We start from the raw sequence: 62,130 nt of genomic DNA, 5'->3' as shown, positions 1-62,130 counted from the left end.
CAGATCAATATGCAGCTTTGGGAAGGAAATACCTGGGAGTGAATAGTGAGGCAAATCAGTGGGGTTTTAAGTTCACATAGAGGAGAGGTAGATTCTGGCTGTGCGTTGCACTGGTTCTGTGACTCTGACCATCACTTCACACATGCAAGTGGGTGTGAGAGAGAGAAAGCCTTATATTCCTTAACTTTTCCTGCATGGGTGGAGACTCAGTTGTAATCACTGCTTTCAAGTTACCCCAAAGTGAGTGATAGAAAAACCATCATTTTATGATGCTCCTGGGTTCTGTAGGCCAGGAATTCAACTGGAGCACAATACAGGTAACTTGTCTCTGCTTCAGCAAGACTGAGGACAGTGTTGGGAAGACCCCAAAGTCAGGAGAACACTAGGGCAGGTACCAGAATCATCTGGAGACTTCTTTACTCACAAGTTGGGTGCTGATGAGATGGCTGAAAGTCTGGGCTCCTACATGCAGCTTCACCAGGATGGGGCTCCAGGGTAGTGGGATCACTTCCATGGTGGCTCAGGGCTGTTTTACCTTCTGTGACAGAACCTCACAGAGATCACTTCCATGGTGTCCTGTTGGTCAAAATCACCATGAGCCAGACCATCTTCAAAGTAAGGAAACACAGTCCCCATCCATCAATGGGCGAATATCAAAGAATTTGGTGGCCAATTTCTTAAACCCTGAACAAGCGGCTTAAATACTGAACAACTCATGCAGTCCTTTGTGCATGGCTGCTGTCTACAGGGCTGGATCGGGGTCCAGGGGGCCCCTGAAGGGTCAGGTCTCAATCCCTACTGCTGGGTTTCGGGGCTATCTGTCAAGTCCCAGGCAAGGCCCTCGGGTGGTGATGATTCTTTTCTTCTATTTTTGGCTCAGGCCCTCCCCTGAACTTTCTTCCAGTGCTGAGTCACTGAGTCACTTTCGGCCAAAGCCCTTTAGAAAGGACGCAGGATCCCTCCACCCTGCAATCCATTGGAATGCTAGTTCTCTGGGTAGAGGAGTCCCTTGGGGCCCACCCCAAAACCAGCCTGACATGTCCAAACAGAAGCTTCAAGAAAGTCTGCAGTCAAGAAGACAGCCTAGGAAACACGGTGGTGTCCAACTCTGTGCCCAGCAAGGCAGTGTGTTTAGCAGAACCATGCAGTTCACCCATCACTCCCGATGGAGCAGAATGGAGGACTCCTAGTCCTCACAGGGAGGAAACAGGAGGTCTCTTCAGATTAGAGGTATGCTCTCTCTTCCTGGGGTCACAGTTAGAGCAGCCAGGGGTCATGTGGCCTCCCTGTGATGTGGCTCCTATGTAGCTGAGGGCATTCTCCGGAGAAGGGACCAGCTGACTCTCATGGCTCCTGGGACAAAGGGCAACGGCTGGCAAAGGGACGTGGCCAGGACACTGGTCGTTTCCTCTATATCTCCAAATCATTTTTGCTGGACAACAGCAAATACTTCTGATAAAATACTACTGAATACTAAAATACTTCTTTTTGAATACTTCTGATAAATCAGACACATTCCTAAGGTACTTTTGCAATTGCTCTTCTGTATAGTTTTATTTTGTTTTGTTTGTTTTAATGCATCTATGTTCTTCAAGACAATTGAGAGTCTGATCAGTTTGATTTCAGTAATGAAGGAAATGACAGGGTATGTGTACCCTGCTCAAGGCTCTGTAATGAAAAGTGTTGTTTTGTTTTCTAACTCTCTTATGAGGGGCTTCCTAGGTGGCTCAATGATAAAGAATCCACCTGCCAATGCAGCAGGTGCAGGAGACACAAGTTCGATCCCTGGGTCAGGAAGATTCCCTGGAGGAGGGCATGGCAACCCCCTCCAGTACTCTTGCCTGGAAAATCGCATGGAGAGGGGAGCCTGGCGGGTCACAAAGAGCCAGACATGACTTAGAGATTGAGCAGCACAGCACAATACTTTGTATACACATGAACTTTCTCATTATCCACAGATCCAGAGTTTCTCAGTCTCTGAAGCTGCATTCATTTTCTTCCACTGCAATGGTGGGGAAGAGCAGAAATCTAGTCAGCTGAGTTCAGTTTGTTCTACACATGATTTGAGACATCATTTTCACTGGGCACAAGATTCTGTGAGATATCAAATGAACTTTCATAAATTCTTCTTTCGCTTATACTATCCAGAGAGGATGATCTTGTTAGCAACTATGAAATCTCTCTATTACATAGATTCACTGCCCTTATAGCATCAGAGGATAATTATCTGATTTTGTGTCTCCTTCCAAAATGCGGTGAGCTCCTTTAGGGCAGAAACTTGGTTTTGTTCATTTGTGAACATGCAGTGATTGGCACATAGCGGACATTCTGTGAATATTTTTGAACAAATAACAACAAGCAAGAGTATGGATTTTGAGGGGAGAGAAGACCCAATGGCCATCAAGCCTGAGCTAGTCCTTCATCATCTCTGATCCTGAGAAGATTCTCTGGACCCTTTGGATTTCCCCGAGGAGGGACTCAGCCCACCCAGTGAAAACAGTCCTGAAAAGGATTTATTGTAGAAGGAACTTCTCACAACTCTCTTGGCACCTACTTGGTACCAGGCCCTGTTTCAGATTCTGACACTGCAGTGACAAACAAGCCCAGCAGAATCAGTCCTTGATTGAGCCCCTTTATAAGAGCTCACCACCTCCAACCACTATCCTGTGGAAATGCAGGCAATGGCCAGAACCAGGCACATGCCCACACATGTCCACCAGAACTGACTTCTTACTGTCAAAGGAACAGGGCCAGTATGCTTGGCCTGGCCTCTTTCATGTTTCTCCTTAAGCACCGGGTCACTCGGCTGAAGTTGAATACTTGGACAAAATCAGGATTTCTTGGTAAGACACAAAAGGAAGAATAGATTTGGAGGCAACATCCTACATTGTCCATTACCAAGCAGTCAACCTGTAACCAGTTTGGAGCTGGCCAGGTAAGCCTTCATAAAGAAGGAGATGCTTGAGCAGGGTCTCAAAGGATGACTCACTGCTTATCAGTTAGACAGGACAGGAAGAACATTCCAGGCATAGGGAGGAATGCAAACATCCAAGAAGTCTGGTCTCTATCAGACAACAGGGATGATATGTTCATGCCAGTGGAGCTGGGAAAGTCCAAAGATAAAAATGCCAAGGGTCAAGTCAGGGAAGGCTTGAGCTATCAGGCTGAGAGATTCAAACTATTTCCAGGGAAATGGGAGCCTTTCAGCGTCAGGAAAGGGGTATCAGGGATGAATCTTAGTAAGATTTCCATCAGTAGTATGGAAGATGAGCATGCCTGCATGATTCTGGAGTCTCAGAGCCAAGAGTGAATCTTTCGCAACTACTGACAGTGATGCCCTCCACCTTTCTAGTCTAGCGCTTTGTGGTCCTGGAGATAATTGTCGAGAAAGAAGCTGAGTTTGGATACTCTCTGTCCTGATCCTGGGAAGTGAAATCTTTCTATGCAGTTGTGGTGGCGTCCCAGGCCACTGTATCTCTGTCTCCATAGTGAGGAGCAGATGCTGATTTCACAGCTCTCATCATCAGCCTATAAATTCTGAAATAACTGTGTGAGCTCTGAGCCTGAGTATGAGATTCTGGGGACTTCCATGATCCCAAGTAGTTATCCAAGCTCCCATGTAGGATTGGGCCAAAGTGGGCCTGTCTGATGTCCTTGTGTCCTCTGTCTACCTTTGTTCCCCTGCCAGTCTATTCTTGGCTCTGGGCCTGGCCCTGAGGCTGAGCTCTGATGGAATTCTGGGGCTACCAGCTTGGGGATTAGGGCTTGTACCATCTCTGTGATGTGTCCTAGAGCTGGACTCCCATCAGCATCTCTCTGACCTGAACTCCAGAGGTGCCTGACACTCAGCTTAACTGGACATGCTCACCTCGCTCTGTCTGGGCCAGTCAGCTCTGACCAAGAGCCCTGCTTCGTAGCCAAGCCTTTCTCTCCATAACTCTCCTAATCCTGGAATGCCTTGCTGCCAGAGTGACCAGTGTAGCCATGCGTGAACCATGGCAGCCCTACCCCTGTGTCTGCCATCTATAGCTCCTCACAGATAAATTCCGTCTCCCTCACCTCCATCCCACTCTGCCATAAATTGATCCTAATTAGAACAGAAGTCATTCATCTCAGCTCTGCCCCTGGTCTGGTGGGACATGGGCCATCGTCCCCTAACCTAAGATGAACTGACCCACCACAGACACCAGACTGCCATATTCCCTGGGTCTCCCTGGAGCAGACTGACTGGGACCTGTTGCTCCCTGTTGCCCTTGGTTTCAGCCCCTTCTCCCACTCCTGGTTCCAGCCCCTTCTCCCACTCCTGGTTCCCCTGATGGGCCCATTTCCAGGTCTGTGTTCTGAGGGGCAGACCCTTTCACACCTCAGGTAAAGTCACTGCTGCATCCTCTTCCCTGCCCCCCCATGTGACCGCATGTGACTTGTAAGGCCTCCTCTGGCCCTCAAGAGCCAAAACCACCTTCACACAAGCAGGCAGGGCCCAGCACTTCATGCGTGGATCCAGCAGGGAGCTCCAAGCAGGCTTAGAAACCCATTCTCACAGTGCCCTCTTGTGGCTTACTCGGATTAGCAGAAAGTCTAAACGTCAGTAGGAGTGGACACGCTACTCTGAGGTGCCCAGGCAGGAGGGATGAGGGGCTGTGGAGGAGGATCCCTGGCCTTCATCAGCACTGGGTACCGGAAGTTTCAAATTTTCTTGGATATCAGCTTTCTGGAGTCTCCTCACTGCTAAGCAAGCTTCTCCAATTAGATTTCTAAAACACTTACCTGTACTGACCCTCAGTCGCTGCTGCGGTTACCGCCTTGCCCCACTTGGTTCCCTGGGGAGGGAAATGCCCAAGGCTACTTAGCTGGACACAGTCAGGATACACGGTGAGCTTCAAGGCCGCTGATGTTCTTACTGACTCCTATATGTTTTTCTTTTCTTTTCTTTTTTAATTTTTAAATTAGAGGATAATTGCTTTACAATGTTGTTGGTTTCTGCTGTTCAACAAGGTGAATCAGTCATAATTTTATATATAAATATATATATATCCCCTTCTTAAGCCTCCTTCCTTCCTTGTTTTTCTTTCATTGGATTTTTAAAAAATTTTTATTAGAGTATACCTGATTTACAATTGTGTTAGTTTCAGGCATACAGCAAAGTGAATTATATATATATATATATATATATACATATATATATATATATATATGTATATATATATCCACTGTTTATTTTTTTAATTTTCTTTTCTCCTATAAAGAGTACTGAGTAGAATTCCCTATGCTATATAGAAAGTCTTATTAGTTTTAATTAACTACTTGTTAAATATTAAATGTAATGTGCACTGGTTAAAAATAGAGTTAAATCATAGACATAGACTTAAAATCTTCTAGAATAGGCAGAATATCTCCTTACCTTACGATAAGAAAATATTTCTTAGACAAGACACACAATTGAGTAACTACAGTGGAAAACACTGATAAATTGGACCTAATCAAAATTTTAAGCTTTGTCAGTAAGGAAATTAAAAGACAAGTTAAACTGGGAGAAAATATTTGTAAAACATACCAAACAAGGAAGTTGATCCCATAATATCTAAGAATTACTAAAACTCTTAATCAAAATGTATAAACTTCAAGTTATAATATGAATAAACTCTGGAGACCTGATATACAGCATAGTGATCACAGTTTTAATGCTATACTATATACTTCATTTTCTTGGGCTCCAAAATCACTGCAGATGGTGACTGCAGCCAAGAAATTAAAAGACACTTGCTCTTTTAGAGCAGTGTATTAAAACACAGAGACATCACTTTGCCAACAAAGGTCAGTAGTCAAAGCTATGGTCTTTCCAGTAGTCATGTATAGATGTGAGAGTTGGACCATAAAGAAGGCTGAATGGTGAAGAACTGATGCTTTTGAACTATGGTGTTAGAGAAGATCCTTGAGAGTTCCTTGGACAGCAAGGAGCTCAAACCAGTCAATCCTAAAAGAAACCAATCCTGAATATTCATTAGAAGGACTGATGCTGAAGCTCCAATACTTTGGTCACCTGATGCCAAGAGCCGACTCATTAGAAAAGACCCTGATGCTGGGAAAGATCGAAGGCAGGAGGAGAAGGGGAAGACAGAGGACAAGATGTTTGGATGGCATCACTGACTCAAGGACATGAGTTTGAGCAAGCTCTGGGAGATGGTGAAGGACAGGGAGTCTTGGCGTGTTGTGGTCCATGGGGCCACAAAGAGTCAGACACCACTGAGCGACTGAACAATATACTTGAAAGGTGATAAGAGATCTTAAGTGTTCCCAAAATAAAACAAATAGTAATTATGAGATATGATACAGGTGTTAGCTAACACTGTGGTGGTAACCATTTTACAACACATAACTGCAGCAAATCAACACATTGTATACTTTCAGCCTACACAATGTTACATGTCAATTATACCCATAAAGTTGAAAGAAAAAAAAGAATTTCTACAACTCAATAGTAAAAAGCCAAATTTAGAAACATGCAAAGTCTTGAGAAAACACAAAGGAATATGTACAAGTAGCCAATATGAACATAAAAATTGCATGACTGTTAAAAATTTCAAATAGGCCCATCTGTTTTGCTAGTGAGAAAGTAAATGATACAAAGACTTCTGAAAATAGCTGGCCATTTCTTATAAATTTAAATATATACCCTATTATATCATCCAGCAATTCCATTTTTAGGTTTTTATCCAAAAGAAATGAAAACTCAGCTTCAATAAATAGACTTACAGACAATGTTTATAGAAGCCTTATTCATAAAAGATAAAAACAAGAAACAATTCAAACATCTACCCACTGGGGAATAAATAAACAAATTGCAGTGTACCCATCCTATGGAACACTAACAGGCCATAAAAAAGAAATGAACTACTGATGCACATTACAACACAAAAGGATCTCAGAAACATATTATGGACCAAAAGAAGCCAGACATAAAAGAACATACAATGCGTGATTCCATTTATACAAAACTTATCTACAGTGAAAGAAATCAGACTACTAAATACCCTGGAGTTGGGGATGGAGTGATGTAGCAGAGATTAACTAGAAGAAAAACAAAGGAACTTTCTGAGACATTACAAACATTTTAAATCTTATAAAGAGTGGGTCACAAGAGTGCATGCATTAACCCAAATGTAATGAATCTTTGCAAAATTTAAGATCAATGCATTTCATTGTATATGAATTATTCATCAGTAGAAATATTATATTATAAATAACGCTGTTATGAACATTTGAATGAAGTTTTTGTGTTGACCTAAATTTTCTCTAATAAATTTCCAGGAATGCAATTGATGGGTAATGTGATAAATGCAAGTGAAAGGACATTTAAGATGTTTGGGGTTGTTGTTGAAAATATGCTGCAATTAACATCCTTGTACAACTTCGTACAGTACAGGACACACTCCTAAAATATACTGCAAGGACCAAAGGGCATGTAAAATTGTATCTGAGATAAATTTTGCCAAATTGCTCCCAAACTGACATTCTTATCAATAAAGAAGCAAAGTACCAGTTTCCTAACCCTCTCACTAACACAGTTAATTTTAAAAATCTGATCGTTGCTAATCTGTTGCCTAAAGTAACAAATCAACATTTTAATTTGTCTTTCTACAAGTGGTTTTTGTGATGCTTTTTGTATATAAAGAGCTTTTTGTACTTGTTTTCCTATGAATTTTCAGCTCACGTCTTTTCTTCCTTTTAGTGAATTTAGTGAATCAGCCATGCTTCCCTAATTAATTCTGTCTCCCATTACCAGAATGTAATGCCACATTTATTTATCCATTCATCAGTTGATGAACAAATGTTGTTTCTACTTTCTGGCTATTATGAATAACACTGCTATGAATATACCAATAAAAGATTTTTGTGTGGTATTTTCACACACAAGATATTTTCAAATTCTTGGGTATGAAATTAGGAATGGAATTACATGGTCATACGGTAATTCTTCAGGCTTCCCTGGTGGCTCAATGGTAAATAACTCACCTGCAATGCAGGAGTTGCAAGTTTGATTCCTGGGTCAGGAAGATCCCCGGGAGAGAGGCAGGGCAACCCACTCCGGTAGTATTGCCTGGAGAATCCCATGGACAAAAAAGCCTGGTGGACTACAGTCCACAGGGTCGCAAAGAGTCAGACACCACTTAAGCGACTGAGCGCGCACACACACACACACACACACACACACACACACATTATTCTTCCTTCCACTTTTTGAGGAATTGATAAACTGTTTTCCAAAGTGATTGAACTATTCTATACTCCAACAGAAATATATAAGGTTTCCAGTTTCTCCATATCATCCCAAACATTTAGTATTATCTGTCTTTTTTATTATAACCATCCTAGTGAGTGTGTTAGTGGTATCTTATTGTGGTTTTGATTTGCATTTAACTACTGACTAATTATGTTGAATATTTTTGCATGTGTTTTTGGCCATGTGCATATCTTCTTTGGACAAATGTTTATTCAGATCTTCTGCACATGTTGTCATTAGGTTATTTGCCGTTTGTTGGTGAGTTGTAAAGTTGCTTATATATTCCATAAACAAGTCCCTTAGATTTATGATTTGCAAATATTGTTTCCAATTCTGTGAATTATCTTTTGACTTTCTTGATAATATCCTTTGAATAGCAAAAGTTTTAATTTTGATGATATCCAGTCTACTTAGCTTTTCTTTTTGGCTCTTGCATTAGGTGTCATATGTAAGAACCCTTTGCCAAGTTCAAGGTCATGAAAATTTACCCCTATAATTTCTTCTAATAGCTTTACAGTTTTAGTTCTTACATTTAGATTGATCCACTTTGAGCTAATTTTTGTATTTAGTGTAAAGTAATGGTTCAACTTCACTCTTTTGCAAGTGGATATCCAGTTGTCCCAGTATGATTTATTGAACTTCTTTTCCTCATTGAATTATCTTGACATCCTTGTTAAAAATCAATTAACAGTAAACGTGAGGGGTTTGTTTCTGGATTCTCAGTTCTATTCCACTTCCAGTACCATACTGTCTTTATTATTATAGCTTTGTGATAAGTTTTGAAATCAGCAAAAACAAGTTTGCAACCTTATTTTTCACTTTCAAGACTATATCAACTATTCTGGGTCACTTGCATTTCCATATGAATTTTAGCATTAGCTTGCAAATTTATGAGAAAAAGGCAGGTGAGATTTTTACTGAGATTACACTGAATCTGTAGACCAACTGGGAAGTATTACCATCTTAACAATATTGCCATCTTAACCATTCAAATCCATGAACATAGGTTGTCTTTCTATTTATTTAGGTCTTATATAATTTCTTTTAATGATGTTTTATGGTTTTCAGTATACAAGTCTTGCACTTAACAGCTCTGCCTTAGTCTTTACTTCCTGCTTTCTCAGCACCTCAAGATCAATTGGAGGTTAAGCGCTATGCAGGTCTTGGGCGTGCATACAACTCAGTACTTACATAAGGCTTTCAGGAATACTTGGGCTTCCCGGATAGCTCAGTTAGTAAAGAATCTGCCTGCAATGCAGAAGACCCTGGTTTGATTCCTGGGTTGGGAACATCTGCTGGAGGAGGGACAGGATCTTCCAGCCTATCCTGGAGGAGGGATAGGCTATCCACTCCAGTATTCTTGGGTTTCCCTTGTGGCTCAGCTGGTACAAAATTCAGCTGCAATGCAATAGACCTGGGTTTGATCTCTGGGTTGGGAAGATCCCCTGGAGAAGGGAAAAGCTATCCACTCCAGTATTCTGGCCTGGAGAATTCCACAAGTCCATGGAGTTGCAAAGAGTCGGACATGACTGAGCCACTTTCACTTTTCAGGAATTCTGTGTATATGCCAGGGCTTTTCCGAAGCCCTATGACTACTTCATTCCTCAGTTTTCCTTTTAAATATTTTGATCATTTCTTGTTAGCCCCAACTGGTATTGCCACCCCAGGCTGCTAATTATTTTTGACAAATGTTCTCAGATTAGGGCTATTTGCACAGAGTGACCCCTGAACCATGTCAAATAAAAGTAATCACTAAGAAGAGAGATTTTCCAGGGAGTTGTCAGATTAAAGAATGACAATTCTTTGGGGATGGGGTTTTTCGGAAGGCTTAAAACCACTATGTCCTCTTCAGTGTTGGCCAGGCTGCTGGTTTTTAAAGACACCAGGCTTGTGAGGGCTTTGGTTTTCAAATCTATCTTGGAGCTTGAGAAAAGTATGAAAATAAGGCAAGTGAAAACACCATAAAACTTGCTATTCTTATCATGACTTAGCCATTTATCTTCAATAAATGATACTCAAATTGTTGAAAACTTTTGGTTATTTCCAGAGTTCTGAACAAGTTGATTTCAACAATTTTTGCCAGCATCTTCATCGCTTTAATGGAGGAGCATATTTTCAGAGGTCTTATTTGGCTATTCTGGAAGTGCTTCCCTCAATTTGAATTTTTATGGGATTTTTCATTTGTTTGTTTTGGGGATTTTTTAAACTCAGCTTTTAAAGTGATAGTTTTTCACTAGACACCCTTAGAATTTTTTTTATTTAAACATTCATTAATTAGGATCCATCTCAGTGTTGACCACTCTGTATTAATTTTCCTTTCAGTCAGTACATTCAAGTCTTCCTTTATTTCAGGAAAGTTGCTTTGAATGTCGATCCTAATATTTTCTGATACCTAGTTCAGATTTCCCTAACCAAGGGGGACAGAATGTCCTCCTCTGTGTTGAATGGTGTCTGTCTTCTTTTACTGAAGGCTGCCTGTGTCCCACTTGCAATTCAAAACAGGGCCTCTTTTGTGGAACCTTCTCTGTACCCAAGGCAAAGTGTAGAGGCCCATCTGTGTTTATACAAAAATGATAATTATAAGGTAAGCATCTAATGCTTCAAAATCTGATGTAATTTAGTGACCTCAACTACCCTGTGAGATAGGTATTTTCTTCTTTTTACAGATGAAGATTCTGTGGCTCAGAGCATAGAGCTGACTAGCCCACTGCCACCCAGCAGTTAGGCATCAGAAGCAGACTTTGTCCAAAGTCCATGTGCTTGGCTAGTACGGCACACTGATGCTTGCATCTGCCCCAACTAGGGCATTGTGCGTTGACTGGGAACACTTGCCACTTATCAGCCCTGTTAGCCTGAGAACAGCTTGAGAGCTGGATCTATTTACCTTATTTTAAAACCCCTTCAGACTTTAGAACGGTTCAGTGGGAACATAGCAAATCATGTGACTATGTGCCACCTCTCACACTCCAGCAGGCAGGAAATATTTTGCTAATTGAACATGGCATTCTTCCCCGTTTGTACCCAATTAGGACTCAGAATCCTTCTAGACCCAATTTTTAGAGCAGTCACCACCAACCTATTGGACCTGAAAGGCAAGTTGAAAGACATTTGCTGTTCCTAATCTGAATATTAATAGTTCATAAAATGACAAGGCTGAGCCCTTGGGACAAATGTAATCCATCAGATATTTCCAGGGGGCACAAACCTGAATAGTCCTAGAAATTGGGAAGTGAATATGAATATCAGAAAAATTCAGAAAATTTTGATCTTATGGCCTGATGTAAAGCCATGGAGCCCTTATCTAATGGCACATTTGCATCTTTGTGTGAATAAACCGGATTACACCTCTTTGGCATCTGCTTTCTATATTATTAAAATCCTAATGTCTGATTTTCTAACAATTTCCCCAGAATTGTCCTGTGTGCCCTAGTCCCAGGGACCAAGGAAAGCCTGTCCCCTCACGCTTTGACTCCAATACCTGTGGCTGCTATGAGCATCAGGAGCGCAGCCCAGCTCCCGGTGGGAAGGTCATAAGTTTGTTCTGCAGACCTCAGGGAGCCCTCAACCAAGCAAGACGGATGGTCCAGGGCTGTGGAAGGCAGAGTAAGGGATGAGAAATGATGCAACCCTTAGCTCTAATTGGATTCTAGATTTCCGTGGGGTGTGCTATCATTGCTCACAAATGCAGCCCAGCGGCAGAATTGAGTTATCAACCAAGCAGATTCCTGAGTCACGGATCATCCTGTCCTCCAGAACGTGATTAAAGACTGAGCACTGCCCCAGAGAGATCTCTGCAGATGTGAACTTGGAGGATTGCCTTTTTCTGTTAAAACACAGGAAAAAAAAGGTCAGCAAATATTGTCTTAGGCCTGGCTACATTTCTTGCTGGCTCAAAAAGCTTGAGAAGTGAGGGGTGGGTAGGTGTATGGGTGTGTGTGTGTGTACACACATGGATCATATAATTAGCATGAATAGGTGAGAGCTGACTTCCTCTAGACCTCCCCCACCCTGAGTGTATAAGGAGTGCTATTTGAGAATGAGAAAGTAGAAGAGACACGTCCCCACACTCAGCATTCACATAGTTAATTAGCACACTTTGGTAGAGTACCAACAATATGCAAGGCCCAAAAGTCAGACCTCATGTCCCCAATCAAGTGATGGAAGAGGAGGGGAACAATCTTCCATTGAAGGCTTACCATGTGCCAAGTGTGTGCTAACTTTACATCATGCCATTAGCATGATGTAGCCAACATAACTAGGCTATGTCCACTCCTCACACATATATCCCTCATTCCCACCTTCCATGGAATTACATCATTAGTGATGCATTCTTTGGGGTCCATGCAAGTTGCCCAGAAGGGAATATAACCACATCAGTGGAAAGAACACAGAGGTATCCCTTGGGAGACAACTCCAGGTCAACTGTGTGATTTCAGACAAATAACTCTGCACTCTAGACACATTTTTCCTTCATAAAACAAGGGGTGGTACTCTCCAAGTTCTCCTTTAAAATCTGACTTCTCAGTCATTATTTTGCAAAGAGCAGGTCTTAACTCCTGAGCCCACCAGGGCAGAGCCAGGAAAAGCTGGCAGAGTTGAAACAGGACAGGATGCAAGGCTCTGAGTTATTCTTTTGAAGGCTGAACACAGAAGGGTCAGGTCCTGGCCTGCATGGGGCCCCTTAACCTTGTCTCCTGGGGCCACACACCTAAAGTGCCATAGTTTCTGCTCCAGCTCAGAACCTGGTCCCAATATGTTGGCATAACGAACAGGACAAAGTGGAAAGCGACAGGCTGCTAACTCTGCCATTCCCAGGGGTGACCTTGGGGTAACTTTCTCCCCTTCACTGCTTCACAGAAACCATTGCTTATTTCCCTTCCTAAAGTCTAACCCACCCCAACACCATCACTTTCTATCCCTTCCTCTTCAGGGAAGTTACTACATCTTGTACCATTTTCTGCTAATTAGTGGGAAGGGTATCTGTCTCCTCCCCTGGAATATGAGCCTCATAAGAGAGGAATTTACCTCATCCATGTTTAATCTCTGATGTCTACAACATTGCCCAGTGTGTATTTCCAATATTAGCAACAATAAAACAGCAATAACAATAGTACTCCCATATCTGGACCTTACTTTCAGAAGAGAAATAACCCCTGGCTTGGACTCACATTCTAGGGCACCCAGACCATGGGCACCCTGTGACCTTGCTCTCCTGTGCCAGCCTGGCCTCTCCCCTAGGTCGAGTGCTGGCAGACTGGGCATGATCCCAGCCAGGGTGCAGCCCTCCTGGGCATGGCCCTTCCAAGCCCAGACTGGGCCAGTCCAGAACCAAGCAGGCAGAAGCTCCCATACTTCCCCTGCTGCCCTGCTGGGGCTCAGGAAGCACTCACTGACAGGGTCCAATCTTGTCAGTTCCCACAGTGAGATGCTGGGGGGGTCTCAGGTGGCCTCACTTTTCCATTTACTCGAGGAATAGCTCAGGCTCACTCACCCCCATCAGCGTGGAGATGACATGTCAGGCCAACCTGGAGGTATAAGGCTTTCACAATTCCATAGGAGTTGCAACAGGGCAGACAGAAGCTCAGGAAAGTCTTCAATCTAAGGAAATATGTGTGATCCTCTTCTCTGTAACTCAAGCGCTTGATCTCCCCTCCCCTTTGCCAATAAGACAAAGACAGCTCCAGTCACAAGTTCCCCCCGCCCCATTCTTTCTGCAGTTATTTTCCTAACAGCCTCCAAGTCAGAGTGAGGAGAGTGCCCAGAAATGCCCTAATTTAAGCCAAATTAATTGCCCATATTTGAGGAGTTAAATAAGGGGCAGCAACCAACAAACCAGAGCCTCAAAGCCATGATGGTTCTAAAGGTTCAAAAGGGTAAAAGTTTAGGGCCTTTGAGATCAGAGTGGGCAAGTAACTTAGAGTCACCCAGCCAGAAGGCAACAAAGCCAGGATTTCACCCCACTGATACCCCAGAGGCTGCAGCCTGCTGTAACCTCCTCACTGTGGGTTCTGTGGGATCAGTCCTGGCGGTGGTGCGCTGAGCAAACTCATCACTGTGGCACGCTCCCCTGCCACTGGTGTAGGGGGTACCCGGCTGACCCTCCCTCCGCGAGCCTGGTCCCCACCACCCTCCTGAGAATGCTGCCCACAGCTGTTTCATTTATTCCGAGCCAAGGATGCAGGTCCTTTGAGTTTTTTCAGAGCCTGTAAAAATGTTTGAGACATAGAAACCAATGGGAGCTCCAAAATTCTCAAAAGTTATGAAAAAACATTTTTTATGAAATATGTAAGCATTTTAATCACATGTCTACAAATAGTTAAATGCCTACAATATGTAACATCATGTCAACTATGAACTTGTCATTTTATAGTAGTTATATATAACTCATGTGGTTATATATAAACTGCATTTAATGATGGGGGATGTGGTAGTTTTATTGTTTGACATGGAGTAGGTGGAGTCCCCAAGAGATGGAGTATATTGGGCAGAGACTTTCTTAAAAGGGCCCCAACCCCCTCCTTTACATGGCTTAGCCATCAGGAAGTGGTTCCCTCCAAGGGGGTCACACCTGCTTTCCTGGGACATTCTTTGGCACCAATGGTGGTTCAGTCAGACTCCTTCAGGAGTCAGCGAAAGAGGCTTGTGGTCACCCCGCAGGGACGTGCTGCCTCCTCCCAGCACTCAGCTTTTGACCATGCTGCAGATTTAAAAATGACAAGAGCCACGAATAGGGCACCTCTCTGGGCTAGGCATGGAACCAGAGCCTTCACAAGTGGCATCACAGCAATGCTGTGAGCTGCTGAGAGGACACTGTGGCTTGATGTGATCAAACACTCACTCAGGCCACATGGTGGGAAAGTGAGTAACGCCAACTCTCAAGGCATAGATCTGCCAGGATCCAACCTCTGCATGCCTCTTAAAAGGCCTTTGAGTTTTCTGTTCCTTTATTCCTTCATCTCCTGTTCTTCTGAAGACAGCCTGAAATTTAATCTTGTAAATTTAAAATGAATAAAGTCCATAAGACAGAAGCAAAAAGAAGGGAGAGCCAGTAATGAATGCAGGAGTCCAGTACATTTCTGGAAGGCAGAGGTCCATAGAAGTGTGGAGAGAAGGAATAGAGTAGGGGTCTCTGCAGGGTCAAGAGTATTTGAGGATTCCAGGAGAGGTGAGAGAGTTTCTCTTCACACACTTAACAGGCATGACAGGCTGCAAACAGGAACTGTTTCAACATTTCATTCAAAATGGTAAAATGCTGATACTATAGACTTCGATAAAACTTACATGTGTGTTGTAATGCCCAGAGCAATAACTATACAAAGATTATATTCTTAAACCTAATAAATAAACCAATATGGAATCCTAAAAAGTGTTCAAGTAACCCATAAGAAGGGAAAACAAGAGTAACAAGAACCACAGAAAACAAACATAAAACAAATAATAAAATGGCAGATTAATCTCAAACATCTTGATAATCGGCTTAAAGTATATGATCTAAATGCACCAAGATGACAGAAATAAGAAAAATGGTTTTAAAATGAAAAATAACAATCCAACAATATACTATTCAATAAAATTCTCACTTCAGAAGCTGGTGTGCACAGAAAGCCCAGTCTGGTGCTCTGGCGGGATGGATGGGGAGAGGGAAGGGGGGCTACAGAGAGAGGGGATGGATGCATAATTATGGCTGATTTGCATTGTTGTATGGCAGAAACAAGCACAACATTGTAAATATTTCTTTTAATTAAAAAAAAATCTCACTTTAAATTCAATGACAGAGGTACATTAAACAAAGTGATGGGGAAAAAACAATGCAAAAATGAATTTTAAAACTAGGTGTGGCTGTATATTAACATCTGACAAAGGGAACTTCAGAATAAGAGAATTTCTAGAAACAAAAAGGGATGCTACAAAATAATAAAAAGATCAGTTCAGGAGGAAGACATAACAGTCCTAAATGTGTACACATCAAACAACAGAGCCTCAAAATACACGAAGCAAAAACTGATGTGGCTGAAGGAGAAGCACACAAATCCAAAATTATAGTTGGGAACTTCAAACACCTCCAAATTTGTAGCAGTTGGACAGAAGTGTGGGTCATCTGGAGACACAGTACTTGTGATTGGCATCTGAAATGAGGTCAGTCTGAGGGGCTGAACCCTTAAAACTGGGATCTATGCTAACTTTGGGTAGTTAGAGTTAGAACTGAAGTTAATCGTAGGACTTTGGGATGTGTCAGAGAATCAGAGACTTGGTGTTGTCCTTGGAGACTGGAGAATTGATTAGTGCTGGAAGAAATACCACACATACTCAATGTCAGAAACAGTGTCAGAAAGATCACAGTGGCAAAGGGAACTCAGGTAGAAAAAGAGCATACTGGATTATCCAGTGTAATCCCAACAGTCCTTAAATGGGGAAGATGGAGGCAGCAGAGGAAGTCAGTGCTGTCATGTGAGAAGGACTCATCCCACTCTTTCTAGTGATGGAGATGGAGGAGAGGTACAAAGTCAAAGAAGGCAGTCAGTCTCTGCTGCTGCCGCTAAGTCACTTCAGTCGTGTCCGACTCTGTGCGACCCCATCCCTGGGATTCGCCAGGCAAGAACACTGGAGTGGGTTGCCATTTCCTTCTCCAATGCATAAAAGTAAAAAGTGAAAGTGAAGTCGCTCAGTCATGTCCGACTCCTTCGCGACCCCATGGACTGCAGCCTACCAGGCTCCTCCGTCCTTGGGATTTTCCAGGCAAGAGTACTGGAGTGGGGTGCCATTGCCTTCTCCGAGACAGTGTCTAGAAGTTGGAATTGGCAAAAAAAAAAAAAAAAACAGTTTCCCAGTAGAGCCTCCAGAAAGGATATAGACTTGAAGGCACTTTAGACCAGTGAGACCCATTTCAGACATCTGTCCTCAGAACTATAAAATGTGTAATGTTTTAAGCCACTAAATTTGTGATAATTTGCTATAGCAGTGGTAGAAAAATAATACAGAAAGCATAGTTGCTAATTCTCATCTTATATGCCATGGGGTGTTCAATATGCCATGATTGCTGGTGGTGGTTTAGCTGCTGTCGTGTCTGACTCTTGTGACCCCATGGACTGTAGCCTGCCAAGCTCCTTTGTCTATGGGATTTCCCAGGCAAGAATACTGGAGTAGGTTGCCATTTCCTTTTCCAGGAGATCTTCCCAACCTGTGGATTGAACCCACACCTCCTACATTGCAGGCCGATTCTTTACCATTGAGCCACCAAGGGAGCCCTATGCCATGATTAGCTCTGTATTAATCAGAAATTCTATTTTCTTCAATTTAAGTCTGAATTTGGCAATAAGGAGTTCATGATCTGAGCCTCAGTCAGCTCCCGGTCTTGTTTTTGCTGACTGCATAGAGCTTCTGAATCTGTGGCTACAAAGAATATAATCAATCTGATTTCAGTATTGACCATCTGGTGATGTCCATGTGTAGAGTCTTCTCTTGTGTTGTTAGAAGAAGGGGTTTGCTATGACCAGTGCATTCTCTTGGCAAAACTCTATTAGCTTTTGCCCTGCTTCGTTCTGCACTCCAAGGCCAAATTTGCCTGTTACTCCAGGTATGTCTTGACTTCATACTTTTGCATTCCATTCCCCTATGATGAAAAGGGATCATTTTTGGCTGTTAGGTCTAGAAGGTCTTCTAGGTCTTCATAGAACCATTCAACTTCAGCTTCTTCAGCATTACTGGTAGGGGCATAGACTTGGATTACTGTGATATTGAATGGTCTGCCTCGGAAACGAACAGCAATCATTCTGTTGTTTTTGAGATTGCATCCAAGTACTGCATTTCAGAGTGTTTTGTTGACTGTGATGGCTACTTCATTTCTTCTAAGGGATTCTTGCCCACAGTAGTAGATATAATGGTCATCTGAGTTAAATTCAGCCAATCTACTCCATTTTAGTTCACTGATCCCTAAAATGTTGATGTTCACTCTTGCCATCTCCTGTTTGACCACTTCCAATTTACCTTGATTCATGGACCTAACATACCAGGTGCCTATGCAATACTGCTCTTTACAGCATTTAACTTTACTTCCATCACCGGTCACATCCACAACTAGGTGTTGTTTCTGCTTAGATTCCATCTCTTCATTCTTTCTGGAGTTATTTTTCCACTGATCTCCAGTAGTATAGTGGGCACCTACCAACCTGGGGAGTTCATCTTTCCGTGTCCTATCTTTTTGCCTTTTCATAAGTTCATGGAGTTCTCAAGGCAAGAATACTGAAATGCTTTGCCACTCCCTTCTCCAGTGGACCATGTTTTGTCAGAATTCTCTACCATGACCCATCTATCTTGGGTGGCCCTACACAGCAAGGCTCATGGTTCAAGGGATTAGATCTGATAGACAGAGTACCTGAAGAACTATGGACAGAGGTTCGTGACATTGTACAGGAGGCAGTGATCAAGACCATCCCCAAGAAAAAGAAATACAAAAAGGCAAAATGGTTGTCTCAGGAGGCTTTATAAATAGCTGAGAAAAGAAGAGAAGCAAAGGAGAAAAGGAAAGATATATCCATCTGAATGCAGAATTCCAAAGAATAGCAAGAAGAGATAAGAAAGCCTTCCTCAGAGATTAATGCAAAGAAATAGAGGAAAACAATAAAATGGGAAAGAGTAGAGATCTCTTCAAGAAAATTAGAGATACCAAGGGAACATGAAATCTTTGCATGAAATGCAAAGATGGGCACAATAAAGGACAGAAATGATATGCACCTAACAGAAGCAGAAGATATTAAGAAGATGTGGCAAGAATACACAGAACCATACAAAAAGATGTTCATGACCCAGATAACTATAATGGTGTGATAACTCACCTAGAACCAGACATCCTGGAACACAAAGTCAAGTGGGCCTTAGGAGGCATCACTACAAACAAAACTAGTGGAGGTGATGGAATTCCAGTTGAACTATTTCAAATCTTAAAAGATGATGCTGTGAAAGTGCTGCATTCAATACGCCAGCAAATTTGAGAAACTCAGTAGTGGCTACAGGACTGGAAAAGATCAATTTTCATTCCAATCCCAAAGAGAGGCAATGCCAAAGAATAATCAAACTACCACACAATTGCATTCATGTCACATGCTAGCAAAGTAATGCTCAAAATTCTCCAAGCCAGGCTTCAACAGTACATGAACCATGAACTTTCAGACGTTCAAGCTGGATTTAGAAAAGGCAGAGGAACCAGAGATCAAATTGCCAACATCTGTTGCATCATTGAAAAAGCAAGAGCGTTCCAGAAAAACATCTACTTCTGCTTTATTAGCTATGCCAAAGCCTTTAACAGTGTGGATCACAATAAGCTGTGGAAAATTCTTCAAGAGATGGGAATACCAGACACCTGACCTGCCTCCTCAGAAATCTGTATGCAGGTCAAGAAGCAACAGTGAGAACTGGACATGGAACAGCAGACTGATTCCAAACTGGGAAAGGAGTATATCAAGGCTGCATATTGTCACCCTGCCCTTTTAACTTCTATGCAGAGTACATCATGTGAAATGCTGGGCTGGATAAAGCACAAGCTGGAATCAAGATTGCTGGGAAAAATATCAATAGCCTCAGATATGCAGATGACACCACCCTTATGGCAGAAAGCAAAGAATAACTAAAGAGCCTCTTGATGAAAGTAAAATAGGAGAGTGAAAAAGTTGGCTTAAAACTCAACATTCAGAAAACTAAGATCATGGCATCTGGTCCCATCACTTCATGGCAAATAGATGGGGAAATGGTGGAAACAGTGACAGACTGTTTATTTGGGGGCTCCAAAATCACTGCAGATGGTGACTGCAGCCATGAAATTAAAAGATGCTTGCTCCTTGGAAGAAAAGTTATGACCAACCTAGACAACATATTCAAAAGCAGAGACACTACTTTGCCAACACAGGTCCACCTAGTCAAAGCTATGGTTTTTCCAGTAGTCATGTATGGATGTGAGAGTTGGACTATAAAGAACGCTGAGCACCGAAAAATTGATGCTTTTGAACTGTGGAGTTGGAGAAGACTCTTAAGAGTCCCTCAGACAGCAAGGAGATTCAACCAGTCCATTCTAAAGGAAATCAGTCCTGAATATTCATTGGAAGGACTGATGCTGAAACTGAAACTCCAATACTTTGGCCACCTGATGCAAAGAACTGACTCATTGGAAAAGACCCTGACACTGGGAAAGATAGAAGGTTGGAGGAGAAGGGGATGGCAGAGGTTGAGATGGTTGGATGGCATCACCGACTGGATGGACATGAGTTTGAGTAAGCTACAGGAGTTGGTGATGGACAGGGAAGCCTGGCATGCTGCAGTCCATGGGGTTGCAAAGAGTCAGACACGACTGAGTGACTGAACTGAACTGAACTGAACTGAACGGAATCAGAATTTGCTAACACAGTGGGTTGAGACTAATGATGAAATGTTTGGGCTTTTGTAGCAGGGTCAAGAGTTAAACTATGCTGCAGATGAGCTAGATCCAGCCATTTCTCCCATCATCAGAACTCAGTCTCTCTCTCATTAGTTCCCCCCTCACCAATGTCAGCCTCTGGGTTGTTTTTCTCAAGCAAGATCTCTCCACATGGTGGCCTAGAAGGACACTACAAGAGGAAATGTTCCATTTCCCTGCTAGAGGAAATCCCAGAGAAAAAGAGAGAAGCCCTAGTAGTAAAAGGCCTGGGGAGAATGCTTTAATGGCCTGGATTGGGGAACATGCCCAGTGTTGAGGCCACTGCCATGGCTAAGGAGATGAAGTGCATTGATTGGCCAGCCAGAAGAACTTTCCAGGACAGCCCCAGGAGAGAAAGAAAGATTCCTTCCCAAAAGAAAGAGGGGTGGGAAGTACGGGAAGAGACCAAAACTGGCTGCCACAGTCCATTATCCTGACTAAAGCTGATGAAATGCAGGTTCAAGGTATAATTACACAGTACAGTTAAATAACGGAAGAACTAAAAATCACTAGGAGGAAACCATAAAACTTGGGAAAATTAAGGGAGGACGGAGAGGCATATTCGTGAAGCAATTTCTTTTTTCTCCATTGTAGTGGGTCAATAAATTTTCTACAGATAATGGATTAAGGAATAAGAGTACATATGCATGCTATTTAGAGTTATGGTGGTATCTACCAGAAGGAGTAAAAATGGAAATGTTTAAAAGAAGTTTGCTTCTAGACAGTGAGACCAGGGCTGGGAAGCAGTGAGGCTGGCAACTGTTTTCTTTCATCATAAACTCTTCTGTCCTATTTGACTTGTTCCTATTTGTATGCATTACCTTGATAACAAAATATATGGTGATCATGAAAAATCTTTAAATATTTGTATGAATGCCCTCAGCTTTGAAAAGGAGTGATGAGCAATATCTAGCATTGTGACTCCATTTGAGATGAAACTTTAGGCTCAAAAGAGATGAAGAAGATGGTTTAAAATCATCTTTATTAGCATTTAAGTTACACTTTTTAAGAAGTAAACTACTTGGTTTTTTTTATCTGCTAGGCTGAACCTCTAAGAGTTTGACCTACTAAGTTTCACTAAGTTTCAATAAAAGATAGATGTCCCAGGGTTTAAAAAACAAATAAACTCATCAGCTTGAACAACAGAAAAAGCAATTACAAATAGATGAAGGGATGAATGGATGGACCTCTTGTCAGCCCTCTTTCTATAGGAGATGCCTTAGTTTTCACAAGAAGACCTGCCCCTCCGCCCTTTATCTGTTTCATAGAAATATGGCTCATCTGTCTCTGATGGTCTGTCCAGAACACTGACCACAACATGCTCATCCCTCTGCTCTTGCCAACTCTGGCCCTGATGGATGAATGGAAGCTGCTGAGAGCAGCTAGCCAGCATCCCACTCACCTTTGCTTTCTCAGGGCCTGATGTGATTCTCAGACTCTTGGCATAGATAGCCATCGCCAGCTTCCCAGAATCCAGGCCTGGCTTATTCACACCTGAATTTTCTATTGACTTAGAGATTAAAGCCCCCAGGAGTCCAAGTTTGAGAAGATCCCTGAGGTCATCAGCATTCCTTTTTTTTTATCAGTCCCAGACTTGCCAGGCCATCTGAATCACCTAAACTGACAGGGACCCCATTCCTCCCTAGTAGCTGCTCCTTCTCCAGCTAAGTCAGTAGTCAATGACCAGCCCCATGAGCCAAGTGGCAGCACTAGGACCGAGATGTGGGAGTCAGTGTGGCGGAACTCATCCTGCACTGCTAGCTGACCCTGAAGTGGCCGGGCCATTGCCCTAAGGATGCTGACACATTGTGACCCAGGTCTGACGCTGACCTCCAGCTCTGCTCCAAGTCCCAGCTCACCTACATAGGGTCACAGACCAGGCATTCAGAGAGGAATTCCCCACTCTCCTCCAGGGTCCAGGTCATCTACTCACACCAAGGCTGGGAGATATAAATTAGGAGTCATAGTAACCCTAGTTGACCCCACTTCCGTAATCTCCAGTCACTATCCCTACCCACCACCTCCCTCTCTCTCCCCCTATCCTTCTCTGGAACTCGTCTCCTTCTGGCTCTTCCTCCATGGCTCACTCCAAGTCCTTTTACTATACTCTTGGGAGCCCTATTCCAAAGCAAACAAACCCTCCATGCAGCGCTCCCTCCCTCTCAAGGCTCTCTGAGGACACACGCCCTTTGCCTTCAGTCAGAGCCTTCTCATTCTCCACACCCAACTGGGTATAGGATGAATCAGGGGTGGCAAGGCCTTTTCTCTTTCCTTGCCCTTCTGTGGCATCATCTGCTCTCCAAGGACCTAAAGAGCCACTCCTCAGCTCCCACCTCTAAGCCCTCTGCATTCTCTGCTTCCCATTCCACTCGGCGTTCTCCGCCTAAGGATCCACGGTGCCTCTGGGGACACCCTCTCTCCTGCTCTGCTTGGAAGCTCCCAGACCTCCCTGGCTTCCTGCCAGTCTCCAAACCCAGCAGCCACTTTTCTTTGTCCCAGCTGCAGTCCCTTTTCTGGGGGGACCCTCCATAGGGAGCTTCAATCAAGAAGCAGATTTAGCATCTGCATTATTTAGAGTCATGGCAGGAAATGGAATTCATCCCAGATGGCTCAATTAATGAGACTTTAATGACAATATTCCACTCAGAAGTGTGAGCAGGGTGCAGAGAACAAACAAGGGATGTTGAGGAGAAGGAAGACAGTAACTCTCAGATGCTGTTAGCATCCACAGGGCTAAAGAGGCCAAGAAGAAATGGTGTCACCAGTAGAAAAAGCTGGAGACATCAAGAAGGGGCTAACAACAGGAGTGGAATCTTGAAAGGATGAAGTTGTCTGTGAGTATAGAGAGGGTACCCTGACCCCTCCCTTCTTAACATTTGACCCTCCAGTCAGAGCCTCCAATTGGCTGAATCCAATCAATGGCATCAGGAAAACCCTGGAGAGGCAGCCTGAAGAGGTCAGGTTCCCAGGGCAAATTGGCCAGAGAATCACAGCAGAAGAGAGACAAGGGGGATGCATGGGCAAGTGGGCAGCACAGAATCTAGGGCTGTCTAAATTTTCTTTGGAATCCAACTCTCACAGTTTGAAAATGGGGAAATCAAGGCTAGGAGAGGTTGGAGATTTACCTTGGTCCCATTGGGAGTTTGTGGCCAGGCTGAGCCCAGACCTCAGGTCACCACATCCCTTGCTGTCTGCCACACGACAAAGTCCATGACTCCAACACTGCCTGCTATGTAGCCTCTTGAAGTGTTTATGCACTAAAAATAATTTAAAGCCATTTTAATCGGGTACATTGCTTTAAATTCCTTCCCCAGCAGGAAATATGCAGGCTCCCTGGCAGGAGCCTTGGAAGCTGGTCTTAAACTTTCTTGTCCTTCCCATGCTCAAGCTGAGGTCTTCTGTCCAGCCCTGTCACCTGAACCCAAGCTGAATGGCTGAGGCTGGAATCCAATGATAATAGCCCCTTCCAGGTATTACTCTATAGCCATCAGCTGGATGAATATTCAGAGAGGATTGGAAGGAAAATCTAATTGAATTCAAAACATAATAAATTGAAGCCAACTCATTCGATTCACGGCAGTGTCTTATGGCATCTTTTAATTTTGTGTCACATTCATTTGGAGCCAATCAAATTAGGGTGCTCGTTAGCAGCTGAGGTGGGCAGTGAGGCCGGAGCCCTGCTCTGGCGGTGATGAGGTAAGCGCAGCAGGATAATTCAGAAGGCACTTGGAGTGGGGGAGACAGTGAGAGCTCAATAATCACTCCCTCCTTATCAGGAAAATGGACTCGGGGAGGGGTGAGTGTGGGCCCCAAATCTGCTGCTTGCTTACAGGCTAGCCTTGACCTTCACTTTCTGCAGCTTTGGTATTCTGTTGCAATAGGAGTAGGGCCCACCTCTAAGGATGAGTGAGTATGAAATGCAATCATATGAAACAAGCATCTCCTCCTCCAGTTCCTCAGAGTCCATCTCTGCTCTCTGTCCTCACCACAACACACAGCCCCAGCGGTGGTGCTCCGTGGCGCCCACTTCTTACCCACAGGCCTCTGGGTTAGCCAACAACCTGGAGTCCCTACCTCTCCAGGGGAGCTCTGTCAAAGATTTTGTGGTGATCCTATTCTTCTAAAAACACACACTACTCAGAGCAAACTTAGGGGCTTGCCTCCCTGGAAAGGCCACAACCAGGACTTTGTGCACCGGGGCCCAGGAGTTCAAATAAGGTCCTTGACTTTACACGGTCACCTCTATACGCTACAGGCCTCCACTTGGCTTTGGCTTCAGACACATTCTGTCCATGATACAGCAGGAGGCTGTGCAGAAGACATCTCCCACCCAACCCTCACAGTACACATAGATGGAGAAAGTACTCTTCCATCAGCATCCATCCTCAGTTCCTGAAAAAGTGGGCTCTGGTTGGCCCTGCTGTGTCACAAGCCAGACCCTGAGCTAATAAGCATGGCTAATGCTATGAGATGCTCTAATTGCCCAGCATATGTCATCTGACCCTCCCTATGGTTGAGAAGAGGAATCCCTCTGTTATCACCCTCACAGAATCATAGAACATTGTAAGAAGGAGTCTTTCTTAAAGCCGAATACCATAGAGGTAAAACTGTACCAGAAGTCCCTGCAATGCCATGTAAGGGGCCATATAACCAGGATCTAGGTGACAAAGAGAAATGTGCCTCTGGAATTTACTAGGTCCCCTTTTGCAGCCCCTACCCCCAGATGCCCAGATTTCACTCCAGCCCTCTGCCCTCTGCCCCTCCTCCCAGGTCTTCTAGGCCAGCTGCCCACCCAGGCCTCCCTTGTCTCCTGCAGAAGACCAAACCTAGAACCTTTATCTCATAATATAAAATAGATAGCCAATGGGAATTTGCTGTGTGGCTCAGGAAACTCAAACAGGGGCTCTGTGTCAACCTAGAGGGGTGGGGTGAGGAGGGAGATGGGAGGGAGGTTCAAAAGGGAGGGGATGTATGTATTCCTATGATTGATTCCTGTTGAGGCTTGGCAGAAAACAACAAAATTCCATAAAGCAATTATCCTTCAATTAAAAAATAAATTAATTTTTAAAAAAAACCTTAGAACCTCTCTCTGTTTTCCCTCTGAAATCTGTACACCCTGTTCTATCTTCAAATGGGCTTATCTCCCAGCCCGCCCCGACTCCTACCCCTCCCTTGAGTTCTGAGAAAAGAAGTGAGCCTCAGGAGGACTGGATCCATCCACAACTTCTATGGAAAATCAAGGGAACACACCTGGCACAGGTCAGCAACCACACGGATTCCTGAAACCCATGGCGGGCTTGTCAGAGGAGCATGGGAGGCTTTTGGTGGGAGGCACAAAGGGGCTCACAATTCTTCCCCTCCTTGCCTCTCAGACTTCCCTGCTGGCTCAGGCGGTAAAGCGTCTGCCTACAACGCGGGAGACCCAGGTTCAGTCCCCGGGTTGGGAAGATCTCCTGGAGAAGGAAATGGCAACCCACTCCAGTATTCTTGCCTGGAAAATTCCATGGATGGAGGGACCTGGTGGGCTGCAGTCCATGGGGTCCCAAAGAGTTGCACATGACTGAGCAACTTCACTTTCACTTTCACTTTGCCTCTCAGTAGTATGCAGACACAATGACTGAGGTACTACATCTATAAGAGGAATCCTCAGGAATGGAAAGCCAGGTGTACCAGATTCTGGCCTAGTACAGGGAAGCATGGTAGAAGGAAGGTGCTTCTGCCCCATGTTACAGAAGAAAAGAGTAGTCTCTTTATATAAGGTTAAATCCAGGGTCTTCAGTCTAGGTGACCATATGCCCTACTTTGCTGGGGACAGTTCCAGTATTACATCTTTTGTCCTGGTATAATTATTCATAAAATTCTGTAGTGGGTTGAATTATGCCCTGCCCCCCCCCAAAAGATGTGCTCACATCCTAACCTGCGAATGTGACCTTATTTGGAAAAAGTGTCTTTGTTTTGTTTTTTTATTGAAATATAGTTGATTTACAATTATTTCAGGTATATAGCAGAGTGATTAAGCCTTATATATATTATATGTATATATGTTATACATATCCTTTTTCAGATTCTTTTCCTTTATAGGTTATTATAAGATACTGAATATAGTTTCCTATGCTATACAATAGGTCCTTGTTGTTTATTTATTTTATATATACTAGTGTGTACCTGTTAATCCCAAATTCTCAATTTGTTACCTCCTCCCCCACCGCCTTCTGCTTTCTCTTTTGGTAACACTAAGTTTGACAGAGCCAGCCTCCAGCAAACGTCATGTCAGTGCTTTGGAGATAACAGGTCATTCAGACAGACTCCAACGCTCCGGACCAAGACAGAGAAAGGTCCATAACAGCAGCAGTACTCATTTGCCTGGGAGATAGTACTTGGAGGTCATCTGTCAAAATCATGTATTTCTGAACTCTTAACCAGGCCTGGATGTTTGGAGATAAGGTGGGATATAAGCAGGAGCTTTGGTGACTAGATCAGCAAGTGTTCTGTGGGAGGAAAGTGGCTCTGCCACTAAAGGTCACCAGTCAGAAGGCCTGTCCCCTCAGGATTCAGGTGTCTGCTCCTCTCACATGGGATGTTGGAGGTGGAGGTCAATCAGCACAACCCGGCTCAAAGTGGTTTTGCAAGATGTATCAGAAGCGTAGAAACGTGAGCATCCTGTTTCCCTTTAATTTTGCTTTTAGGTAGCTCTCCTATAGGAATTCTTAGAGCCAGATTTCTCTGACAGCACAGCAGAACCCAGGGGACCCTAAAGACCTCCATGAACGCTCTTTTCCACCTAGGCATGAAGAGGTTTTTTTTTTAATAGCTTTTTTCTGATTATAAGTGCAATGTCTGCTAATGGTAGAAAACTTGGGAAATGTGAAAAAATAAAGAGAACAAACAAATAAATATCACTACAATCCCACAATCACTCGTGTATTTTTTTCCAGGGGTATTGGCTTATTGTTTTTCTGTTTGTATAAGTATACTTACAAATGGTGGAGCATATACTCTACGGTTTAACATCTTGATTTTAAAATATTTAGCAGATCACAAGCAATCTCAATACTATTAAAATAGCAGCCCCGTAGCCTGTCATATGGGCTTCCAAGGTGGTACAATGATAAAGAATCCACCTACGAATGCAAGAAATGCAAGAAACCAGGGTTCGATCCCTGGGTCCAGAAGATCCCCTGAAGGAAGAAATAGCAATCCACTCCAGTGTACTTGCCCGGAAAATCCGATGGACTTAGGCGCCTGGCGGGCTACACACAGTCCATGGGGTCGCAAAGAATCAGATATGACTGAGTACCCATGCACGTGCGTGCACACACACACACATACACAGTCTGTCATACTATGTTATTTAGCTTTCTCTGATTATATGACATTTGCTTGTTCCCTGTATTTCACTATATAAATACAACACAGAGAAAGGCCTATTTGTACTTAGATCTTACCATCAAATACAGGTCTCACTTATAATCACTGAGCTGCTCCAGGCTGCCTCATGCACACTTGGCGTCCTGCCTTCTGTGTTTCAGAGCCTGGCACGAGCCTAGGCATCTGATGATGTTGACTGAATTACCCTCATTCATTGATGACTCACGTATAATCTACCCCTTCACATTGTTAAGTGGGAGAGTGCCTGGATCTGACACACACTTGCTAAAGAGCATGTTAACTTCCAGGAAGCTAAGGACAGTGACCAGAGAAATGCTCAGAGCACAGCAGGGAGACAGATGAAAACAGGCGGGTCCAGGCCTGGGCTGCCTGGAGGAGAGTGCAGCAGCCAGCTCCTTGTCTGGACCTCCATACGTTGAATATTTCTGAGCCAAATATCTGCCAAACCCGGTCTGCATAAGAAAGTTTGCATATTTGCACAGGAACACATCGTTTGTTCATGGTTTCTGCGTTGATATATACAAATATAGTTTCCTGAGTCAATAGTCCTGCCTGGGGAAAAGTGGAGGAAGTATGATTAGGTAATGAAGTACCGAGGCCAAAATAGAGAGCTTGTCTCCATCGGGCCATGGAACTGACAAAGGACTGTACCCTGCCTTGGTTTCTCTCCCTCAGTCTCTCTTAATCTATATTATATTGCCCTGCTTTCTTAAATACAAAAATAATAATAATAATAATAATAATAATAATAGGCTACATTCCCTTAAGCCCCAGAGTTTAAAGGCTCCCTCCACAGGGAGAGTTGCTCTGTGTATGCTATCGCTGGAGATGCTAAAGCTTCAGTTAGCTGCACTGTAGGAAGAGGTTGCTGACTCAACTCTTCCTGGTCTCCTTGCTGAAGCCCAGCTCACCTCTAAGCTTCCAAATTCATTTTTCTGTTCTTCTCGGTGGCCACCAGCATACAGTCCTTTCATGGGGCACTTACTGAGGCCAGGTGTTGTGCTGGCAGCTCAGGAGGTAAAGGCTCAATACTTTCCCTTGAAGAGCTACAGACACGAGGAAAGAGAGAGACACCCTTCCTTTTTTTCCCGTTCTAAGACACCCTAAGTGCCCAACTGGGACATTGCAAAGTGCTCTGGACATGCAGATAAAGAGACACGGGAGCCAGGGAAAGATTTCAGAGAAGGTAAACCTAGAAAGTGCACAGGAATTCAATAGATATCAATCTGGGCAAAATATGGTTTGTTTGAGGAACAGAAAATGAGTCTGGTGACTGGAGCAGGATGGGGGATGCAGAATAGACGATGGGAGGGCCAGCTACAGGTGGACTCAAATGGCCTGAAAGTCATGTAAAAGCACCAGCACTGCATCATGTAGATGGTGTGTGTGTGTGTGTGTGTTAGTCATTCAGTCATGTCCGACCCTTTGGGACTTCATGGTCTGCAACCCACCAGGTTCCTCTGTCCATGGAATTCTCCAGGCAAGCATACTGGAGTGGGCAGCCATTCCCTTCTCCAGGGGATCTTGCCAACCCAGGGATCGAACTCGGGTCTCCTGCAGGCGGACTCTTTACCATTTGATCTATCAGGGAAGCCCCTTGTAGAGGTAGGAACAGCCAAATGGGAGGCTCCAGGTCAAAGCTATGACTGGAGCAGAAAAGGAATCACAGGACAGCAAGACTGGAAGCAGAAATAAGAATGAGGATATTCTTGCAACAGTCCAAAGGGACAGGGATGAATCAGATGCTGTGAACTGGGCAATCAGGTGGTTACTGATAGGAGTAACTATGGCGAAAAATCCAGTGAGAATCCAAGAGAAGGGCTCCTATTTTGCTTTGGACTTGCACTTCAGGTGTGTGTGGGATACTCGTGTGGCAATGTCCAGCAGCAAGTAGATAAACTCAGAGGTGGCGTCCATGTGGGAACTATCAACTTTTAAGTGACAGCTGAAGCCACAGGAACAGAGTAAAATTGCTCATGGGAAGTGTGGTGGGTGGGACACAAACATCAAAGCGGAAAAGCCTGGCTTGTGAGGGACAGAGGAGCTGGGAAGGAGCGGCCAGTATTAAAAGATCCAAACTGGAGTCATGTCATGGAAGCCAACAAAAGAGGGGAATTTAGGGACAAGAATGTCAAAATGAAATTATGCAAAGATCAGGTAAGGTGCAGACTCAAACCTCGTGGCAATGAGCATGCCATCTGTGACTTTATAGACAGCAACTTCAGCAGTGTGGGATATCAAAACACCCTCAACTGGGAAGCAAAGAGAAAAAGTGGTGGATTTTTGAAAGAGAAGGCTCAAAAGAGGGACTGGCAAAGTCATGGGATGCGTTTTTCCAAGGTGGAGTTTCACTAAGTTTGTAGGTTGTGATGCCAGAGCCTGTAGAGGTAGAGTTATGAGTTTGTCATAAAGTGACTTTGACAATGGCAAACTGGCAGACTAGAGAATTGTGGTGTCGTTGATCATGGTATGAACATTCCCGAAAGGAGTCACCTTCCACAGGCTCAGACAGGCTTCCTAAAGCGGCAGTGGTGGTAAAGAATCCGCCTGCCAATGCAGAAGAGGCAAGACAAGGGGTTTGGATCCCTGGGTCAGGAAAATACCCTTGAGTAGGAAATGGCAACCCACTCCAGTACTCTTGCCTGGGAAATCCCATGGACAGAGAAGCCTGGCGGGTTACAGTCCATGGGGTCGCAAAGAGTCGGACATGACTGAGCGACAAAGCACAGGCTCAGATACTTTGACATTCCCCAGTTCTGAGCTGCAGGCTAGTGTAGGCAAGGCCAAAGGAGGGAGAGGCTCCGGGCCCCATGGAGAAGCTGCCTGTTGAGGCTCAAACACTGACATCTTGAGTCAAGCAGTGTCGGGAATGCAGTGCTGGACACAGGCCCGAGTTCTGAAGCTGCATGGCAAGCTGGCAACTCTGTGCTGTGGGCCTCTGACCCCGCTCATCTCACATTTTTTCTCAACATTTTGGACATTTATGGTGCGCAATCTCGCACTACGTGTCCTGTTGGTGCACAGTTATAATTCGGACTGATGAGGCTATTGGCTGTCTTTAAATAGCCAATTGCACTGCTCTGACATGGCTAGGGTTAACTAAATAACTAAATTAACTAACCCAGCCACAGAATCAAGCTCTGGCCTGAGTATGCCAGGCCAGAAAAATCATGAAAACGAGACTGTGAATTTAACAAGAGTCAAGCGACTCCCACCATGTACTGGGAACACTGGTTCTGATAACTGGCTCTGCCAGAAAGGGCCTCTGCTCCTTTCTCCTTCTTTTAATTGAAGTATAGTTGATTTACAATGTTGTGTTAGTTTTAAGTAAACAGCAAAGTAAGATTTATATATATATATGTATATATATATTGTATCAATATGTAATATTGATATATATTATTAGGTTGAAGTGAAGTGAAAGTCACTCAGTCGTATCTGACTCTTTGTGATTCTCCAGGCCAGAATACTGGAGTGGGTAGCCTTTCCCTTCTCCAAGGGATCTTCCCAACCCAGGGATGGAATCCAGGTCTCCTGCATGGATGGCAGATTCTTTACCAGCTGAGCCACAGGGAAGCCCAAGAAAACTGCAGTGGGTAGCCTATCCCTTCTCCAGCAGATCTTCCTTGCCCAGGAATCAAACCAGGATCTCCTATACTGCAGGCGGATTCTTTACCAACTGAGCTATCAGAGAAGCCAAATTATTATTATTAGGTCGGTGCAACCTAATTGCAGTTTTGGAGAGTGAATTTTAAATTATTATATTAATGTATGTATATTTATATATATTCTTTTTCAGATTCTTTTCCATTAAGGTTATTGCAAAATAGTGAATATAGTTCCCTGTACTATACAGCAGGTCCTTGATATTAATCTATTATATATATGTATTAGTGTATATCTGTTAATCCCCAACTCATAATTTATCCCTTCCACCCCTTCCCCTTTGGTAACCATAAATTTGTTTTCTATTTCTGTGAGTCTATTTCTGTTTTGTAAATAAATTCATTTGTACTGTTTTTTGGATTACACATATAATCTATATCATGATATTTGCCTTTGTCTGGCTTACTTCACTTAGGTCCATCCATGTTACTACAAATGGCATTATTTCATTCTTTTTATGGCTGAGTAGTATTCCATTGTATATGTATGCTACATCTTCTTTGTCCATTCATCTGTCAGTCGATACTTAGTTTGCTTCCATGTCTTGGCTGTTACAAATAGCGCTGCTTTGAGAATTGAGGTACATGTACCTTTTTTAATTAGAGTTTTCATCTTTCCCAGATATATGCCCAGGAATGGGATTACTAGATCATATGGTCATTCTAGTTTTAGTTTTTTAAAGAGCCCAATACTGTTCTCCATGGTGACCATACCTCTACTTCATTCTATGAAAAGATGGGAGGGTTATAAAATAAAATTACTCTGTTTCTTACAAAGATAAAGAAATCATGGACTCTCCTAAAAGAGCACAGACTCCTGAACATATTCTAATCCAATTCCCACCTCCATTTGACTGATATGGAAATAAGACTCAGAGTTAACAATTTCCAAAACTTGCTCAATGAGTGAGTGACACAGAATCCATTGAACAATGCAAAGACGGCTACCATGACATGACAAGGCTTCTATGACATTCAGTCACCCCTTCTGGACAACAAACCATACCCTGGTGGGCTCAGATTTAACTGAACACAGAGCCCTCCTAACTTCTGGGCTGGAGGGTGGGCCCACATAATGTCCAGGGAAGGAGACCTGGACAGTGGCAGGGAGGCTGAGGAGGAGGTGGATGGGCACAGCAGTAAATGCCCATCATCAAGGTGTCCTGCACATCCCCATCGTCCTCCAAGTCCCCTCATTCATCAGGACTCTGTGCTTGCGAGTGAGAGGGGCCTCCCTTTAGCCAGCTGAATCAAAAGGCTGTGGACATAGCATTAGGGCCCCAAACTCCTGAGCAAACAAGGAAAAGGTACCTGGTGGCCTACACACTGCCTGCTGGAGCAGGGGTCAGTGAAGTAAAGCCGTAGAGATAAGCTCCAGAACAGCCTGTGGACCTATTCCAGAGCTGAGCATGGGGATCTAGCTGGGCTGGTGTTGGACTCCAGCAGAGGGACCCCAGCCTTGGGCTTTTATGATTAGAGAAACACCAACACCTCTCCTGGCTTGGTAGAACTCTGGTTATCTGCCCTACTCTTCCAGCTTAGCATTCAGAGTTGGGGAGCAGCCCAGGGTTGGCGTTCCAGCCTATGACATGGCAGTGATCTGCTAAGATTGAGCATCTTCGGCATTCAAATGGAGCCAGCTTCCTTGGAGCTCTGCAGGAGACCAGCGTCTCTGAAGCCAGCCTACAGAGAATAGTTAAACTAAGAATCAGCTGACTACATTGGATCTCACTTCCCCAGTTCCTTTTACCTGTCAAAGGCAGCTTTTCTAATCTTAAACTTAACCACAGCACCCTCTGCCAAGGCCACTTAGCATCTTCCCTCGCCAGCATGATAGAGTCAAACTGCTCAGCCTGAGATGTGAGGCTTCCTACACCAGATCTCACCTTTCTGTCCAGGCTTACCCTCAGCGCCCCAACTCCAAATGCACTGGATCTGCTACTTCCCACCATGGCTCCCAATGACGTGAGCCTTTTCCCATCCTGCTGGCCCTGTAAACTCGCAGACACATTACCCCAAATGCCCTCATGGAGAACATCTGGCTCCTCCTCCTGAACTCTATGATTACTTTCGCCATTAGGTGTTTTCATACCTGCCCAACCTGGAGGGTGCTCAGTCATGCCATCTGCAGAGAAGGTGTCAGTGAATCAGGATAAAGGTCAGCAGCTGCATACACCCCAGAACTCAGGCTCCAGGCCCTTCTGCCCTGCCCATAGCCATAGATTCCAGATCTCACAGATACTGAAACACCCTCTATCTTATATAAATCAAGTGACCTTTAACTGTTTCAAATCTACATACTGGATGAAAGGTGACACCTGCCATCTCCTCTGAATAGTTAAATATTCTGATGAGAACCTCAGTATTCCTGCCACCTCGATATGACTGAGGCCTCACTGCCAATTGGCAGCACACCCTGACAGTGCCCTGGGGCTCAGGAAAAAGGTTGATGCTCACACCTGCCCAGATACTGCACAAGTCTCCCACTTGCTTCAGGCATGTGGGCCTTTAAAAGTAAAGGTATGAAAAGGAGGTCTCTCCTTAAGAAATCCTTTGTAGATCCACCCCCACACCTTAAAGTCAGGGGCTGCAAATGACATTTACAAGGTGGCAACAGGTTGCTGGCCATCACAAAGCATGCTACCTGTAAAGGAGATATGACTATCGCAGTGAGTTGAAGTTCTTTGTTCTGAATACATGCCCTATTTTCAGTGTGGTTTCCTTGGCAGTTGATTGAGCGACTAATTGAAAGCCCATTAATAGCTTCATGAATGAAAGGAAATGTACTTTAAGAGAGCTCCATACTGGTACACAATTGCACCGACAAACTGTTTTCAAAATCTGACAAGAATCAGTTTCAAATAAAGGGTGACATTCAAACAACTAGAAACCTCAAGGGCCATGATTACACAGCCCCATTCATAAGCACCCTCCTGTTTGAGGGTTTGTTGGCAAGTTCACCCTGCAGAAGCCTTCTCAGCTGCCCGAAGTAGGAAGTTCCTGGCTGTTCTCAGCAAAGGAGGCTTCTGAATATGCTCTGCAAATCCTTTCCCAGTGTATTCTCAGAACCCAGAAGCCCCAGTCTTATCTATGTCCACATATTTGTAGCCATTGTGAGGTGTATCAGAACCTTAAAGAGACACTCTGGGTAAGTCTTATCACCCTTGCAGGCCAGGCCAAGGACCTTGTCACTGAAGAATGTCTATCCAAGTTAGCATGACCCACTTTAAGGCAGAAATGACAGCTGTGCTCACTCCTCCACTGCCAGACCGTCTCTCAACAGGGTGTAGGAAGCAAAAATTTCTTCTTTGAAGAACTTGCAGGTCTTTTCAGGATTTTCTCAGGCATCACTGTATCCCTACAAAGCAGTTAGTCACAGCAACAACTCCCATCTTCTAGTCAAGAAGTTTGACCTTGAAGCAGTCCTTGATTCTCTAAAGAAGAAAGAGCACAGAAAAGAGATGAAGGGCAACTTACCTGGTATCATCTCTGGGAAAATAGCATCTTCACCCTATCCATCAGAGACTCCTGCTGAGCACCACCCCACCCCGTATCCCAGGACCCCACCTTGTTTGCTGACCTTGCTGTCCCATCGCCAGATTCAGCTCTGGGAACCTAGAATTCTTTTGGCCCACATCCAGCTCCAGATCAGCCCACATCCCATCTAGTCACATCTCAGCCCCACCCCTCAGAATGACTTGGTCAGGCCTTGGCCAAAGCTCTCTCTAGGGCTCCAGACGCAAGCATCTGACTATCCATCTGCACACCCAAGAGGGCCTCAAACACAGAATGCACACAGATAAACCAAAAAAATCAAAATCCCTCTCCATCACACTAAACGGACCAGACATATATATCCACTTTCCCAAGTCTGGAACCTGGGAATCTTCCTTCTCTCTTCCACATCCAAGTCATCTTATCTGACACCCAAAAATCTTTCCAATTCATTCTCTCCTCTTCAAGACTACTTCTGCTTTGGGGGACTACCTCTATCCCCTGATATGATAATCCTGTATATCCATGTGATTCTAGTAGGGTTGACCCCACCATTCTGATCTAGCAGTGGTCAAGGGACACAGGCCTGGGTACAGAAAGTATTCCAGCTACTTGGTCACAATCATTGGTTAAGGACTGAGCTATCAGAATCCTCCCCAGAGGACTTCCCTGGTGACTCAGTGGTTAAGATTCTGCACTTCCAGTGCAGTGGGCCTGCTTTCAATCCCTGATCAGAGAACTACATGACATGTGGTATAGCCAATGCAGTGCAAATCTTAAAAAAAAAAAAAAATGAAGTGCAGAATCTTAAAAACAAAGAAACAAATCCTCTCCAGAGTTCTTACAGGACACAGAGAAAAAGACATGCTCCTTCCCTGGCAGCCCAGTTGTTAGGACTCAGTGCTTTCATTCAAGGTGGCAGATACAAAGAAAGAGAAAAACAATGGAGAAAGACGTGAACCTCGGAATTCCTGCTGCTCAGAGCTAATCTGCCTACTGCAAAGGAGTGTGTGCAGGCTGCCAGGGTCCCTTCTCTGCAGCTGGACATGCTAATGATATAGAGTAATCCCACTGTCTGCTACCATAGAACTCTTTACTGTGTACAAAGCCCATCCACAAATATTGTCTCCCAAAAATGTTAGGAGTTGACCAAGGTCCAGAACTCTGACTCCACATGCTTTTCACTCATGTCTTCACAGTCTCACTGGTGGAGGTAGAACCCTTGGGTTTCCGGGCTGGGCACACGTTGCTGAGTCACCAGCCTGAACTCTGCCTGCAACAATCAGACCATCTCCAGCTCTGGCATCTGCTTAGGCTGCAAGACATACTGTACATGACCTGCAGAATACAGACTCAGAATTCTTCCAGGAACAATAGCTGAACCAACTGAATGCCAGGCTTCACAAGGCAACTGGATACAGAAACAGGCCCTTGCTACCCTATCTAGGCCCCACAAAGCCAGTAATGACAGAAGGCCACCCCCCGGTTTCAATGTGCCCACTTAGCTAGGTGAAAGAGCCTGACAATGAACATAGCAAGAAGAAGCCCTAGACCTGGCTAGATTGGGTTGGACCTGCCACTGAGCCTCAGAGACCCTTTGGAGACTTCCGTGTGCACTGTGGATAGAGGCAGATGCTCAGACTCTTCCACGGGGACACTCTGCTGGCAAGTCAGCACCAGGGCCTTGATCTCCTTCTTGAAGTTGGTATTGAGAAAGCCATAGATGAAAGGGTTGACACAGGTGGAGGCCATGGCAAGCAGGTGGCACACCAAGAAGATGAGGTTGCCATGACAAATGGGGATGGCCTCATGGTACCAGTCTTCCAGGCTATTGAACACATGCAGGGGCAGCCAAAGCACAGCAAAGGCAGCCACCATTGCCACAAGGATCCCATTGATCCGCTTCATCTGCCAAGCCCGCGAGCTATAGGTGCCCTTGCGGAATACCCGCCCCTGATTCCTCAGGCGCTGGTAGATGCGGACATAGCAGACCAGGATGAAGGCCAGTGGAATGCAATACTGGAAGAGCAGAAGAAAGGTGGTGTAGATGATGCGGTGATGGTCCAGTGGCCAAGACTCAGTACAGACCACTTTATCTGCCAGAAACTCCACAGCCTTGGAGTGGTTTTTATGAAAGACATTCTCTAGGATGCTGTTGGCCAGGAATGGCAGGGAGAGGAAGCCAGCAATGAGCCAGATGACCACAATCCCCAGGTAGGCTTGGGTGACACTGGGTTTCCAGCCTGTTGGATTGATGATGAGCTGATGCCTCTCCAGAGCCACAAGGACAAGTGAGAGGATGGAGACTGTCACTGACATACACTGGATAAAGGTAGATATCTTGCAAAGGACCTCGCCAAAGACCCAGTAGTCCATGATGGTGTAGACAGCCGTGAGTGGCTGGCAGATGAGGCACATGAGAAAGTCAGAGAAGGCCAGGTTGGCAATAAGCAGGTTGGTCACATTGGCCTTCTCCTTCTGCCTAATAGTCACACATATCAGGGAGAGGTTTCCCAGGACCCCCACAATGGTCTCGATGCTGTAGGAGGTGACAATAAAGACCATGGGGTCTACAGAATCCTGGCAGTGGTCAGAGAAGTTGTATGGAGTGTACAGAGAAGCTGACTTGCTCCTGTTTTGACCCTGCGGGGATCCTAGGAACAGCAAGGCCAAGAAGTGAGATGTGTTCATGGTGGACAGGAGAAGATTTCAGGAGATTCAAGGATGATGCCTGCAAAGCAAAGACAAATGGCACTTAGGGATAACACCTCCTGCGTGGAATCCAGGGGAGAGTGGGGGCCAGGTAGAAAGGTTCATCGCTGCTTCCTTCCCAAGGCTGAGACCTAGAGAACTGAGACTCAGAGACATAAAGCAACTTGCCCATAGTTAATTAGCCCACAGAGCTAATAAGTAATGGGGTCCAGATATAAACCCAGGTCTGTCTGACATCAGAACCTGTTCCACAGATTCCCTCTGACCTCAGGGTTCGAGGCTGTTTTGATGATAAAGAAATTGAAATTTTGTATGCAGAGTTCAGGGACAGAATTATTTAGGGAGCATGGGTAGAAATCCCCATATCACATTGTATGCAAATAGAAATAGCAACACATTCTTCCATGTGCTCAGGTCCTTCCATGGCATCCTATGCCCTTTTAAAAAAAATATTTATTTACTTGGCTGTGCTGGGTTATAGTTGCAGCACAAGGGATCTCTGATATTCGCTGTGACATGTGAACTCTTAACTGAGGCATGTGGGATCTAGTTCACTGACCAGGGATCAAATTCAGGCCTCCTGTATTGAGAGCATGGAGTCTTAGCCACCTGACCACCAGGGACGTCCACACATTCCCTTTAGGACAGAACCAGAACCTCAGGGCTTGACATGCAGTGTGCCTTCCTGGTCTCAGCCCCTACCTACTCTGCCAGCCTTGTTTCTCAGTGACATATGGCAGCGTTGAAGACCGCCAGCTATGCCGAAGACTAGGTCATCAGTACCCCAGCTCTCTCCTCCTGACCCAGTACATACACATCAGGCCGAGGTCAAGGGATGCCTACTAACTTCCCTATGGGTCCCCTCCATGCCTATGCTTAAGTCACAGCTTGTAGCTCCCAGAAACTGGCCTGGTCCACAGCTCCATGTCCCAGCACAGCCTGGTCCTTTTCCTCTGGTGCCTCAACACAAAGGACTCTCTGCCAAGATCTTATTGGAATATAGACCCCAGAACCCCCAGGTGGTAATGCCAACAACAGATATTCTGATGTGGTGTGCGATCATATCACCACACACCATCAGAGCTCCCTTCCTCACGACTTCTCTAGTCATCACTAATCCCACAAGCAGTTCCCAACCTTAAGGAAACATCAGAATCACTCCAGGAGCAGATCAAAAGCACAGATTCCAGAGTCCCTCACCAGGAAATGCAGTTAAGTGAGTCCAGGATGGGGCCAAGGAATGTATACTTTAACAAGAGAACCATATGATTCTGATCACATGGTCCTTGGACCCCATTTCAATAAGTACTGTTTAGAAAGGGCCCTATTTCAGATATTCTTTAGGGCCTTTATAATGGTTGTGTCTATCTATGAACTGTTATAATATAAATGTTCTTCATGATCAAGTGCTAAGTTAGAGGCAGTTTTTATAGGGTATAACCAAAATTAACCAAAGGTCAGTAAAATCTATAATATTTGTCAGCCATCATAAATGTCACTTACTATAAATTTAATTTGACTTAGAAAGATGAATCACATTTGGCCATGGAAAGATTGTCATGAATTCAAAGACAGTTTAAAGTTTAGCTATTTCAGTTACCCAATCCCAGAGACAAGAAAATTTTTCTTCTGTTTTTTTTAAACTTCTTCTTTTTTTTAATATTTATTCATTTGGCTTTGCTAGGTCTTAGCTGTGGCACGTGGGATCTTTGATCTTCATGGCAGCATGTGGGATCTAGAATGGGAGCATTGAAGGCAGCATTGAAGATCCACTTGGCTTGCAGCCCCCTTCTCGAAGAATCTCTAAAGAGTAACATAAGGGGTGGTCACCAGTGAGCCAGGAAACTCCACACCAGTCCCTGCTGACTAGACCACATGGATGCCTGGGCTTAAATCAACCCTTCTCCACAACAACTGGGACTGGGGCAGAGGAGCGAAGTGCTAGGGCTGGGAAAGCAACAACATGGGAAGGAGATCTGTGGGGAACCAAGAAAGGAGCAGAATTACCAGCTGGCCCTTGCATCTTTCTCCAGAGCTACAGATACTGGAAGGAAACTACTCCATAAGAGCCCACCCTAGAAAGGCCCTCTGTGCACAGGAACCAAGGATTTCCAGAAGCGTACTCCAGGGGCGAGGCAGCAATCATTCAAACCCTGAGCCCCAGGTCAGCATGAAAGTTAGATTCCTTCTGTAGAAAGTGCACAGAGGCAGTAGGGAGAAGGCAGTGGCAGTGGGCATGCAGAGGTGATTCTGTTTGGTCCTGTAGACACCTGGAAGACCCAAGTAGCCTCAAGGGCTGTACCTGGATGGGACCTGGGGAGAGAATAGGACAACTGAACCTGCCATACCCAGAAGAGCAGAAAGGGGAATTTAGAAAGACAAACAGGAGAGAGTAGGCAGGAACCAATCTTAGAAAGAGCCCAAAGAGCAGTGGGTGGTCTTGCCTTACTGTGGAGGGCACATGCTTTGCTGGGAGATGGGGCAGAAGGGACAGACATTAACCTTCACTCAGCTTTGGGCTCAAGACATCTCCCTGAGCATTAATCCATACCCTAGCCATGGGAGAAAGGCTTTATTAGGCTGAACCATATGAAATTGCCAGTTTCCAACTATTTTCAATCTGCAAAGACAGCAAAACCACATGGCTGGATTTTATATCAGCTCCATTTCAAAGAGGAGGACACGGAGGCCCAGTTAGATGAAAGGAAGCTGCCCAAGGTCCCCAGAGTCTGTAAGTGGCAAAGCTGAACTAGAACCTTGGTTAGTCTGATTCTGAAGGCCTTGGCACCAGGCCATGCCAGACAGATTTTTTAAGAAGGAGGAAGGGAAGTCTGTGCTAAAGTAGGAGGTGAGCTGATGTGGGGCAGGAGAAGCAGCAGAGGCCGGGTTGGAGACAGACATCCATGGTCTCCAACAAAGCCTGACCAGATGAACACCTGGCAGTGATGAGATATGGCTCAGCAAAGTGACAAGATGCCCCAGCTGGGGTGACATTGCCCAGGGTCCCCTGGCCTTGGGCCCCAGCACATTGGCTCAGACCCCTCCACCTCCCCAGCAAGGGGATAACCTCCAAGGTTATCCCAGCCTCTCCAGCCCCTCATCCTTCCCAAACAGACCCAGGCTTGGTGTTCCTAATGGAATGACACTCTTAGACAGAGCTATCTCCTTTGCAATGCAGTTTGGAACCTCCGAGGCCCCTCCTGGGGGGCAGAACACAAGAGCACAAGCTTCCAGGGGAGAGATGCGGGCTTGAAGGGCTATCACCAAGCGAGTGTCTATCCCCTGCAACCTCCAGCAATGCAGTTTTTCACCTGGATCACCTTGAAGTAATCACAGCCACTCACCAGGGCTGCTGAGTTGCGGCCACACTGACCACTTCAAGACTTTCTGGGCGGCTTAGAATCCCCCCAAAGGACCACACACCAAGACTGTCTCTCACTTCCCACTGCATTCCTCAGAGATGCCCAGTGAGGACCAGGAGACCTCAGGTCTTCCAGGTGCACCCCAGAGGGTAGTGATTCTGGGAGGGGTAGGGTGGACTATAATGCAAAATCAGTGAAATAGTGTCTCCAGGTTGAGTTCCCAAGCAGCTCTCATGACAAGGTGGGACCACCTTCAGCCCCCAGGGGAGCCCTCCACTGCAGCCTGCCTTCCCAGCTGTCAAATGAAAACGAATGGAAAAGACAAATAATCTTCTCATGAGGTAAGAATGGAGACAAGGATGTCTGCTTTGTTTCCTGAGATTTCAGCAAACAGCTCCTGTCTCCTAAGCCCCGCGGCGCCCACACTTGTCACGCACCCCTTACCTCCTTTGCCTGCAACGCACAGATGAGAACACAGAGGCAACGGGAGCCCAAATCCGCTCCAGTGGCAGGCTTGCCCGCACCAGCCCCGACTGTGGCGCTCTGAGCCTCGGGCTCGGTAAAGCCCACCCGGCTTCTGGCGGAGGCAGCGCGCGGCTTCCCGGGGGCCCCTCCGACCCAGGAACCCACGGAGCGCATCCAAGGGCCCGTGCCGGCCTCACCAGCTCCGGCGACCCGGCACTCTCTCTGCCTGCGGAGTGGAGCCGCCCTGCCAGTTCACCCGCACTCCCGGCACCCTCCCGCGCCGCCGCCGCCGCCGCCAGCCCCCGCCCAGTCTGCCGCCCCGCGCCGCCCACCAGGACGCTCCCGCCGCCGCGGGGGACCCGGGCGCCTGTCCGGGAGCCGCGCCCGCGAGCCTTCCCATCTGCCCGCAGCTGCAGCCAGACAAACCTGCCTTCTCCAAGCACACCCCCGCCCAGGCCAGCTGGCTGGAACTCTTGTCCTCTCTGAGCTTCAGTGCCCTCGTCCATGAAATGGGCATAAGACCTGCCTTTCATAAACTCATTCACAGATATGAATTGCAGGCCTCCTGTGAGCCTGACTCTCCCGACAGACACAGAGCGGAACAAAACAGATATCCTGTCCTCGTGTCATAGTGGAGTTGCCAGCCCAGGGGGCGGAAGGCAGACCAGGGACAAGTAAATCAGTTATTGCAGAGAACGAGATGCTATGGGGAAATGGGTCAGCTATAGACAGATGGTCCAGGGAGATGGCACAGTAAAGGCAAAGGCCCTGAGGCTGGAGGTATCTGGTCACTGGAGAGGGCAGTGCGGCTGGAGAACGTCGGGGCTTTCAGAGGGGCATTCGGGAAGAGTCAGAGAGGCCCTCATAGATTCTGGAAAGGCCTCCAAGATTGCTGCAACAAGAGTCAAGTAAAAGCTCTTCTCCATTGGAGTCCAGGTGACTTAGGACTTGCCTGAAATGGCGCAGTGTGTATTACAAAGGCTGCTCCAGTTCTGCATATACTGCCTTATCATTTCCTCCAGGAGACCACATGGTAAAATCAAGTATGTATCAAGAGGACCTCTTGAGAGTAGTCTCTGCTTCTGGGACACTTCCTAAGTGTCAGACATGCACAACTCTTCTATAAAAACTTCCATGGCTCCCACTCACAGAAATCAAGTAAAGCAGTGGTTACCATGGGCCAGGGGGTTGGGGAAATGGGGAGGAGATACTGATCAAAGGGTCCAAACTTCCAGTTATAAGATTACCAAGTTCTGGGGATCTAATGTACAGAAGGGTGAGTATAGCTTATAATACCGTATTATATGCTCAAAAGTTGCTAAGAGAGTAGATCTTAAATTCTCTTACCATAAAAAAAGAAATGGTAATTATGTGAAAGGGTGGAGATGTTATCTAATGCTTTGGTGGTAATCATTTTGCCATATGTAAGTTTTTCAAATCAACTCATTGTAAACCTTGTGTGTACATAATGTTATATGTCAATTATATCTCAATAAAGCTAGGGGAAAAACAAACTTTCGTGGCTCCCCATGACCCACAGGACATGGCCCAGATCTCCCAGCCACTCCCCCCACACGCCAAGTAACCCCAGAGGTACCATCCATAGTGCTGACTATGGAAATGGTTCCAGAGTGGTGGGCAGTGGCCCCTTCCAGAATGACAGCTGTCATTTACAGTGCAAGTGGGCACTGCAGACAATACCCCATGGGATCCTCAGAACAGCTCTGAGGGTGAGCATTTTCATTTCTGTTTTACTGATGAAACCAAGTGAAACTCAAAGATTGAGCAACTTCCCCAAAGTCACTCAGCTAAGAAACTGAATGATCAGATGCTACCCATCAAACACCCAAGCCTCTGCTGGCTGGTCGCCCAGGTTTGCACCTGCCGTGTCTCGTTTCAGGATCACTCTCCTCCCTGCCTTGACTCCCTGCTGCCCCTCCTTCTCAGCCCAGCTCCAGAGTTCCCTGAGCCACGATGTGTTCCTGCTGCAGAAGCAGGTGGCACAGCCTGTGTCTATGTTCATACAACATACTCCCCGTGTCCAGGGCACGGCTCCTGCCTCTGCCCTCGGAGCCCATTATGGGTCCACACACAGTGACAGCATGTGACAAAGGAAGGAAAGAATGCATTTCACAGAACTTAGCTATAATGACTCATTGGAAAAGACCCTGATGCTGGGACAGAGTGAAGGCAGAAGGAGAAGAGGGCGACAGAGAATGAGATGGTTGGATGGCATCACTGATGCAAAGGACATGAACTTGGGCAAACTCTGGGAGTTGGTGAGGGACAGGTTAAGCCTAGCATGCTGCAGTCCACGGGGTCATGTAGAGTTGGACACAACTTGGCAACTGAACAACAACAATCGTTAATGATGGCTTTCAGGAGTCTAAAGTGAAGAGTTTCCTGTTCAGAAACCACTCACCTATAGACAGCTGTTCTCTGTGTGGGCAAGAACTCAGACACTGACATCTCCTCCTCATGGGGCAGCTGTGAGGGGCCAAGGATTGAGGTCTTACTGGTGAGCCTTTTGAACAACTTCCCAGAGTTCCTAGGCCTGAGCTCAAGCCCGTGTAGAACAGAGAGCAGCAGATGGGGCAGTGAAAATAGTGACTAGATCCTGTGCCAGACAAAAGTACTTTTTCTTACACCCACCTCATAAAGTATGATCATCCCATATCACAGGTGAGAAAGCTGAGGTTGGGAGAACTGGGGTGTCTTCTCCCCTTCATCCAAATTGTAGATAGTGGGGTTGGGGTTTGAATCCAAAGTCCAAGCTCTGTCTCCAGCATCCAAGTACCCCTGAGAGGGGATAAGTAGACATTCCTAGTTAGACCAGCACAGCAGGAGCTGGCTGTCAGACCTTTTGCTCAGCCAGGGAAGGAAACAGCAACCCCTGGTGGCAGCTGAGCCCTGCAAAGAGCAGAGCCAGAATATACAAAGCTCCCTGAGAAAACGGAGCCATGAGTAAGAAGCCTGGAGCTGTACTTCCCTACTCTCTGCTATATGAGGCCAGGACCCCAGTCTGGGAGATCCCGCCAATGGGCAGACTGCATTCCACAGTATCTGGGGGACAAGCATCTTGGAACAAGTGATGAAACTTGAATGGAACCTGGGGTTGAGAGGGTAGTTATGTCTCAATGCTAACTGCCTGAATCATGATGGCTGTGTTTTGGGAGAGTAGGAGAAGGTCCTTTTCTGTAAGCAATAAACAATAAAAATAACATTTGGAAAAGAGGGGCTTCTTGTTGGCAGTTTACTCAGATGGTTCAGAAAAAAATGCTGTTTATCCTCACTTGTAATTTTTCATAAGCCTAAAATTGTTTGCATTTATATATGTGTAAACCTTTGATATTTTTAAATATATATATATATTTTTTAAATATCAAGTTTTTTTAACCTTCATGGAATAAAACAGAAATAGAAGCTGAAAGCAGTAACATCTAGAAATAGAATTGCTGGGCCAGAAAGAATGTTAACATCAGTTATGTGAGTAATAGGAATATAGACCATTTGTTTCCTTCTCTCTAATAAAGAAGAATTCATAATTATAATTTTATTTTTAAAAAGAGTAAAAGAAATGAAATGATATCTCATAGCACAGAGTATAAAGCTTGATAACAATCATTCTAGCCTCAGTTTCATCATCTGTAAAATGGAGCCAAGACTGGTTTAGACTCATGACAAGGTGATAAGGATACAAAGGATTAAAGAATAATCCTTTGAAAACTTCAAAGTCTTTCAAAGACACCTGGAAGGGAGACATGAGGAAGGGACTCCAGGACTTCAGGATCAGGCAGCAGATACGGGTCTGTTCTTCCAGGAAACCCTCTAAGTGGTAGGCAGGTCTGCTGAAGAGGACGCACCTGCTGTGGGAGGTGGCTCCCAGATCCTGGGAGATCACAAGCTCTTTGTTTGCCTTTTCTCCCTGTTGAAGCCATAAAGAGGCTGGGCTGTTAAATAACTTACTCTGATCACAGGGGAAAAAGATAAGGGATTTCAGCTAAGTGATCTACCCTTTTCCTGCCTGACTCCAGACAGGTGGCCTGGCCCTGGCTCCCTGCCCTGCCTTTCTCCAGGGTAAAGTCGGACTTCCGATTGCCTTTTCCCAGCCCCTCTTTACTGATGTTTCCCTCCTTCTCTATTCCATTTTAAGGAAGGACAGTGCATAACAGTCTGCCAGCCAGAGAGAAAAGAGGAAGAGGGCACAGTTGCCACCTGTCTAAAGTTCCATCGCACTGGCCAATCCAAGATCTTGAAGCTGATCATCTCAAAATCGCATTTTTCCTACTAAATAGAGAGTAAGAGAAAGACAAGGACAGAGAGATATCATTTCCCAAAAAGCCCACAGTCCCCAGGTTAGTCCTCTGCTAACTCAGTGGATTCATTAGCCCACAGTGCATCAACTATCCCTTTGTGGGGGACAGGGAGAAATATCAAAGTAGTTCAGCCTGTGTGTTTTGTATTCACATCCCTAACTCCTATTTCTGCCTTCTTGGACCTTCTGGGATCCATTCAAAATGTCCACAGTCATTTAACAAAATTTTAAATCATCTGTATGTGCTACGTGTTACACTGGACAGAGTTCAGTTCCTCAAGACATGTTCTAAAAGAAGTTTTGATCCAGGAATTCCAAAATGGGTGCAGATAAAACATTGAGTAAAATACCCACCAGATTACAACATGCTTTGGATGAAGAATTTACTCAAGGCTATTCCCCATCTCAGATTGTGCTTAGCTGTGCTGTCCTTCCAAGCTTACCTGATATAATAATATATGGGTCAGCTATCACGGAGTAACAAACAACTACAAAATCTCAGTGACATACAAACACTTTCAGGTCAAGTGGTGGTTAGCTGAGCTAGGCTGGGCTCAAGGGGGCAGCTCTTCTTTGAGCTGTGGGTTCAACTGGATTAGCTCCTCACCAAGATTTAGATTCCTCCACCTGTGCTCATTGTGGGCCCAGGCTGAAAGGGAAGTTCAAAAGAAGTTCTACTCATGGAGATGGCATAAGTACAAGAGGACAAATACAGCTATAGAGGCTAATTTCCAGTCCTACTTGAGTCACAACTGCTAACATCTATTGGCCAAAGCAAGCTACATGTCAAGGGGCAAGGAATCATCCTGCAACCACCCTAAGGCAAAATCAAGTCACAAGGCCACACCAGACATAATAGATCCAGAAACTAACCCAAACTGGGGCTGGGGGGAGTAAAATAAGTTTGAACAACAGCCAATCATGGATAATAATATAGTTTTAGAAATACTAAAGGAACCAACATTTGCTCCTATCACATTAATTTTTTTTCATTTATTTTTATTAGTTGGAGGCTAATTACTTTACAATATTGTAGTAGTTTTTGTCATACATTGACATGAATCAGCCATGGAGTTACATGTATTCCCCATCCCAATCCCCCCTCCCACCTCCCTCTCCACCCGATTCCTCTGGGTCTTCCTAGTGCACCAGGCCCAAGCACTTTTCTCGTGCATCCAGCCTGGGCTGGTGGTCTGTTTCACCCTAGATAATACACATGTTTCGATGCTGTTCTCTCAAAACATCCCACCCTCACCTTCTCCCACAGAGTCCAAAAGTCTGTTCTATACATCTATGTCTCTTTTTCTGTTTTGCATATAGGGTTATCATTACCATCTTTCTAAATTCCATATATATGTGTTAGTATACTGTAATGGTCTTTATCTTTCTGGCTTACTTCACTCTGTATAATGGGCTCCAGTTTCATCCATCTCATCAGAACCGATTCAAATGAATTCTTTTTAATAGCTGAGTAATATTCCACGGTGTGTATGTACCACAGCTTCCTTATCCATTCATCTGCTGGTGGGCATCTAGGTTGTTTCCATGTCCTGGCTATTATAAACAGTGCTGCGATGAACATTGGGGTGCACGTGTCTCTTTCAGATCTGGTTTCCTCGGTGTGTATGCCCAGAAGTGGGATTGCTGGGTCATATGGCAGTTCTAATTCCAGTTTTTTAAGAAATCTCCACACTGTTCTCCATAGTGGCTGTACTAGTTTGCATTCCCACCAACAGTGTAAGAGGGTTCCCTTTTCTCCACACCCTCTCCAGCATTTATTGCTTGTAGACTTTTGGATAGCAGCCATCCTGACTGGCATATCACATTAAATTTAACTACAAAATTTCCCTCCAATCTTCATCATCCAGTCCAATTCTTTTTTCCTACAAATAATTTTAGATCTTCCATCTGTGAAAGAAACCCATTGCATTTTATAATAAAAAAAATTAAGCTCAAAATTTCCCTTCCACTAGAACAGTTTTACTCCATTATCTGGGTAGATTCTCTATTTTCTGGATGTCTTTATTCAGTTGTAATTTTTTCCACAAATGTGTGATGGGTCTTGTTTGAAGGCCCATCTTGGATTCTTGCTGAGCTGGCATGGAGCATCTTTTTTGTTACCTGGAGGTAGTAAAGGCTGGGAAGGTGAAGAGAGGAATATGGTCTGGATGTGCCAGTCATTAGCCTTATATATATATACATGCGTGCTCAATGGTGAACAACTCTGCAACCCCAGGGTCTGTAGCCCATCAGATTCCTTTGTATCTACGGAATTTTCCAGGCAAGATTACTGGAATGGGTTGCCATTTCCTACTCCAAGGTATCTTCCTGACTCAGGAATCGAAACCGAGTCTCTTGCCTCTCCTGCATTGGCAGGTGGATTCTTTACCAACTGTGCCACCTAGTATATACAGGCTGATGAGCTAACAGGTATAAAAGCTCGCTGGGGCTGGCGGAGCGGGGAGACAGCCAACCTGTGCCTCCTGTGGGGAATGGGGAGCAGGAGGCACAGAATCCCTGCTGGAGCGGCAATGCCCCACCTCGGGAGGGAGAAGAAGTGGGAGTGGGGCGGAGGTGACGTGGTGTCCCAGGGCAGGGCCCGCTGAAGTGGGACTCAGCCTTCTCACCATCCCTCCACCCATCCTTACAGTAGGTTCCAGTAGTATTTAAGTGCATCTTGGGCTCTCCAAGAACTTTTCCCCTTATGGCAGAAAGCGAAGAAAAGCTAAAGAGCCTCCTGGTGAAAGTGAAACAGGAGAATGAAAAAGTGGTCTTAAAACTCAACATTCAGAAAACTAAGATCATGGCATCTGGTCCCGTCAGTTCAGTTCAGTTCAGTCGCTCAGTCTTGTCTGACTCTTTGACCCCATGAACCGCAGCAGGCCAGGCCTCCCTGTCCATCACCAACTCCCAGAGTTCACCCAGACTCATGTCCATTGAGTTGGTGATGCCATCCAACCATCTCATTCTCTGTCGTCCCCTTCTCTGCCTGCCCTCAATCTTTCCCAGCATCAGGGTCTTTTCAAATGATTCAGCTCTTTGCATCAGATGGCCAAAGTACTGGAGTTTCAGCTTCAGCATCAGTCCTTCCGATGAATATTCAGGACTGATTTCCTTTAGGATGGACTGGTTGGTTCTCCTGAAAGTCCAAGGGGTTCTCAACAGTCTTCTCCAACACCACAGTTCAAAAGTATCAATTCTTCGGCACTCAGCTTTCTTTATAGTCCAACTCTCACATCCATACATGACCACTGGAAAAACCATAGCCTTGACTAGACAGACCTTTGTTGACAGAGTAATGCCTCTGCTTTTCAATATGCTGTCTAAATTGGTCATAACTTTCCTTCCAAGGCGTGTCTTTTAATTTCATGGCTGCAATCACCATCTACAGTGATTTTGGAGCCCCAAAAAATAAAGTCAGCCAGTGTTTCCACTGTTTCCCCATCTATTTGCCATGAAGTGATGGAACTGGATGCCATGATCTTAGTCACTTCATGGCAAATAGATGGGGAAGCAATGGAAACAGTGACAGACTGTTTATTTTTGGGCTCCAAAATCACTGCAGATGGTGACTGCAGCCATGAAATTTAAAGGCACTTGCTCCTTGGAAGAAAAGTTATGACCAATCTAGACAGCATATTAAAAGACAGAGACATTACTTTGCCAACAAACATCCATCTAGTCAAAGCTATGGTTTTTCCAGTGGTCATGTATGGATGTGAGAGTTGGACTATAAAGAAAGCTGAGTGCCGAAGAATTGATGCTTTTGAACTGTGGTGTTGGAGAAGACTCTTGAGAGTCCCTTGGACTTTCAGGAGATCAAACCAGTCCATCCTAAAGGAAATCAGTCCTGAATTTTCATCAGAAGGACTGATGCTGAAGCTGAAACTCCAAAACTTTGGCCACCTGATGCGAAGAACTGACTCCTTGGAAAAGACTCTGATGCTGGAAAAGATTGAAGGCAGGAGGAGAAGGGGATGACAGAGGATGAGATGGCAGGATGGCATCACCAACTCAATGGACATGAGTTTGAGTAAACTCTGGGAGGGAGTTGATGATGGACAGGGAGGCCTGGCATGCTGCAATTCATGGGGTCACAGAGTCAGACGCAACAGAGCTACTGAACTGAACTGACTAGATTCTCCAGCTTAAAACTGATCCATGGGTTCAAAATTCATTCATAGGCTCATTGGTCCCTTGAAGAGCTCAAAGATAAGATTTGTATATTCCCTGAGGAGGAACTGAGACCCTGCCCCAGGATTGCTCCATTGTTTCTTGACCTCCCCTATCCTGTTTGTGAACCTCCCCCTTCCCTGATCAGCAATGTTTAAACCTGGCCTTTGGAACTCCAGGAAGGTCATGTAGGCTGAATGAAGTCTTATTTCCTAGAAACAAGAAACAGGAACACAAGTTTTGGTGTCCTGGGGGGGCTCACAGAGTCCTGCTTGTTTTCAAGCTGATCCCTAAGATGGACAGAAAGATTCCATTCCTCCCTCCCCTTGAAGGATGCTGATAGGCTTTAAGGCTCTAATCCCCCTCCTGGCTCCCACCCACCAGATCTTTGGAGGAGGAGATGCAGGAGGTCATTGGGAGTCAGGTGACTGGCTGTGAGGGAGGAATTGCATTCACACCAGTGAGTGACCTCAGGCACTGCAGCCCGCACTTCTCAGAGCTCAGGTGCCCTGATTCCTTAATGGGTATCCCTGGAAGCCAGTGGGTGGATTGTGCCATGTGTTGCCAATAAGAGGATATACCCTCCATTGCACTCCTGCTGGAGGGTCAGTTATTCCCAGATGTGTCCTCCAGAGGTCCAAGTCTGGGCCATGAGGCATAGCTTTGCAGAGGCCAGTGACTCTGGGCCAGGGACACTTGAATGAGGTGGTGGGTACTGACCGATGAATCAAACTGTCTTTGGAAGTGATTCATGCAGATCTTTATGCAGGTACATCAGGCAAACTGGAACTAAGTGCTGTGTGCCCTGTAAGTGAAGCTGAATCTGGCCTCTGTACCCCGATACCAAATTAAATTTTGGAGATGGTGTTTTGGGTGAAGTAGAAAAGATAGCTTTATTGCTTTGCCAGGGAGAGGAGGTCACAACATGCTAATGCCCTCAAAACTGTGTGTCCTGGAGCGGGTAGTGACGAGCTGTAATGGTTGAGAGCAGGTGTGATCAACTGATAGACATTATTCTAATTGGTTGGTAAGTAGGAGATGAGTTTGAGTAAGCTCTGGGAGTTGGTGATGGACAGGGAAGCCTGACGTGCTGCAGTCCATGGGGTCGCAAAGAGTCAGACGTGACTGAGCAACTGAACTGAACTGAAGTGGAAGTCAGCATTATCAACTTGTGGTTCCAACTGGTCTGAGCTCTCTATGATGTTAATTTCTCCCACCTGGTGGGGCAAGACAGCTCAAAGATACTGTCTTGTGTATCCTTTGAGAGGGAACCACAATACATCCCCAACAAAGGTCCGTCTAGTCAAGGCTATGGTTTTTCCAGTAGTCATGTACGGATGTGAGAGTTGGACGGTGAAGAAAGCTAAGCGCAGAAGAACTGATGCTTTTGAAATGTGTTGGAGAAGACCCTTAAGAGTCCCTTGGACTGCAAGATCCAACCAGTCCATCCTAAAGGAGATCAGTCCCGGGTGTCCATTGGAAGGACTGATGTTGAAGCTGAAACTCCAATACTTTGGCCACCTCATGCAAAGAGTTGACTCACTGGAAAAGACCCTAATGCTGGGAAGGATTGGGGACAGGTAGAGAAGGGGGTGACAGAGGATGAGATGGCTGGATGGCATCACCAACTCGATGGAGATGGATTTGGGTAGACTCCGGGAGTTGGTGATGGACAGGGAGGCCTGGCATGCTGTGATACCTGGGGTGGCAAAGAGTCCGACATGATTGAGCAACTGAACTGACACTGTTGTTTCTTCTGTTCTTGCCTTAGCTCTGTCTCTGCACCCCCCTCCCTTCCCCAATTAGCAACTGTTTGAACCAATTCCTTGGAACTCAGGGAGGGTCTTAAAGGTTGAATGAAGCCTATTTTCTGTAACCAAAAAATGGAGGCCCCAGAAAGGCTTTTTTGCCCAGGAATCCATAGGGTCCTGCTCAGTATCGTAAAGCCCCAAGAGATATTTTGTAAATAGAAATGGAACAAGTGTAAACAGGAAAGACCCAGAAGGTCAAGGCTAAGACATTCTCCATCCCTTCCTCCCCCTTTTTCTTCCGCCTTTCCTCCTTCCTTCTACCCCTTTGTCCATCTTTCCAGCCTTTCTTCCATTCTTCTCTCCCCCTTCCCTCCCTTGCTCCCTCCATCCTTTCCTCTTTTTCTTTCCCTTCCTTTCTTTCTTCCCTTTATCATTTCTTCTCATTTTTTTCTTCCTTTCCTTCCTTCCATTGAACAGATGTGTTGTGGTGTCTGCCGGGTGCTGTTCGTACTCAGTTTGCGTAGAACTTTGATGCCCTTTCTGTCACAACAGGTCCACGTTCATGCTACCAGCAAACATTTTTGTACTGTGTTACCTACCCCGGCTCCTTTCTTCCTTTATCAATTAGCATATATCCACCAGTTGCGTTAGAGAAAAAAAGCTAATATGATTACGGACTTCACTTTCAAGAAGGAAGGTTAAAATCAAATTTAGAGATCGAGGTATAGTATGTGAAAAGCTGAATAATAGTGAAACTGAAGAGGAAAAGTTAAAATTTTACATAACCTCCTGTTCATTCTGCCTCTGTAGCTCAGCTTGCTCCTTGCAAAGTCTGGATCACATAGGTCACGTAGTCTCAGAAAGTGGGGATTTAAGATACTAGGAACTGAAGCTTATCTCACTCACCCTTGTCCTGCTCTTTGCAGTTGCCCAGCCCCTGCAAACCTGCTTAATCATGCCTGTCCGTGTAAAGGTCAGCATCCCCCTCCCCATCTTGACTGCTGTTCCTGAGCCATGAAACCCGTTAGTTTAAACCAGCCTATTAGCAGCCAGTGTTGCCCACTGGAGTCTGCCTATAAAAACTCCATAACCCCTTTGTTCGGGGCTCAGAGCTTGGAGCGTTAACTCCTCTGGGCCCTCTGGCATAATAAACCTGAGTTCTCCAACTCTCCGAGTGTGGCGCTTGGTTTCTTGATTACTGGTTTCTGCAACAGAATAATTCCATGATGTCACAAAACAAGGACATGAGATGCCAGAAGACAGCAAGAGCATTTTATTAGACTGAAACAGACAGTGGCTGAGTTTAGAGAATAGAGCAGTTTTTGTGGGTTGGATGGGAAGGTGTTAGAGAGAAGGAACATGTGTTCCAAATAGGATTTTCATATTTGGAAAAGAGAAAATTTCAGTCCAGGAAAGGGAAATGACATGGGTAAAGGCACAGCAGTGTTGGTCTTTTTTTGTTGTTTGTCATCTATGTTTTCCAAAGGAAAGTTCCAATCCAGGAAACCTTCACCATCTCCCAGGGCTCCTTTGGCACCACCTCCTCTTCAGTTTTGTATCTCTCACCACATTTTAAATTCAGCTGTTGGTGGGCTCAGGGGAAGCGCCCAGTTTCTTCCAGCCCCTGCCTTGATCAGCAGACTGGTCACTTTTTGCTGCACATAAAGAACTGTTTGGAGGGGACCTCTAAACTGAAGAGAGAGCATTGAACTGTCATTTCCAACTTAGTGGCTGAAATTCCAACTGTAATTTTTGTCAGCTCTGGGTGGGCCAGAGCACTGCTTTTAGGGCTCATGATCTGACATGCTGTTGATCTCAGAGGGCCTGAAGACAAAGATTTCAGTTGGAACTCCTGGTGTGGCTGACCCAGTGTGATTGAGTCCAATCCAGGACATGCTCATTTTTCTTGCATATTGTATGTACATTTAGCAATTGTTCTTGAATGTTTTCCTAGTATATGTGTGTTATTTGCTGAAGCCATTCCATATTATTTGGTTCTGACAAACTCAGTCCATGAAGGAGTAATTGATTTTCAAATGTCTGATGAACCTTGATCCTAGCCAGGTATTTGGGTCTTTCCTGGTCTTTCACTTGAGTGAAATCTGATCAATATACTGTGGTGATAGCCAGGCTGTGGAAGTTGAAGATTCTAAGTTTATTCCCTCTGAGGCTGGCATTTCTCTGTGATTGTTCCATTGTATCTTTTCCAAGACTAGGGAGATAAAGGTAGCAGGGGTCCCCCTAGGCTTGTAAACTTTTGATATTTGTCATTAAGTAAAAGAAAAAATCCCTTTACCAAATACTTGCTGGTTGCTCAGAATAAAAATTTTCTCATTGGTACATTACGATTAATTATTGAAAAGTTCATATTCAGGTATAGGTCGTGTGTGTGTGTGTGTGTGTGTGTGTGTGTGTGTGTGTGTAGGCAGAACAAGGAATTTCTTTCCCTTCCAAGGACAGTGTAGTGTTTCTCAGAATCTACATGATTTTTCCTTCCTTTCCTACATCAGGTGAAATCTGGTTAGAAGTGTTTCCTTGGAACAGAAAGGAAAGGGGAAGATGGCCCTGGTGGTAAAGCCTCACTGATAGCTGTCTAATATCTGATGATATTGTCAAAAGACAGTTTTGAAAGTTTTAATTCAACTCCATGTGTTATAAAAAAGGGAAACCTAGGTCTAGAGATATCAAATGATTTGGGCAAAGTGATGCAGTAGATTAAAGATAAAGCAGGGTCTGAATACAGATTCTCTGACTTTTGGAAATAAAGACACATACAGAATCTTTTCACACTATTATCAAAATGTGTTACACAAAGAAAGCAGTGATCAGTAAATGAAATGTTTGATCAGCAGCATAAATGAAAGAGCTCTGTTCTACACTTCATTAGGAGTGATTTAACAGAATTTTCAAGAAAAAAAAAATTTTTAATGGAGGGTAAAATATATTTCAAGAATATAGAGATCTTTTACAAAGATATATAGGGTCTGTTTGAAAAATACTCTTATAAAAAAAAGCTATCAAACTGCATTGCCCTTGACATTCTCATAACATGATATAAGGATTTTGGAGGTATAGAATGCTAAGCTAATTAAAAGTTATCCAGTTGCTCAAAAACTATTCAATAGATGTTTTATGAAAGACAGAAGCCAAGCACACAGTATATTAAAAGACAATAGAAATGCAGTCTTCCTCATATGCATGGGATGCAATCAAAACTGTAATTGGACGATATTTCCTATTCCCAAATCCCCATGGTAGACAAGAAAATAGAGATTAAAATAGTTTCTGAATCAAAAACATTTCAAGAAAAAAGAAAAATCAAAATAATTTGGGTACTGAGGGAGGAAAAACCAAGTGGTCTAATGAACAAAGCTATCATTTCTAGCCCCAGGTTAGTAGTGCCTCTTCCTCCTTCTCCTCAGCTGCCCCTCATCTTCACCACAGTCACTGAGAAATTTGGAATGACAGGCCCCTGCATTCCCAGAGTCAGGATCTTGAGGAGATGGGGGGTGGCGGGGGCCGGGGGGGGGGGGGGGAGCGCTGCCCTGGGGCTATTTCTCTCTGCCTTGTCCCCTGAGGGAAGGCTCTGGGATGGTCAGAGAGAATGGTGCTCCCAGCTGTGGGCACATTTCCAGCACTATGGCTCAGGTTGTTGAAGAAAGGCCTTCTCTATGAGCTGCAGACATGCCTTCTTGAAGCTCCTCCAGTAGCAACCACCCTCTTAGGGCTGGACTCTGGTACAGGGCCCTCAAGACAGTCCTGTGTTCCCCACTCAGGAGACCATGCAGTGAGCTAGCTCACTGGCAGTCAAGCACAGTTTGGCTTAGCTTCAACCCAGGCCTCCTCCTTTGCTCCCCACCTCTCCAAGTCACTATGTCATCCACCTCAAACATTTACTGATCACCTGTATTGGTTGCATTATTAGAAGCAGTGTAAATAGAAGTTAAGAGCACTGACTCTGGAGCTGAGATCCCTGGGTCCATACCTGAACTCCACACTTGTAGCTGCATAATTTGGGGCAGGTTACTCAAACCTGATTGTGCCCCTGTTATATTATCTGTCAATATGGAGTAATGATGATAATGGGTCTCAAGGCATGAGTTTTGAGGTTGTTAAATGAGTAGGACCTTAAAGCCCTTTGACAGTGCCTGGTGTGGAATAACTGCTCCTCAGATGTTAGTGATGATTTTTGCTTTAACCTGTAGGGACAGTGGGTCAGGGTGTCCTAATACAGTCCCTGCCCTGGGCGGACAGTGCTGTCATCTGGGAAGCTGAACATTTTTCAGTCATTAAGAAAGAAGTTGGTCTTGTGATTTTGTGCATCTAGCAAAGGATTAGTTGTTATGTCTCAGGATGGATCGCCATCCATCCTCCCACTGTCCAGCATGGATAGGACAGAGGCTTCTTGTTCCCCAAGAAGAGCTAAGCCTTCTAGTCATGTTAGTTTCCTCCAGATCTTACACCTCTGAGGTATCCTGAGTTTCACTCTTTGAAAAAAAAAAAAAAAAAAAAAGTTCCTGGTTACACAGGCATAACTAGGTGTTATTGCCTGAAGAAATAGAATAGACATGAATTCTTAAATATGTTACTGTTCTTGAGGCCACCTTTTTGGTTGTATCCCTCTAGAAATGCAGCCTGGAAAAATGCAGAAGAGAGGCCAATCTGATTTGTGGAATCTTACATGAATTTATCAAGCTCATAACGCCCAGACAGATGCATCTCTTAGAATGAAGCTTCCATGCTCCAAGTGAGTCCCTCCTCTTATTGTGTGATGCCAGTCTTCTCAGTTTAATCCTCTTCCCAACTCAGTGACAATCAAGGGTAGGATGGGAGGAGGGACTTCACACCATTGCCTTCTTGGCTGCTAACTTCTGTTTGTCCAGAAGCATCACCTTTTGGAGGCTTTCAGGGCTCATGTCAGTGAGCTGAGGCTCAGGTTCTGCCCACTTCATGCCCAGCATGACCTCAAGGAGAGGTCAGCAAACTGTGGCCAAGGAGCCCCATCTAGCCTGCCACCAGTCTTTATAAATAAAGCTTTATTTATATGAACTGACACATGAATTGACATGCTTGCCTACAACTGCTTTTTTGCTGTGAAGGCAGAGTTGAGTAGTAGTTGAGAGCGATCACATCCCCCACAGAATCTAGAAAATGTCCTATCCGGGTCATTATAAGAAAAGTCTGCTGATCCTTGACCTGAAGGGTAGAAAGGGAGTCCTCCCAAGGCCTCAGAGGGAGGCAGAGATCACAATTTTTCTACAGGCAGGGGAAATCTGGACCAGAAAGGGTAAGAGTAAGAATGTTGCCTGTAGAACCAAGGAGACTAAGTAGAAGCGAAGTGTTTTGATACAGGCTTCTGCTGTTGCCCAAGCTGTAGAAAGCAACAAGCTCATCTAATTCCATAATTCCAGTGGAAATTGCCCCCAATCATATGGCATGTTTTTCTCATCACAGGAGTCATGTGATGCAGTGATGGGAAACATAATGGGTTCTCGGAGCTCATTCTCTGTCCTCCCACAGCTCTGCCGTGATGGCTGGTTATAGTTGCCAAACAAAAGCATCCTTTGGGGTTTGACCTTATATTTGTAAGTGTTGACTCTGAACTGAGGTTCCCATTTTTTCAGCTACCAAAGCCTCCTCACTCTTTTAAAAATGTTGAGTTTTTCTGGACCATCAGCTGTGTGTGAAGTATCCACAAGGAACCCATACACTCCAAGCATTCAGCTTCAGTGGGTCTTAGTGGCAGCACATGGGATCTTTATTTGCAGCACATGGGATTCTCTACTTGTGTGTGTAGGCTCCAAAGTGCACAGACTCAGTAGTTGGTGCTCGGGCTTAGTTGCCCGGTGGCATGTGGGATATTAGTTCCCCCACCATGGATCAAACTCGTTTCCCCTGGATTGTAAGGTAGATTCTTAACCACTGGACCACCAGGGAAGCCCCTTGGTCTATTTTCTTGATACTGTCTCAAAGGATGGCTTAACTGGAGTCCTTAGTTGTGTGTGTGTGTTTTTTTTAACATCAGGGTAAAATATTTGGCAACAGATTGTTAAAATCCTTCACAGAACAATGCTAAGTAAACCTAGCAAAATATAAAACTATGTATATTATGATTCCAAATTTTTTGTGTCTCTCTAATAATTGCTTGTGTCACTCTCTTCTACAGACACACACCATATTGCAAATTAATACATCAAAATATTGACAGCTATTGTCTCTGAGCCCAACAGTTACTTTTATTTTCTTCTCTATACTTACTTGAGTTTTACTAAAATCGTTGTACCAAAATATCTTTTTAAAAAATTAACAATCTGTTTTGCTTAGATATGTTATAATCAGAGAAAATACATGTTATATATGATACAAATATAGAATGAGTATTTAAAAGTGCTTATGGATAAAGACCAATACAGTATACTAACGCATACATATGGTTTCTTAAAAGATGGTAATGATAACCCTATATGCAAAACAGAAAAAGAGACTCAGATGTATAGAACAGACTTGTGGACTCTGGGAGAAGGCGAGTGTGGGATGTTTCAAAAGAACAGCATTGAAACATGTATATTATCTAGGGTGAAACAGATAAGCAGCTCAGGTTGGGTACATGAGACAAGTGCTCGGGCCTGGTGCACTGGGAAGACCCAGAGGGATCGGGTGGAGAGGGAGGTGGGAGGGGGGACTGGGATGGGGAATACATGTAAATCCATGGCTAATTCATTTCAATGTATAACAAAAACTACTGTAATGATGTAAAGTAATTAGCCTCCAACTAATAAAAATAAAAAAAAGGAAAAAAAAATAAAAATAAAAAATAAAAAAAAAAATTAAAAATTAACAATCTGTTTTGCTTAGATATGTTATAATCAGAGAAAATACATGTTATATATGATACAAATATAGAATGAGTATTTAAAAGTGCTTATGGATAAAGACCAATACAGTATACTAACGCATACATATGGTTTCTTAAAAGATGGTAACGATAACCCTATATGCAAAACAGAAAAAGAGACACAGATGTACAGAACAGACTTTTAGACTGTGGGAGAAGGCGAGGGAGGGATGTTCTGAGAGAATAGCACTGAAACAAGTATACTATCAAGGGTGAAACAGATCACCAGCCTAGGTTGGATGCATGAGACAAGTGCTCAGGGCTAGTGCACTGGGAAGACCCAGAGGGATGGGGTGGGGAGGGAGGTAGGAGGGGGGATCGGGATGGGGAACACATGTAAATCCATGGCTGATTCATGTCAATGTATGGCAAAAATCACTACAATATTGTAAAGTAATTAGCCTCCAACTAATAAAAATAAATGAAAAAAAAGTGCTTATGTATTTCTTATAATTCTATCTCACAGAATAGAATTAAATGGTGCTCATTATAGATTATTCTGTTGCTCTGTTCCCTTTTTGAAGTCATTTAGTACTTGGAGACAATATTGACAAAAAGGTACAGAGAACAGTGTGGAAGAGAGATGCCGTTCAGAGATGAGGGACCATCGTTTCCACCAGTTTAATTAGGATCAGCCAGTCCCTGCATCCCTGTCCCCTTCTTCTCTTCATGAATAGTTAATTTGGTATCTTCTGATAAATTTCATCTTGCAATTAAAGTGCTGGTGAGTTTCAGCATCTCAGCTGCCAGGCCCTTAGCAGTCAGCAGCCTTGTATTTTTAATCAAGACCTATCTGGTTCTTTTTATTCAAGTAAACTTTTACTTTCCCAGATCCCAGTAAATTTGAATGGAGAAAAGTGACATTAGTTGAATTTCAATTTATTCATTTGTTTCTCTGTAAATGTGCTCAAAAGATGGCATTAGGATGGTTTGTATAAGGCCAGGATAACACACTTGCTAGGATCTGATTCCTATTGACTCATCACCCTTGTATGGTACACTCAGGATAACCAGAAGGCCTGCCATCTGGAGGCAGGAGGTGAGGATGGTTTGAAAGTAGGAGAGAAAGGGAGCCCATGGATGTCAAGTTCAGTTCAGTCGCTCAGTCGTGTCCGACTCTTTGCGAACCCATGGACTGCAGCATGCCAGTCTTCCCTGTCCTTCACCAACTCCCGGAGCTTGCTCAAACTCATGTCCATCGAGTCAGTGATCCCATCCAACCATCTCATCCTCTGTCATCCCCTTCTCCTCCTGCCTTCAATCTTTCCCGGCATCAGGGTCTTTTCCAAGGAGTCAGTTCTTCACATCAGGTAGCTAAAGTATTGGAGTTTCAGCTTCAGCATCAGTCCTTCCAATGAATATTCAGGACTGATTTCCTTTAGGATGGACTGGTTGGATCTCCTGAAAGTCCAAGGGACTCTCAAGAGTCTTCTCCAACACCACAGTTCAAAAGCATCACTTCTTCAGTGGCTCAGCTTTCTTTATAGTCCAACTCTCACATCCATACATGACTACTGAAAAAACCATAGCTTTGACTAAACAGACCTTTGTTGGCAAAGTAATGTCTCTGCTTTTTAATATGCTGTCTAGGTTGGTCATAGCTTTTCTTCCAAGGAGCAAGTGTCTTTTAATTTCATGGCTGCAGTCACCATCTGCATGATTTTGGAGCCCCCAAAAATAAACAGTCTGTCACTGTTTCCACTGTTTCCCCTTCTGTTTGCCATGAAGTGATGGGACTGGCTTCCATGGATGTCAAGGTCATCATAATCCTACTGTCTGAGTCATGAGAGGAAGGAGATCTGAGCTCCACTTGCCTACTCCCCAGGAACAAATGATCTAGGCAGGCTGCTGGGATCAGCAGAGGGTGCGCTGACTGAGGAGGGCTTTGTGAAGAGGCTGATCGTATTGACAACTCAAAGCCCAACTGGGAGGGACCACCTCAGTGATTCTTCCCAGCCCTTCAGGGTCCAGTGATGAACCTGTGGAATGTGGGCTCTCTGGAGCGAGTCTAGAGCAGGCCATAAAAAGAGGGGGAGCACAGGCAGATAAATACTGAGGAGAAGGGACCAGATCATCAGTGGTGTCTGCAACAAAGCCCTTCCTCCCGGGAGGACTTCAGGCCAGGGACACAGGAGAAGGTTGCTAGGTGTTCTGAGTTTTCTAGTAAAGAAAACACACCAGCCACTTCATTGTCATTTCCCTCTAAAGTCAACTTTCTCATTATTAATTTCTTATTACTCAAGCAATGCCATCTACTGTAAATGATAAGCTGTAATACAAGCTATTAAGGACAACATATCTTATTTAACTTGGCCTCTAAATATTTATTATCTGTCCAATAATTTTATTGAAGCCATCTGGCAAAATGAAGGGAAAGTGGCAAAGAGATGAGAAATGAGGGCTTCCTGGTGTGGAGACAGGCAGAGCTGAGGAAGGAATGAGATTACGTCGCAGTCACCCCACCCATGAGCCCTCCAGAGTCAAAATCTCCCTCTGACACAGTGAATGACCCAAGATTTCTGAGCAGGCCCAGGAGTATCAACAGGATGAGCCTCTGTCTCCCTGGAGACAGAACTTCAGGAGCCAGCAGTGGAATTCGGTTCATATTTTCATACCCTTTCCAGCCCCTCCCTTCTGCCCCAGGACACCTTCCTCTTTGAAGGTGGCAGCCAGAGGTCAAACTGTGGGAGGAGAAAGAAGTTGGGGTGCTTCCTCCCTGCTCTCGGCCTGCCAGGCAGGTTTGGCAGCGACCACATTCCTCTACAGAAGGGCAGATTCCAGGTGTCCTGCAGACACTTCTCTCACTAAGTTCTACTAGCTACTCCGCTGGACCTTTTCTTATCATCCTCCTTGAAATGTTTTCAAATTGTCCTTTTATTAAATTCTCCTCAGTCTTTCCTTTTGTGTTGACCACTTGATTCCTGCCAAGACTGTGACCAACATGCATTACAAATAGGGGTGAAGAAGAGGCTTTTGCCTCATTCATAGATGCCAGGGGCTCCTGGCTCAACCTTAAGGATATCAAGCGGGGAGCATCTTTTCCTTCAGGTATCAGGTGGAAGTATATAAGGTGCTCAGAACACTTCTGTTAAATGATGATGGACTGAAGCCTAAATCTTCAAGAAAATATAAAAGAAGAAAGGGAAAGAAAAGAGAAAAGAAGAAATTGGATAAATAAATCTGAC

The 62,130-nt window shown here is 44.7% G+C and overlaps 1 protein-coding gene across 2 annotated transcripts; it reads right to left on the bottom strand.

Moving 5' to 3' along the window:
* Positions 1-34,537: 34,537 nt before the first annotated feature.
* Positions 34,538-42,389, bottom strand: LOC110125057 (neuropeptide Y receptor type 4-2). Of its 2 annotated transcripts, XM_020873900.2 has the most exons (3): positions 41,791-42,389; positions 36,826-38,003; positions 34,538-35,211 (listed from the first exon to the last, which is right to left on the bottom strand). In XM_020873900.2, exon 2 carries the CDS (start codon positions 37,961-37,963, stop codon positions 36,830-36,832), a length of 1,134 nt encoding a protein of 377 aa, XP_020729559.2. In that variant the 5' UTR covers positions 37,964-38,003; positions 41,791-42,389; the 3' UTR covers positions 34,538-35,211; positions 36,826-36,829. The 2 variants fall into 2 exon arrangements, 1 of the variants encoding a protein (XP_020729559.2); XR_011488815.1 differs by lacking the exon at positions 36,826-38,003.
* Between the last annotated feature and the right edge of the window lie 19,741 nt (positions 42,390-62,130).

This window comes from Odocoileus virginianus, chromosome 7 (genome assembly GCF_023699985.2).
Source record: "Odocoileus virginianus isolate 20LAN1187 ecotype Illinois chromosome 7, Ovbor_1.2, whole genome shotgun sequence".
NCBI classification, from domain to species: Eukaryota; Metazoa; Chordata; class Mammalia; order Artiodactyla; family Cervidae; genus Odocoileus; species Odocoileus virginianus.
Note: the sequence above shows the minus strand (reverse complement) of the source record. Positions and strands in the feature narration are given on the sequence as shown.

Coding starts and splice junctions, on each gene's coding strand:
- LOC110125057 (XM_020873900.2), bottom strand. CDS start 37,963: ATGAACACATCTCACTTCTTGGCCTTGCTGTTCCTAGGATCCCCGCAG.